The sequence below is a fragment of the Miscanthus floridulus genome, chromosome 12 (genome assembly GCF_019320115.1).
Source record: "Miscanthus floridulus cultivar M001 chromosome 12, ASM1932011v1, whole genome shotgun sequence".
Lineage (NCBI taxonomy): Eukaryota > Viridiplantae > Streptophyta > Magnoliopsida > Poales > Poaceae > Miscanthus > Miscanthus floridulus.
This window is the reverse complement of record NC_089591.1, coordinates 82,980,667-83,052,755: the sequence shown is the minus strand read 5'-3', so window position 1 is coordinate 83,052,755 and position 72,089 is coordinate 82,980,667. Positions and strand designations below refer to the sequence as shown.

The window sequence follows — 72,089 nt, the reverse complement described above, 5'->3', positions numbered from 1 at the left end:
GTCGTTTCCGGCGCGTCACCTCAGATTCCTGTCAGCATTGATTTCGCATTTGTATTAAATAGGGGAAGGTAGAGATTTTTTTGGCCGAACCTTTTGCCTTTCCTCAGCTGCTGAGCCCCTTCTTTAAATAGGGGGCGGGGGGAGAAGAGTTTTTGTCCCACCTCCTTGCCAACCTCTGAGCCGCCACCCCTTTTCCTCGTTCCTTTCTACCGAATGCATCGGTTCCTAAATAAGAGAGGGTGATGCCAGGGGGAGAGAAAACTCATAGATCAGCTCATGAATCTAGAGCATGATGTCGAGCCAGAGGTCATCCAATGTAGATGAGATGGTGCGAGCCGCCCTTGCTAAGGAGGAGTCGCTGCTGCCGAAGGAGAAGGAGCGCTGGAGGGCAGCGTACGTCGTCGACTTTGCCGTCGTTTGCTGTGTCCCTCCTTTGGCGGGAGGCGTTTTCTGCCCTGATGCCGTTGTCAAGGTTGCGGCTGATGATGATGGCATGGTCCCTGGATGCCCTGGTGGAGTCATCGTTGTCGGGGTTGCGGCTGACGACGATGGCGTAGTCCCTGGATGCCCCGGCAGAGGCGTCACTGTCGGGGTTGCAGCTGACGACGATGGCATAGTCCCTGGACGCCCCAGCGGAGGCACTGCAGTTGCCGGTGTGGAGCTCGACATTGTAGGTGATGGCGCCTTTAAGGACCCCACGAAGTGGTAGGACGTCGCTGATGGAGAGCGTGGTGCGGTGGCCGCAGTAGACGAACTAGCCCGTGTACATGCTCGGATGTTGCCGATGGAGAGCTCGACGCAGTGGCCGCAGTAGACGAACTGGCCTGTGTACATGCCCAGACGTTGCCAATGGAGAGCTCGGCGCGGCGGCCACAGTAGACGAACTAGCCCATGTACATGCCCGGACGTTGCCGATGGAGAGCTCGGCACGGCGGCCGCAGTAGTACTCGTAGTAAAACTAGGCAGGGACTGTAATCGAATAAGTTTGTGGGGTGGCCCCTGAGTAAATAGTCTTCTGAATCTATGAGTGTATTAGTCCTTTTTGTGATGAAATCACTTTGTAAGTGGTGAATTCGTGCGAAGAATGAACAAATTTTCATCTTTTGTTATGGCAAGCAGTTTTTAGCTTCCTCTTTTTGTAGAAGAGGTTTTGGTGCCCTCTGACCCTTCCCATGGTTCAAGTCATAAGAAACTAGGAGTGCGGGCAAATTAATTCTGATCGTGCTGGTGAGCAAAGAGGTCGTAGCCACTGGAGCGTGGGTCTCCCGCAGTCCTACCAGTTGTACTCAGAATTTGTTCCCGAAATCTTAGTCCTTAGGACTTGTTTACGAGAAGAACGGAAAACTTAGAGAATGTTTACAAATATAACACATGAAGTTTTTGCAAGCGTACTTGTATCATTCATGTCAGCCCCCAAGTGAGGTCTGACCCCTCGCAATTTGTAGGGGTCGGATGTCACTAAGGATCAAGGTTTTGTAATGACAAAAACTGATAAGGAAGAGTATGCGTTTATTTAAGGGTAAAAACGACGTAGCTGCTCAATATTCCAAGCGTTGGTGAAGACCTCGCCGTTGATGGTTTTCAACCTGTAGGTGCCCGAGTGAAGTACTTCCGCGACGACGTAGGGTCCCTCCCAGGACAGGGAGAGTTTGTGGCGGTCCTTGTTGCTCTGCACAAGGCGGAGGACGAGGTCCTCGACGTTGAAGGCTCGACCCCGTACCCGTCGGCTATGGTACCGTCGCAACACCTGCTGGTACTTAGCTAAATGGAGGAGGGCGATGTTGCGGGCTTCATCTAGCTGGTCCATGGCATCTTGGTGGGATGCCTCGGCCCCCTGTTCGTCGTACGCTCTAATTCTTGGTGCTCCATAGTCAAGGTCCGTTGGGAGAACAGCCTTGGAACCATAGACCATGAATAAGGGTGTGTAGCCGGTGGCCCGGCTAGGAGTTGTCCTTAGGCTCCAGAGCACGGCCGGAAGCTCAACGAGCCAGCGCGCGCCGAACTTGTTCAACCAGTTGAAAATTATGGGCTTAAGGCCTTGAAGGAGCATGCCGTTTGCGCGCTCGACCTGCCCCGTTCGTCCGGGGGTGCGCGATGGCTGCCTAATCGATCCGGATGTGTTGTTCGTCGTAGAATCGAATGAATTTCCTCCAGATGAACTGCGTGCCGTTGTCTGTGATGATGGAGTTCGGTACTCCGAAGCGATGGATGATATCGAGGAAAAATAGTACAGCTTGCTCGGACTTGATCATGGAGATTGGTCGAGCTTCAATCCACTTTGTAAACTTGTCAATGGTGACAAGCAGGTGGGTGAAGCCCCCGGACGCTTTTTTGAGTGGCCCAACCAGGTTGAGCCCCAGACCACGAAGGGCCACGTGATGGGGATCATCTGGAGTGCCTGGTGAAAGGTCGAGATGGCGGACTAGAGGGGGGGGGTGAATAGTCTTTTCTAAAATTAATCACGTCGGCTAACCGAAACAAGTGCGGAATTATAACTATCGGTCTAGCCAAGACTACACCCCTCTATCTATGTTCTCTAGCACCTTGCAAAGATACTAATTATGCAACTAAGGTGTCGGGCTAGCTAGAGCTCTCCTAAACAATTCTAGGAGCAAGGTTACACAAACCTATGCCACTAGTACTTTAAGCAACAAGGGAGCTCCTACACATGCTAGTAAGCAAAAGCACAAAGCTAACTAAGCTCACTAGCAATGCTCAATAACAAGGCAACCAATGCCTAATTAGAGAGCGCAAATACTTAGCTACACAAACTAAGCAATGTGACTAACAAGGTTACTAAAACCAAATTAGCCACGCAAGGGAGCTACTTCTATGCTACACAAGCAAGAAGGTAATTAGCAAGCTACACAAGCTATCTAATTACAAGAGGAACTACACAAGCTTAATATGTATAAAAGTAATTGCAAGCTTGTGTAACGGGGATGCAAACCAACGGGAAGAACAAGGTTGACACGATGATTTTTCTCCCGAGGTTCACGTGTTTGCCAACACGCTAGTCCCCGTTGTGTCGACCGCTCACTTGGTGGTTCGGCGGCTAATTAGCATCACCCGCTAAGCCCGCATGTCGGGCGCCGCAAGAACCTACCCCTTGAGTGAGGGTAGCTCAATGACACGCTTTACTAGAGTTGCTCTTCGCGGCTCCCGCGGGGCGAGCACAATGCCCCTCACAAGCACTTCTCTGGAGCGCCGCACAAGCTTCTTGCGCGCTTCGACAGAGACCACCACCAAGTCGTCTAGGAGGTGGCAACCTCCAAGAGTAACAAGCACCACCGGCTTGCAACTCGATCACCTAGTGCCACTCAATGCAACCTCACGATGCAATCGCACTAGAATCGCTCACTCACACAATCGGATGATCGCTATCAAGTATGTGTGAGATGGAGGGCTCCTAAGCACTCTCAAGCATGGACACAAAGTCCCCCAAGGTGCTCCTCTCCAGCCATGGCCGAAGGTCACTTCTATTTATAGCCCCAAGGGCTAAACTAGCCGTTACCCCTTCACTGGGCAACGGTCGGGCAGACCGGACGCTCCGGTCGTGTTGACCGGAGGCTGGACCTCAGCATCCGGTCGCCCGCAGATGGCCACGTGTCCCGGTTCCAACGGTCACTTGACTTGACCAGACGCAGGAGCTTTCAATTGACCGGATGCTGAACCCCCAGCGTCCGGTCGTTTCCAGTAAGGTACCGACCTCGACCGGACGCGTTCGGTCACACTTGATCGGACACAGCCAGCGTCCGGTCACACTCCAGCTTCTGCGTCATCATACGTCAGCCTGACCGGACGCAGCCTGCCAGCGTCCGGTGCATTCAGATCCAGCGTCCAGTCAGTTGACCGATGCCAGCATCTTTGCGACCAACTCGTTTTCACTTCTAACTTCTTCACCCTTGCTCCAATGTGCCAACCATAAGAATTTGCATCCGACGCAATAGAAAATAGGCATTCCATTTTCCCGAAAGCGCCGAATCCTGCCGAGAGGGACCCCAAACCCATCTCAACCCTGCAAACACCACCTCCTTTGTAAATGTGCCAACACCACCAAGTGTACACCACCATGTGTATGTGTGTTAGCATTTTCACAATCATTTCCCAAAGGATGTTAGCCACTCAACTTGCCATGCCACTCGATCCTAGCGACAATGCAAAGTTAGATCACTCGAGTGGCACTAGATGACCAATATGCAAACAAGTTTGCCTCTCTTGATAGTATGGCCATCTATCCTAAACCCGGTCATAAACTTCTCTACACACCTATGACCGGTGAAATGAAATGCCCTAGGTTATACCTTTGCCTTGCGCATTCTATTCCATCTCCTTCAATGTCGATGCAACACATGCACCAACACGATCAACAATGATATGATCCACTTCATATCATCACATGATCATATTGGTTCATCGATCTTGACCCTACTTGCTCTTCACCGTTGCCATCGTCCATTGGCGCCAAGTCTTGCTCAAGCTTCACCGCCACGCGGTCCATCACTCCAAAGCCTTCGACTTGCCCTTCACGCTTGCAACCGGTCCATCAAGCCAAGTCTTGTCTTGATCTTCTCCGCCTTGATCACATGACTCAATGTCATGTCTCATGTGCATTTAAGCTCCTTCATCATCACATGTGTGAGCTTTGCAACATCTCCAAGCCATTTTCACCTTCATGGCATATGTTGCTCACACACATGTACTTGTGGACAAATCACCTGTGTATCTCATATAAACACAATTAGTCCACCTAGGTTGTCACTCAATTACCAAAACCAAACAAGGACCTTTCACCTAGGCCGGAAGGTGAATCTGCCGAGCATAGTACTGACACCCTTCGTAGGTGCATACAATTTGCTCGGCGTCGGCTACTATGGTGGGCCAGTAGAAGCCTTGTTGGAACACGTTCCTGACCAAGGTTCTTGGTGCGGCATGGTGACCATAGACTCCACCATGGATATCTCTTAGCAGAAGTTTTCCCTGTTTGCTAGGGATACAAAGCTATAGAATCCCCGTATGGCTCTGTTTGTAGAGTTCGTCTTCTACAAGAATGAAGGACTTGGCGCAACGTACAAGCCATCAGGCTTCCGTCTTGTCTGTTGGTAGTGTGTTGCAGAGGAGGTTGTCGAGGTAAAGCGTTCTCCAGTCGTCGGGAGGGTCGGACTCTGCTGCTGGGCCTTCTTCAAGCTCCATAACCTCAGGGTCGGGCAGAGCAGTTGGCAGATTGGCCCTTGGGGTTGGACTAGATGGGCCATCATTGGCCTGTTCCGACCCCGCATAGCGTACCGAAGGTTTATGTTGATCGCTGGCGAAGACACCTACTGGGACTGGCTCTCGGCCAGATGCTGCCTTCGCGAGCGTATCGACCACTTCATTGAGACGTCTTGGGATGTGGTTGAGTTCGAGGCCGTCGAATCTACCCTCCAGCTGTCGGACCTCTTGGCAGTATGCCTCCATCTTAGCATCGTGGCAACATGACTCCTTCATAACTTGGTTGATGACCAGCTAGGAGTCACCCCTGATGTCGAGGCATTGGATGCCCAGCTCGATGGCGATTCGTAGGCCGTTGATGAGCGCTTCGTATTCTGCGATATTGTTTGATGAGGGAAAATGGAGCCAAACCATGTACCTCATGCGGACCCCGAGCAGAGACATGAAGACTAGTCCCGCACCGGCGCCCTTCTTCATCAGTGATTCATCGAAGTACATCATCCAGTACTCTTGATCGACGATTGCTGGTGGCATCTAGACCTCAGTCCACTCCGCGATGAAGTCAGCCAGCACCTAGGATTTGATTGCTGTTCAGGAGGTATAAGTAATGCCCTGATCCATCAGCTCGAGTGCCCACTTTATGGTTCTTCCTGTAGCGTCCTGGCTATGGACGACCTCGCCGAGAGGGAACGACGTCACGACTGTCATAGGGTGTGACTTGAAGTAGTGGCGTAGCGTCCTCTTGGTAATGAGGATGGTGTAGAGGAGTTTCTAGATTTGGGAGTAGCGGGTTTTGGAGTCAGATAACACCTCACTAATGAAATATATAGGGCGCTGCACCTTGAAGGCATGCCCCTCTTCTTCCCGCTCTACCACTAAGGCAGCGCTAACCACTTGCGTGGTGGCCGCTATGTACAGGAGGAGGGATTCTCCATTGCTTGGAGGGACCAGGACCGGGGGTTTAGTTAGAAATTGCTTGACCATGTCAAGTGCTTCCTAGGCCTCGGCTATCCACTCGAAGCGATTAGATTTCTTTAGGAGTCGATAAAGGGGGAGTCCATGTACGCCGAGGCGCGAAATGAATCGGCTAAGGGCGGCAAGACACCCTGTGATCCGCTGAACCCCCTTTATGTTTTGGATCGGGCCCATCTTTGTGATGGCCGATATTTTCTCCGGGTTGGCTTCGATGCCGCGCTCGGAGACGATAAAGCCGAGCAGCATGCCCCTTGAAACCCCAAAAACACATTTTCCAGGATTGAGTTTGATGTTGTTTGCTCGGAGTTTCGCAAAGGTTTGTTCAAGGTCGGCGACAAGGTGGTCAGCTCGCTTGGACTTGACTACGATGTCATCGACATAGGCCTCAACGGTCCGCCCGATGAGGTCCCCGAAGCAATTGAGCATACAGCGCTGGTAAGTTGCCCCAGCGTTCTTCAGACCGAACGACATTGAAATGTAGCAGAACGATCCAAAGGGGGTGATAAAAGACGTCGCGAGCTGGTTGGACTCCTTCATCGCGATCTGGTGGTAACCAGAGTATGCGTCAAGGAAGTAGAGGGTTTCGCACCCTGAGGTGGAATCGACTATTTGGTCTATTCGTGGCAAAGGAAACGGATCCTTTGGACACGCCTTGTTGAGGCCTGTGTAATCGACACACATTCTCCATTTCCCGCTCTTTTTCGCACAAGAACAAGATTTGCTAACCACTCTGGGTGGTGTACTTCCCTGATGAACCCAGTAGCTAACAATTTTGCTATCTCTTCACCGATGGCTCGGCGTTTTTCCTCATCGAAGCGGCGCAGGCGTTGCTTCACTGGCTTGGAGCCTAGGAGGATTTGGAGGGTATGCTCGGCGACCTCCCTCGGGATGCCTAGCATATCCAAGGGTTTCCACACAAAGATGTCTTTGTTATCGCGGAGGAAGTCGACGAGCGCGCTTTCCTATTCAGAGGAGAGCGCTGTCCTGATGCGGACTTTTTTGCCCTCGGAGTTGCTAGGGTCCAAGAGGACCTCCTTGGGCCCTTCTGTCGATTCAAACGACCTGGACGACCTCTTCGCGTTGGGTGCTTCTTCAACGACCTCCTCCTTGAGGGTGGCGAGCTCTTCGAAGGCGACGACTGCTGTGGCGTGGTCGTAGCATTCGACTTCGCACTCGTAAGCACGACGGAAGGAGGTGCCGATGGTGATGACCCCACGGGGCCCCGGCATCTTCAGCTTAAGGTACGTATAGTTGGGGATGGCCATGAACTTCGCATAGCATGGTCATCCTAGGATGGCATGGAAGGTTCCTAGGAACCCGACTATGTCGAAGGTGAGGGTCTCAGTCTGGTAATTGGACCGATCCCCGAAAGTGACGGGCAGATCAATCTGCCCCAGTGGCATGGCCTGCCTACCAGGCACGATGCCATGGAAAGGCGCTCGGACGGGGTGGAGGTTGGTTCCGTCGACGCCCATCTCGTCGAGCGTCTTGGCGTACATGATGTTGAGGCCGCTGCCTCTGTCCATCAGTACTTTTGTGAGCCATTTTGGGCTGATGATCGGATCAACAACAAGCGGGTACCTTCCCAGGTGTGGGACAACATCCGGATGGTCAGTCCGGTCAAAGGTTATGGCGGATTTCGACCACTGGAGGAAGGTAGGGGTGGCCGGTCCGACTGTATAGACCTCGCGGCGCGCGACCTTCTGACGGTGCTTGGAGTCATAAGCCGCTGATCCTCCAAAGATCATGAGCGTGCTGGTCGGCGTTGGGAAGGCATCGTCCTTCTCCTCTGCGTCGTCTGTAGTGGGGGTAGGTTCCTTCCCCTGCTCCCCTTTATTGAGGCCCTCGGACAAGTATTTGCGCATGAGGCCGTAATCCTTGTATAGATGCTTGGCCGGGAAGGCATGGTTTGGGCATGGCCCCTCAAGCATTTTCTCAAAATGGTTCGGAGCGCTCTCCGCGGGCTTCCGGCCACCCTTGCGATCAGCTATGGCCATGAGCGAGTTGTCGTGTCGTTGTTTCTTATTCTTTCTTTTGGCGGGACGGTTGGAAGCACCCTCGCCGGCGTCCTTGTCCCGCCTCACCTTGCCGTCGGCACGGTCGAAGATGGCTCCGACCACCTCCTCTCCTGAGGCATGGCTGGTGGCGATGTCTAGGAGCTCCTTGGTGGTCCGCGGGCCCCTGCGCCCCAGCTTGTGTACCAAAGACTCGTAGGTTGTCCTAGATAGGAAGGCTCCTATCACGTCGGTGTCGGCGACGTTAGGGAGCTCGTTGCACTGCCAAGAGAAGCATCGAATGTACCCGCGGAGGGTTTCATCGGCCTTCTGGCGACAGTTCTTGAGGTCCCATGGGTTTCCAGGGTGTTATTACGTGCCCTGGAAGTTCCCCACGAAGATCTTTGTCAGATTCGCCCAACTTTGAATGGCGTTGGACGGTAGGTGCTCCAACCATGCTCGTGCCAAATCAGCCAAGAATAGTAGGAGATTGCGAATAATGAAATCGTCATCACTCGCACCACCGGCCTGACATGCAAGCCGATAGTCTTCGAGCCAAACCCCGGGGTTTGTTTCCCTAGAATATTTAGGGATGTTGGTAGACGGTCGATACCTTAGTGGGAACGCAGCGTTGAGGATGTGTTGGCCGAAGGCCTAAGGGCCTAGGAGGCCAGGGCTCGAGCTTCGGTCCTTGTTGCTGTTGTAGTGTCCGCCACGTCGGGGATGGTAGCCACGGCATGCTACCTCTCCATCGTCGCCGTGGGCGCGTTTGCGAGCGTCGATGGTGCTACGTACGTCGCGGTCACGGCCGAGGCGTTGATGCACCGGGACGGCAGAGGGTTGCCTGCCACCTGGCAGTGTTTGATGAACGGATGCGTCCTTGGTGGGGCGCACTGAGGGCGTGCGCTGGCTCGCGTTGTTGAGACAACGAGCTTTCCGCCTGCTGCGCCGCCGCACGCTCGAGCAACGTGCGAATTTCTCGACGGGCACAGCGATCCTCGGATGTCGCGGCCTCCGAAAGGCCGTGCAGTAAGGCCGTCACTGCGGTGATGTTTTGGCTTGCCCGAGCGAAGTGAGGAAGGCCCCCGTAGTCGGTGAGGATCCTCTGATGTATGGTGCGGGCCGTGGCGCGTGCGCGCCCACCACGTTCGCGGCGTTCAATCTCGCGATTGATGTCCGCGTACTCTTGGACGAGCCCTTGTCCGGCCTCATCGATTTCTAGCTTGCGGGCTCTCAGCTGCTCCATCCCCAAATGAGATGGGGGTGTTGTCTCCCCCTGGATCCGCCGTCAGGGTCATTTGTCGGGGTAGCTTCTTCCCCGGAGACGTCCTCGACGTGCCCCTTGGGGGTCCGCGCCATGAAGCACTCCTAGGAAGGGTGATGGCTCCCCCTGCTGGAGTCCAAGCTGGAGAACGATCCTGGCTCCTCCATGAGGAGCCTATGGAGAGGCTCCATATCAGGTTCAATTGTCCCCATGAACTCGCTGTCTATGGGCGGCTGGACCATGCGTAGCATTAGAAGGTGGCCAGCGGTTGCCGCGGCATTGCGGAGACCGAATGGAAATGCTGTCGGGGCGCTCCGTACGGGGCCTTCTGGAAACAGGGCGATGCTGCATGGGGCCTCCCTGGATAACTGGGGTCCAAGGGAGTCGCTCGGCTGGCCCTCAAGCCTCATACGGCTGAGGTTGATGGAAGGGAGAGACTGTGCGACCGTGTGGGTCAGCGCCAGTTCTCCTCCTAGTGTGACGATGAAATCTAGGTCGCCAAAACGCACATGTGCACTCGAGACCCAGCTGATTGCGTGGGTGGCCATCCGAGGCCTGATTTGGAACGCGCAAAGGCCCCTACCTGGCATGCCAACTGTCGGTGTTTCGTACAAGCACCGGCAAGTAGATTTATAGTAATGCGTGTTAGGCTCGGATGGTGCGCTAAAGGACATAAGATTTATACTGGTCCGGGCTGAATGTCCCTACGTCCAGTTTGTTGCTGCTCATGTTATTAGCACCGAAAACGGTTCATAGTAGGGGGTACAAATGATAGAGAGAGGGATTGGTCCCAAGTCTCTGATGGAAGGGTCAAAAGGGGGCCAAGAACTTGGTAGCAGCTTGACTGTGTGTGTTGTGTGTTGTGCCGTCCAAAGTTGGTCCCTCTGTTGGAGGAAGCGCATCCCCTTTTATAGATGAAGGGGCTGGCTTTACAAGGGTGAGGGCTTAGGATGCGTACTCTACCTAGTCTTGTGGCTCACGTCTACCTAGCCTAGTTTCTTATTCTGATGGGTGCGAAAGGATGATAAGCGCCTATAATACTATCGATGCCCCTGTAGAATGTCAGGATGGTTACAGAATACTGCCCTGTGTAGGGTATGGGCTACAGTACAGTGGTTTTGACTTATGAACCTCGCCCAGCCTTGCTCCGTATGCCTTCTGGTTCCTATGAGTCTCTATCGGAGGGACGCGGGGTCAGGGTCTGGAGTAGCGCTGTGGGCAAGGTCCTTTGATTTGGTGGACCTGAGGGGTTGGGAAGCGGGCGCCGCTCCCTTGGGTCCATAACGTGGTGACGGCATGTCCGTCATTTGTGGAGATCGCAAATCCTTTTCTAGAGTGTAGTGGTTGTCATATATCTTCGTCGGGTTCTGTGTCCCAGAGCTGAAGGCGGCGCCTACAACTCTACAGGGCGAGGAGCACGCACCTGCAATACCTTTCAGGCTCTACGGCGCCCGGAAGGGTCTAAAGCACCCGTCCCATCGTTCCCTGGCAGTACCTTTCCTGCTGGGGCGCAGGGTATGGTCCTTGAAGCCGTGGTTGACCCGAACGTCTTGTCTTGCTCTGTACCCATCATCATGAGGGAACGGGGGAGAAGTTGTCAGGTATGATGAAACCAGTCTTTAGACATCGAATGGGGCGAGGTTCGTCCTCGGTCGTTGGGTGAGGCAGAGTCCAGTCCTTATCCCTTGGGCGTGACCGAGCCCACCCCTCGGGGGTCGGGTGAGGCGGAGTCTATCCCTCAACCCTCGGGCGAGGCGGAGCTGTCCCGAAGGCGTCGGGTGAGGTGGAGACTAGCCTTCAGCCCTCGGGCGAGGCGGAGCTGTCCCGAAGGCGTCGGGCGAAACGGAGGCCAGCCCTTAGCCCTCGGGCGAGGCGACCAAAGACGTCGGGTGAGGTGGAGACTAGCCCTTAGCCCTCGGGCGAGGTGGGGCTGGCCCAAAGGCGTCGGGCGAGACGGAACCAAACTTCCGTCATTCGGACAAGGAACGTAGCGGCGCCCTTGTCCGTCTAGAAGTTTTTAACGTTCGATGGTTATTGGTTCCACCTCCTGGGGTACCCCGGTATTAGGTCCCCGACAACAACCTTACATACGGGATAAAAACTTACTAGAACATGATCTAGAGAGAGAGAGAGAGGATGGGAGATGAGATGTCACTGACCATCCACGGGCTTGGATGAAGAGCTCAACGTAGCCATGGCGAAGGTGATGCGGTCCGGGTCGGTAGAGTCACGGTCACGGCGTTGAGGTCGGTCGCAGTGTAGTGGTGGCGCAGAGGCGGCGCTGAAGACGTCAGTGGAGCTTCCCGTTGCTTCAGCGCCTCCCTCTTAAATTGGATTAGGATTAGGACTGTAGGTGGGAGAAAGGCGGCTCAAGTGAACCTCATGACGTGAGCCCTGGCCTCCCACCTCCTTTATATTGCATTGTGCGACTGGGGCCCACCAACCATAGAACGGTTAGGCGCCCCCGATTCGATCGTTGGACCGAACCGAGAGGAGATCAACCTAAGAGAACATCCTCATGTACTGGGGCAAGCCGTTCTAGATGAAGATGGCGCTCATCGTCAATCAAGGGGGAATTAAAAAAAAGGCGAAGCATGGATGCAAACACCCATCCTCGGCTGCGGTTGGTTGGTTGATATGTCTTGGGGCAGCGCAATGCATGCAATCGCACGGTGTGGGCTTGACTCAGGTGAGCCACCATTGTTGACTTGTAAGGAGATAGGTTATGAAACTATAGCTGGATTGGATAAGACTGAGATCGAGGCGGCAATGAGACCGCGTGGCCCCGCCGGAAGGGAGTCGGATGGCACAGTGCATTGGGTATCTGCGCCCTGTTCGTTTAGGCTTGTTTGGCTGATAAGTCATGGCTGAAAGTACTGTTGGCTGATTTGGTGTGAGAGAAAAATATTGTTCGTTGGCTAAAAAAAATACGACTTATAAGCCAAACAAGCTCAAACGAATAGGACGTTGGTGGTCCATCGCGCGCGGCATGTGTGTTCTTGTATATATACATACAGTACATGATTGGTTCGGTGTACATTCCTTCATTCGTTAGTTATAGTAGCAATAATTTTATAAGGGCTTGTAGTTGCAATCTCCAAGGGTGGGTAGGTAGTGCAGGCCATATATACTCCATTCGTTATCTTCAAGTTTCGAGCAGTACAGTATTATATTGTAGCTGTTGGCTCTTTGAATTGAGAAAATGAAAAGGAAAAAAAGGGAAATCATGCTATTTTGGTCATTCTTCTGGTCTCGTCTAAAGAAGTGCTGTTCGTCTGTACTGCTCGCTAAATATCTGTCGTTTTCGCTTACAGAAAAATAACTTTGATTATATATATTAAAATTATTAATATTTATGGTTAATAATTAGTATTATTGGAAAGATCTTTGAATATAGTTTTTTTATAAATTTATTTGAAAATATAAATGTTGCACGTATTTTCTATAAATCAAGTTAAACTCGTGAAACGTCCACCAACCGCGACAATTATTTAGGAACGGAGAGCACACCACTTGACAGAAAACATTGGACTTCATGTCTGGTCTGGACCCGTTGTTTTGCGGGCTTGCAGCTAAGGTGCTCTATGCAGGAGTTATGCTATGCTTATGGACGAAAAAACGTTTCTCTCTCTCTGTTTTTTTTTTTTTTTTGAAACTGACGAAGAAACGTTTCTGAACCACATGTCGAAGGGGGTAAAAACGTGCTGTGTCAGAAAAAGGTCTGCCGAACACTGTGAAAACCACGAGACACTGAACACGTTGAAAAACGCACAGTGCGAGGGGAGAGATCAGTCGGCAGGCAGCTCGTGGTCAATCCGCACGTGTAGGCAGGGAGGCGGCGACGGCGGTGGGCGGGCGGCCAAGCCTGGACTTCCACGTCCAGACGGGATCGTCTTCGGGCCTATCACCCCTGCACGCCCCGGGAACTGTCAAATCTCCTCTCGTCTCTCCCTGTGGGTGTGGCTGTGGACGTGGAACACTGAAACAGCACCCGTCGGTAGGTGTGCGAACGGACCTAATAAAAGAATATCCAGCAATTTAATTGGATATATCCTATTAATACCGACAAATATAAAAAAATTGTTATTTCTAATATGAGTTATTAAGATATATTTTTTGAGTAGAGTACCCGAGGAAAGGAAAGAACGTACTCCCTCCATTCTCTAATACTCTCTCCACTTCAATCCAAATTATAAAACGTTTTGTTTTTCTCGATTTATTGATTTTACTAGGAAATCTAGATATAAGTGTACCTTAATTTCAAATTATAAAATGTTTTGGCTTTTCTTGATTCATCGATTTTAGGGAAAATTTGCTCTCGACACTAAAAGTGACTTCGCTTTGCTAGCGAACACCTAAAATGAAGCCATTTGCTGGTGGACGCTCTCCTTCTTGTCAAATTTGCTAGTGAACACCGTGCCCTCATTTCTGGTTTTGGAGAAGAGAGAAGAGCGGTGAAATATAACTCTATTTCACTGCTCTTCTCTCTCCTCCAAAGCGAGAAATAAATATTTTATTGGACACAGTGTCACCAACAAATTTCACAAGAGAAGCCGAGTGTCCACTGGCGAATGACTCCATTTTGGGTGTCAGGGCTAGCAAAGGTAGGTCACTTTCAGCAGGAGCAAATTTTCCCTTGATTTTATTGTTGAATGAAAATTGACGGATGTGTATTCCCTGATGAACAGTGTTGTGTACATATATACAAGTCCAATGGACAGTTGTCTGTTGGTGAAAAGGTGCCTCTCTATGCCTAAAAGGTGTCTCTCTATGCCTATCGGCGTGATTAACAAAAAATTGATCACTAATAAGAATTCTTAACACTCCCCCTTGATCATTGGGTTCCTTGTAGGCATCGTTGTTTGTTTATCAGTCATCGTTTTGAAGCTTTGGAAAACCCTGTGGGAAAAAACCAAAGTATACCGATATACCAGGCAAAACTCCTTAAAACCCAGTGGAAAAAATAAGTAGAAACTGCATGATATATATAAACTCCAATGTTAATAGACCCTTTAGCTGTCCCAAAGACATAGTCTAAAAACAATTTGATCAAAGATCAATATGTCATAGATATTATCTTCGAAAAACCTCTGTGAGGAAAAATAGATAATATGACATTTACTATGTGTTAACATTACCTCATTAAAAACTTTATGCAAGAAAACTCCAGAAGAGTAAAACTCATATAAAGGAAAAAGAGTGTAATGTGATGTTGAAACAGGTTATATTTTAGAGGGATTCTCCCCCTGATTCTTGCAAGTCTATAAGTCTTCTCATACCAAAGCCCTCAACACATTTACGGAATACGGAGTATGGTAGAGATTTTGTGAATAAATCTACGAGATTATCACATGACTTAGTTTGCAAGATTTCAATTTCTCCATTCTTTTGGAACTCCTGGGGATATAATAACTTGGAAATAATATGCTTAGTCATACTACTCTTAATATAACCTGATTCCATTTGTGTAACACATGTTGGATTATCCTCAAAGATAATCATCGGTGTCTCAAGTGCACCAATACCACATGATTGTATTATGTGGTTTATCATTCTGCAAGGCCATACGAATTCACGTGATGCTTCATATAAAGCAATTATTTCAGAATGATTGGTGGAAGTAGACACCAAATTCGGCTTTGAAGACTTCTGATGAGGACATGACCTCTATACATATGACCATGTTTGGAGAACCATATGGAGACCAAGGAGATCAGCGAGGGTGTCCTAAGCAAGAAGGAGGCCTGAAGCTCATCCGGTTCGAGTCACCAAGGTGGAGGCCCAAATCAAGTTCGAGTCCATCTTGGCCTCCAGGACCAATCTGCCTTAAACTAGTCACCCAGGACGCATCCGGACTCCGTTTTCGATGATCCACATATGGATGGAAAGCTAATTTGATAAGGAAGCCAATCCAAGTGGTCTCACGTAAAAAGCTCTTCAGAATCAACAGGAATTGTCGAAACAAGTCAGCGTCCAGAATCTACCAGGGTGCTGTGACACCGTCTTTTGGTCCGTTGGACCGTGTATCGTGTTTGGGCCCATTAGAGGGCGCGTCCAGGGGGGTGACGCCCAAGACTCTATAAATATCAGCCATCGCTCTCCTTAGGGTTTGAGTTTTATTTAGTTCTTGATTTCCTCGTGAAACATACATCATTTTGCTGCAACTGTGCCGCCAAGGCTGCTTGCTGTGAACCAGGGCCCCAGTTTTTGATCTTGTTCGCCTGTGGTGATTAGTCCTTTTGAATAAAGACTTGAACTCCTTCTCATTATCGTAAGCCTCATATTTATTTGCAATTTCAGATTGCGTTCATCCTGTTCTTGCTTGTGTTCTCGATTCGCTTGCAGGAAAGCCTTCTCGACGAGGTCAATCGCGTTCACGTGGTTGATAACCAACAGAGCAGTGGTGTAATGGTTGCGGGGGTCCAAATCAGTCTTGGTTCGAAGCTTAGATCATGAACGTTGAGTCTCCACCAATCGACGCTATCATACCTTTCGGAAGATCGGGCATCTACATCAACTTCTAAGATATTGATATTCCACCTTGCAGGAATACAAAGCCTATTTATGATCTACCATTGTGGGGATCTGATAAATAACCAACATTTGTGTATCCTAACAAAATTAGATCTTGGTTTTTACTATAGAATAATCCAAGATCTCTAGTGCCATTGAGATATCATAAAACGGTTTTAACTCCTATCCAATGATGTTTGGTAGGTTTAGCACTATGTCTTGCTAGCAAGTTTACTACGAATGCAATATCCGGCTAGGTGCTACTAGCAAGATACATTAGTGCTCCAACGACACTAAGATATGGGACATATGGTCCCAATATCTCTTCTTCTTCTTCTTCCCATGGTCTAAAAGAATCCTTCTCAACATCTAAGGATCTCACTACCATCGGGGTTTTTGTTGGATATGACTTGTCATATTGAATTTCTCCAATACTTTCTAGACATAGGTAGCTTGGTATACAAATATACCAGAACGCAAATGCTCAAGTTATAAACCCTAGCAGAATTTGGTTTGACCCAAATCTTTCATTTCAAACTCCATCTTTAAATGATGACATGCTTCATTAATATCAGATTCGTTGCCAATGATATTAAGATCGTCAACGTACACAGATATAATACAAAATCATGTTAATGATTTTTTTAATGAAGACACGTGAAGTCATCATTATTTGTGTATCCCTTCAACTTAAGGAATTCACTTAACCGATTGTACCACATTCATCCCGACTGTTTCAAGCCATATAATGACTTCTGCAACTTGACGCAATACATGTTGCGATCTGCCTTGGGATTTGATATACTGATTCCATCAGGAACTTTCATGTATATATTAGAATCCAATGACCCATACAAATATGCGGTCACTACGTCCATCAACTGCATAGATAGATGATTTTGTACTACCAGCGATATTAAGTATCGAAACATTATTCCACTCATTACCGGAGAGTAAGTTTCGTTGAAATCAATGCTAGGTCTTTGCGTAAAACTTTGTGCCATAAGCCTTGCTTTATATCTCACCACTTTGTTGTTTTCGTTCTTTTTATGGATAAAAACCCATTTGTATTCTACAGGGAAGATACCAGGGGATGTTGGCATTACAGCCAAAAACACTTCCCTTTTATAAAGCAAGGTGTCGGTGTTTTCAGACCACCGACGAGTAAATTTATATTTGCGTGTCTAGCTTGGATGGTGTGCTCGGAGGACATAAGGGTTTATACTAGTTCGGGCGGAACATCCCTATGTCTAGTTTGTTGTTGCTCGTGTTACCAGCACTTGGTTTGCATTAGGGGTTACAAACTGGCGAGAGAGGGAAAGGATCCCAAGTCTCTGGTGGAAGGAGTGAACGGGTTCTTAGAGCTCGATCACTGCTCAGCCGTGTGCTCATGTTGTGCTCTTATGTGTTTATCTCGTAGTTTAGGTCCTCGTGCAGATCTCGATCCCCCTTCATGGGGCTGCCTGCTTCCCTTTTATAAGCGAAGGGAAAGCATGGGTTACAACAGACGAAAAGGAGAAGAACGAGAGAGAGAAGAAGGCTTCCAGGATCGATGGGTCCTTCTTCTCCTTCATGCGGGTCCCACCGATCCTGTAGATGTCAATAGGGACAGCTCCACGTTGTGGCCCTGTTCATCACTGGCGCCATGCGCAGGCGTCATCTGCCGGTCATGGCATACCATTCTGTCATAGCGGATGTCGTAGTGAACTGATGCACCTATCATCGTTCGTACAAGGGTTAGGTAGAACAGCACCGGCACGCCCAATGCTGTTCTTGATGTGAATCTTTAGGTATGGCCCATCATGGCCATGGGTTATATTGAGGCGTGTCAGTCTCCTCCCTGGTGTCAGAGTTTTGACCTAGGCCCATACGCTTGGACCTAGAGTGGTTGGCGGTGGTATAGGTCCCCGTCGGACGAGATGGAGCCCGTGGCCTTAGGGTCGGGCGAGACAGAGCCCATGGCCTAGGACGAGGCCCCCGTAGCCTTAGGGTCGGGCGAGACAGAGCCCGCACCTGAAGGGTAGGGTGAGATGGAGCTCTCGGACTTGGGTGAGACCCCCAAAGCCTTGGGGTCTAGCGAGATGGAGCCCACACCCAAGGGGTCAGGTGAGATGGAGCCCGCGGACTTGGGCGAGACCCCTACAGCCTTGGGTGAGACCCCCGCAGCCTTGGGGTCAGGCGAGACGGAGCCCGCACCCGAGAGGTCGAGCGAGACGGAGTACGCGGCCTTGGGGTCGGGCGAAATAGAGCCCGCGACCTTGGGTGAGACTTTTTCATACGTCTTGCTCCATCTGAGGAAGTCAGCATGGGTGGTAACTTCCTTGCTTTGGGTATCCCTATTATCAGTACCCGATAGTAGCCCCCGAGCCTGCAGAGGAGTAGAATACTCCTTTCGAGGCTTTTCTAGACTAGAGGACTCTAAGGGCCTTGGCCTTCTTTTTGTAGCCCACGACGTGTCCTGGTAGGGCGATGGTTCCCTTTTGCCATGATCGGTCTTCTCGGGGGCATGTAACCGTAGGATTTTGGGGGTTAGAAAGATTTTTCTTGATTTTGGTCCCCTAGGATCTGATCGGTATGCCGTCATACTATGACCGCGTGTTCGGTCTCCTTACGAGTCCAACCTTCCTCGAGCCCTCACGCGTAGCAGGGTTTCGGTCGAGGGCCGGCTCATTTTTGTGATGGACAAAACATGGTGCTTGGTGAGCTATTAATGGGCTAGTCCGAGTGGGGCCCTGGCTTCCCGTTCGTGGGGGTCCAGCATGGGTCAGCTGGTGACCAACTCTAGACTCTTGGCGGTCAGTCCATATAGTTCTTAGGTCCGTTTGGCCGGTCCCAAGGGCTCGTTGCCTTTCTTTGAGGAAAAACCATGGACTGGGAATCGACCAAGATTCGAACATGGGCCGAGACGCCCGTGGCGCTCTCGTGCCTAGGTACTGGCCGCTAATGGGCCCATCCCTTTCCACCCCTCACTCTAAGGCACCTCGGAGCGGTTGTGAGCCTATCGGAGGGCCAGCCTTCGAACTCCTAGGCCTAAATGGGCCGTAGGAGCATTTTTAGCTCTGTATCCCACCGTACCTACGATGGTTCTTGGCCTATTGAATGGGTGAACCATCATTCAACATATCCTATGAGGGCACGGATAGAGATTGCATGCGCACGATCTTCGAAGGGAGGTGACATGACACGGCGTAGTGGGCATGTGAATCTAGGTGGATGGTTCGCCTTCTCGTCCCGCTCCACCTTATAAATAGCGACCTCCCCCTTCATGTTTCTACACATCAAAACCATAGCCTTACCTTCTTTGTTTCTCCACCGCTGCTGTTTAGATCTGCTATGCTTGCTAGTCCACCGCCAGAGCCCTAGATCTGTAGCCTCCGCTCCTCCGCCACTACCTTTGCTTCTCCATGGCCACCTCCATCCTCCATGGATTCATGACATCGCTCTGATGTTACCTATGTGTGCATGGAGGGCCTCATCAAGCGCGGTCTTCTCCATGGGAGGACCGACATGGTGAGTGGCTTGTGCTCCACCGTGAGGAGGCACCAACACCACCTAACGGCTACGTCATCTCCTTTGCGCTCTTCCATGAGTGCGGACTCATGGTTCCTCCTCACTCGTTCTTCTAGGGTTTGTTGCACCATTATTAGATCGAGCTATAGCACTTGAACCCTAATGGAATCTAGCACATCATGGCCTTTATTGTGATGTGCGAGGGGTACCTAGGGATCGAGCCCCACTTCGAGCTTCGGAGATATTTCTTCTCCATCTCCTTGATGAAGAAGGAGAGATGCCGGGAGACCCCGGTGCCGATAGGGTGCGCAGGCATCCACCTCTGGGGGCAGCAGGCGGCCAAGTACATGCCCTGCCAACTCTCTAGATCCAACAAGGGGTAGCACTCACATTTGTTCTACCTGAAGGATGACACTACCACACCCTTGCCTGTCTTCTCTAGGCGTCTGATCAAAGAGGTTCTACCGTCATGGCCATGGGGGCCACCCATCAAGGAGAAGAAGGGGATGCACGACCTCCTCAAAGCCATCACGTTCCTGAAGACCCATGGCCTCCATAGGACCGGCGTCATCGGGGGGTATCACGCGAGGAGGGTGGCGCCCCTGATGGTGCGTATCCTCAAGCTATACGGGATGATGCCTAGCACGTAGCTCGTCGGGACGACGCTTGCCCAGGGGGAGGCCGACGCCGCGTTCCTGACCCTAGGGCATCCTATGATGTGGCCGGACGCAGGCTTCATTGAGCTACCGATGGGGTTAGTCTTATGGGACTCCATCGTCCCGCTACCAGAGCACGCGGCCATGAGGGTGGTGAACCATGCTATGGTTGAACAACGGAAGAAGAAGAAGGATGATGAGGAGAAGAGACGGTGGTCAAAGCAGTAAGCAAAGTGACAGCGAGGGAAGCGGTGTCAAGGCTCATCGAAGAAGAGGAAGAAGAAGAAGAGGAGGAGTAAGATGATGGCTCCATGTCACCCATCCCGTCGGATGATCTGGCCATTGGGGGGGAGGACCCACCTTCACCGCAGGAGGGGCCCTTCTCGTGGCATGTCGCGAGGTAGGAGGGGGAGGGCGTGCCCTCAGAGCTGGTGGAAACAAACTATCTCACCATGTCTGAACCTTCGACGATGGCCTCGAACCCAATGTAGCCAAGCAGCCTTGCCTTGTCCAAGCCTTCAACGGTGGCACCAAAGCTAGCAGAAATAGGTCTCCCTGCTCCGACCGAGCCCTCCGAGCCAAGGGAGGGCTCGAAGCGGTAATGTGTCGATGAGGAGCAGTCGAGGTCGGGCAAGCCAATCCCAAAATGTCCTCATATGTTGGCACCAAGGTCAGTCAAGAGTTCTTGTCATCTTTTTGTCCTAACAAATATTTGTTGTGAACTGACCGCCATGTCCCTTGTAGCATCGTAGGACATGGGACTCTCCTATGGCTTGCTTTGAAGAAGATCCTCCTCCGACAAACATGCTAGAAGTTAGATGTTGCCACGCTGGTGGAGGGCATGAGTGGTGTCGGGGCAGACATGACATTGACTAGGGAGGCGCAGCCGATGGATGTGTCCATGGGAGAGCGGGTGGAGGAGGGTGCATCCAGGGCGCTCGTGGTGGGTGTGGCGTGGCCAATCGTGTCCTTAGCATTGGAGGCAGAGGAGGCATGGCCGGAGTCACCGTCCGTGTAGGTGGTCGTGTCCGTGGTGGGGCAGATGGAAGGGGGTGCACTCGAGGCATCCTTCTCAGATGTGGTGATAGGGCAGGCCTCCATGTCCACATCATCTACCCCTTCTATCGCTAGATGAGCCACACTAGAGTAGCTGCCGCCGCTAGGGAGGTCGGTGCCGCTTGAGGTCGGCATGGGGATGTCCCGGTCTTAGGTCTAGGTGGCTGTCCTTGATGAGATGGCAGAGGAGAGGGAATGTGGGAGCGTCCACACAGAGGTTGGGGACGCGGTTCGTGCCCTGACCACCATGCTGGGCTTGATGTGCAACATTGTTGCCCCGGTTGGCCAGGTATGATATGACCGTGCTTTTGACCCCCATGTTCTCTTTCCCTATCTCTAAGTCTTGTCTTCTTCGTAGGTCCTTGTGGCCCATAGCCGGGAGAAGTCCTAGCTCCTTGCTAAGGAGACGCGGCGGAGTGAGGGGCTAGCTGCATAGCTCGATGTCGCCATTAGGATGTGGCTGAGCTTGCCCCTGCTGCCCAGGAGGTGGCCAACCTCTGAGTTAGGGAGAAGGATGCTCACGACAATGCCCGTGAGGCCGAGGAGAAGCTCGTGGCCCTAATCGAGAGGGCGCACACAGACACCATGGAGGCTGAACGGCTATGGAAGGAGCAGCATGATTTGCTCTGGGCCGTAAAGGAGCTTTGCACGGGGACTAAGCTGGCTCGCCAGTAGCATCGACACTTAGTAGCGAGTCGGCCACCTCGAGAAGGAGCTCCAAAGGGAGAGGGACCTAAAGGTTGTAGCCAAGGTCATGTCCGCCGGGCTCGCCATGGAGATCGGGCAGCACCAAGAGGAGGTCCGATGCCTAGAGGCTGAGGTGACCCGGTAGCACGATGAGGTGCGTAGGCTTCAGGTGGATGTGGGCGGTAAGTCCTCGGTTTCCCTTGTTGTCTTTCTCCCTAGAATTTGTGGTAAGCCTTTTGACACAGTCAGTATGTGACTTGGGCAAGTCTCGACGACAAGCTCAGGTCAAAGGTGGTGAAGAGCCATGGCCTAGAGAAGGAGCTCAGCGAGGTGAAGGACACCCTCCAGAAGAAGAGCAATGAACATGACAACCTATGCGTCGCCGTTCAGCTGGTCTGCGACAAGCTCGAGGTGGCCCTAGAGCAGGAGACAAGCTCCCTCACGGTTCATGCCACCTAGATTACGGACTGAGCACATGATATGGCGAGGGGCATGCTTCGCTTTGGTGTTCACCGATCGTTCATGATCGCTCATTCTCATTACGAGAACATCGATCTGGTGACGGTGACCCAAGGCTTCGCCCCCATCTATATCGACGCCGAGCTGGACAACATCTAGGAGGAGGTGGCCCCCTAGCGCATGACCTTTTTGCCAAGATAGAGGATGAAATTGTCCCTCTGAGGAGTTAGTTTAGTTAGATAGGTCGGGCGACGCTTTTGTAATAAGCGAACGAGTTTCATCCCTTTGGTTTTGTTTGAACAAGTTTGTTATTTTATTTCGGTTTGAACGAATTTGTTCTTTCTCCCTTTTTATGTGTAAAAAAGGTGTTAATGTGCTCCGGCCTTTCCTTTTGTTAAGACTGTAGAGCTCGAGGTGTGGGCGAGAAAACTCTGGTCACGCTAGTAAGCAAGACTGTCGTAGCCGCTGGGGCGTAGGTTTCTTACAGTCCGACTAGTTTTACTCGGCGTTCGTTTCCGCAAACCTTTCCTTTAGGTTTTTAACACGAGAAAGGGTTGGGCATGGCAACTGTTTTAGAAAGAGTATATATATATCCTTATTAGCCCCCGAGTGAGACCCGACCCCTTGTCGTTGCCAGGGTCGGGTTTCATTAAAGATAGAGGAGACAATAGCGAAACTGGTGGGAGAAAGCATTTTTTGTTTTAGAAACGTTATTCTTAGTTTTCGTACGTATCACCTCCCTAGTATCCAAGCCATCATTCTACGACCGCGTATTCGGTCTCCTTGCGAGTCCAACTTCCCTCGAGCCCCCGCATGTTGTAGGGGTCCGGTCGAGGGGTCAGCTCATCTTTGTGATCGTCGCCCCATCCACAGTTTCTGCAACCGGAGGGGTTGAGCTAACGTCACTTGCCTTGATGGCTCATGTCGCGCTTGGTGAGCTCGCTAACGGGCATGTCCGAGTGGAATCCAGGTCCATCGTTCGTAACGGGGTCGGCATAGCCCTCATGTGGCATTCCACTGCTCCTTAACCCATCTCCCAGCAGATGCCCGAGTCGTTCCAAAGACCGATTCAGGTGGCCTACTGGCCTCTCCTTGATGGAGATTCTGTGGGCATGGCTCGAGGTTAGGATCAAACGAGAAGGTCAAGATGACCATGTCCGCTTTTGAATGGGTCGAGCAAAGGCCACTGGGGCTTATCTATGTTTTCTCCCCTAGCTCTGTTTGACGCGAGGTGGCCTCAAGCCCTTCGTGGGCTGGCCTTCGAACCTTGATCGGTTGTCGCTCATGTTGAATGAGACGACTATTGCTTTGTGTCATGACGCGAAGCGTTGTGATGCAATAATTGCGTATGCGATGCTTTGATGTATGAGAATGGATGAATGAATACTCATGCACTAGAAAAGTAAAGTGGGGGTTGGTAAAGTTACCTCGATGGCTCGAGTGACATGTTCGGGGAGCTCTTACTGGATATGTTCGAGTGGAATCTGGGTCTATTGTTCGTGACGAAGTTGGCATAACCCGCATGGGGCGTCCTACTACTCCTTTCCCATCTCTCAGCAGTGGCCCAAGCCATCCGATCAACTTGGGTGACCCGCTGGCATAGGACTTACCTCGATGGCTCGAGTGATGGGTTTGGGATCTCTTACTGGATATATTCAAGTGGAATCCAGGTTTGTTGTTCACGACGGAATCGACATAACCCGTATGGGTCATCCTACTGCTCCTTACACGTCTCTCGGTAGCGGGCCAAGCCGTTCGATCGACTTGGGTGACCTCCTGGCATAGGACTTACCTGTGGAGATAGAGGATGAGATCACCCCTAAGAAATTAGTTAGGCATATAAGCTAGGCGGTGAACTCATAATAAGTGGACAAGTTCTTAAATTTTGTTATGGCCAAACAGATCTTTAGCCCTTCTCCCCTTTTTGTATAAAAAGGTTAATGTGTTCTGACCCTTTCTGTTGTTAGGGCTATAAAGCTTAGGGTGCGGGTGAACAAACTCTGATCACGCTGGTGAGCAAAAACTCCATAGCCACTAGGGCATAGGTTTCTTGTAGTCCGACCAGTTTTTCTCAGCGTTCGTTTCTACAACCCTTGCTTCTAGATCTTAATGTGAGAGAGGGTCAGGCACATATAATGTTTGTTAGGTGGATATACTCTCAAATGCGTCCTAGCTCTTTTCATAGTTAAGGCTTAAGAAGCTCAGGGTGCGGAAAAAACTCTGATAACGTTGGTGAGCAAAAATGTCATAGCCACTGGGGCGTAGGTTTCTTGTAGTCTGGCCAGTTTTACTTAGCGTTTGTTTCTGCCACCCTCGCTTCTAGGTCTTAACGTAAGAAAGAGTCGGGCATAGAGAATGTCTACCGGATAGATATGCTCTTATCAGCCACCGAGTGAGGCCCGACCCCCTGCCGTTGTTGGGTCAGGTGTCACTAAAGATTGAGGAGTTGATAGCGAAACTGATAAGAGAAAGTGTGCGTAAATTAAGGGTAAAAGCGACATAGCTTTTCGATATTCCACGCGTTGACAAAGACTTTGTCATCGATGGTCCTGAGCTTGTAGGTGACTGGTCAGAGCACTTCTACGATGATGTATGGTCCCTCCCATGGTAGAGAGAGCTTGTGGTGGTTCTTATTGCTCTAGACAAGGCAGAGCACTAGGTCCCTGATGTTGAAGGCCTGACCCCAAACTCAACGACTGGGGTACTAGCGCAACGCTTGTTGGTACTTGGCTGAGCGGAGGAGGGCAACATCACACACTTCATCTAGCTGGTCCATGGCATCCTTGAGGGATGCCTTGGCTCCTTGTTTGTCGTACGCTCTAACCCTCGGTGCTCCATAATTGAGGTCGGTCGGGAGGATAGCCTCGGAACCATAGACCATGAAGAATGGCATATAGCTAGTGGCTCGGCTGGGGGTCGTCCTTAGGCTCCAAGACACCATGGGAAGCTCCACGACCCATCATCCATCAAACTTGTTCAACCGATTGAAGATCCTAGGCTTGAGGCCATGTAGGACCATGTCGTTCGCGCACTTGACCTGCCCATTCATGCTGGGGTGCGCCACGGTGGCCCAATTGACATGGATGTGGTATTCATCACAGCATCGGAGGAACTTCTTCCTAGTGAATTATATGTTGTTTTCCGTGATGATGGAGTTCGGGACCCCAAAGCGATGGACGATGTCAAGGAAGAACAGCACGGCTTGCTCAGACTTGATCGTGGAGATCGGTCGAGCCTCTATCCACTTTGTAAACTTGTCTATGGTGACAAGCAAGTGCGTATGGCCCCCGGGCGCCCTCTTGAGATGTCAGACCAGATCGAGCCTCCAGAGTGCGAACGACCATGTGATGGGGATCGTTTGGAGTGCTTGGGTCGGCAGGTGGTTCTACCGAGCATAGTATTGACACCCTTCACAGGTGCACACAATCTGTTCAGCATCAGCTACTGCGGTTGTCCAGTAGAAACCTTGTCGAAATGCATTTTTGACCAGGGTCCTAGCGGCGGCATGGTGCCCATAGACCCCACCGTGGATATGACCTAGCAACTACTTCCCTTGTTCGATGGGGATACAGCGCTGTAGGAACCTGGTGTGGCTTCACCTGTAGAGCTCACCCACAATAATGACAAAGGACTTGGTATGACACGCGAGCCACCAAGCCTCTGTTTTGTCTGTCGGCAGCGCCTCATAGAGGAGGCTCTGTCGCTGGATCCTCGTCAAGCTCAATAACATTGGGGTCGGATAGAGCCATCAGCTAGTTATCCCCTGAGCCCATGGTAGGTGGCTCATCACCGGTCTATTTTGGCTCCTTGTAGCGGACCGAGGGCTTGTACTGATCGCTGGCGAAGACGCCCGTCGGCATCGACTCTCAGCCGGACGCTATTTTTGCCAGTGCGTCGACCGCCTCGTTGAGACGCCTCGGATGTGATTGAGCTCAAGACCGTTGAACTTGTCCTCTAGCTGGTAGACTTCTCGGCAATATGTAGCCATCTTGATGTTTTGGCAGCTTGATTCCTTCTTGACTTGGTCGATGACCCGCTGGGAGTCACCTAGGACGTCAAACTATCGGATACCCAACTCGATGGCGATGCATAGGCAGTTGATGAGTGCCTCATACTCGGCCACATTGTTGGAGGAGGGGAAATGGATGTGAACCATGTACCCCATGCATACCCCAAGGGGCGAAACAAAGACCAGCCCCGTGCCTGCACCTTTCTTCATCAGTGATCCATCAAAGTACATCATCCGATACTCTTGGTCGATGACTGCTGGCGGCATTTGGACCTTAGTCCACTCTGCAACAAAATCAGCCAGCACTTGGGACTTGATGGCCATTTGTGGTGCATATGAAATGCCTTGACCCATCGGCTCGAGTGCCCACTTCATGATTCTTCCTATGGCATCCTGGTTTTGGATGACCTCACCAAGAGGGAAGGACGTCACGACCGTCACTGAATGCGACTCGAAGTAGTGACGCAACTTCCTCTTGGCGATAAGGACGGCGTATAGTGTTGGTATGTAGCTCCCACGTTCTTCAGACCAAATGGCATTATGACGTTGTAGTATGATCTGAATGGGGTGATGAAAGATGTCGTGAGCTGGTTGGACTCTTTCATCGCAATTTGATGGTACCCGGAGTACGCATCAAGGAAGCAAAGCGTTTCACACCTGATGATGGGGAAACGGGCGGCTATGACCCGCCTCCGCGTCAGCAGAGACAAATTTGGTTTTGGTTAAATTTAATTGGGACAAAAGAAAAAGAACAGGTATTGCGAGTCCATACTTCCATAATTCTTATATTTGCATAAAAATTATGTTAATTACATTTCCATAGAGAACACCCCTGATTAAGAGTTCCTACATGAGTACATGAAAAATAAGATTACATCATATGGCTTCCTATTACAAACTACAAAAAGAAAACAAAGTCTTCAGTCTTGTAGGTCTTGTAGCCATGGATGGATGAATATGCATGCATATGTTTAAACTTAACAATTGTCATTTCTTTAAGCATGACACTATTTCATTTGCTGAGAAGTTTATATATACTCCCTATGTGGTTGTTTGCCAACGGTTAGTTTTTTTTACCAAATTATGATATGCATGTCTTTTGATTCATGCACCCTTTACAAATATCTTGTTATTTGTTTAGGCCATGACATGGCGCTAAGTATCAATAACTTATTTATTATTTGGGCATGTGTGCATTTTAAGCCACTACATGCATCACGACACGTACGCGTGTTGACCGATATATTTCTTTAGTTCATAGTTCATTGTATTGCGTATACACGATAGTTTGCCGCACAGACCAAATTTGATGTAGTCTTATGGGATCATGTAAGATTCTTAATTGTCATGTTTTGAGATGCCAATTTAAGGACGCACCCGGCATATACTATGGTATTTATTTGGCGCTAAGTCAAGGCGTTCATTGCGCCAAGACTTAGAGAAATCGTTGCAGTGCTAGACTTAGTCGTGATGCATGCAATTAACTTATCATATCAAAGTTAGAGTATGTTTGGATCCAAGGGTTAAAGATTAGTCCTCCTCTTTTAATTACCTTTTAGCCCTTGGGGATCCAAACATGAGGGCTAAAAGAGGGTTAATCTTTAACCCACCATTAGCCCATTAGCCTCTTAGTATATAGGCTCATGGCCTGGTATTTGGCCAGGAATTCACATGATAACGTAGCTAGACACGATCTTATATGAATGCAGTCTAACTAAGATGCAAGATTTAAGTTACCCGCGATATGTTGGTACTTCATATGGACCAACAGGTAGACTTTAATTATCTTAAATATGATGCTGGCCGTGGGATTTTCCATAAACACAACAAGTTTTGAGATAGGATTATTTAATCCCTTGTGTCACCACCCACAAAAAGACTCAGGTGCAATTTTCAGTTGACGTGATTTGTTTATTTTATTAATGGACCAAGGTATGGTGTAAGTGGTGCTCATGTGTCAGACCTGCCGTAGCACAATTTGTTTATATCAACTTCGATATTAAGATGCATGATCGGTAGACCCCGATGCTAGCTTGCCTCGGGTTTCATGCAAGAATTTATCTTGATTTGCTAGCTGATCTGAGCTAAACAAATCGGCATACTCCAATCTGTCAAGTATGCATGTTCTTGATGTTTTTTTATTGTTTATCTTGTGCATGTGGTTTGATCATGTCGCTGCTCATGCAAGATGTACCGGGCATGTAGGCCGGTTTGCATTTCGGTGCGGCAGATAAAGGAGGCAAGTTAAAGGTCTATGGAGCGCTAATTTAATTAGCAACTATGTATTTGACGCAAATAGATGCTAGCTAACTAATACTTATGGTATGTTCTGGATGCATGGATGGCATGACTGAACATATGCAACACTTTTCTTTTAGACATAATTTCATCTGGTTTTATGATTATTTCTTTGGTTTGATAGTAGCCCACGCATATATATTTCTTCATAGTAGTAGCATGCCCTTTTTTTAATTTGCGGAGCATGAACTGGCCGGCGTTGCCGTGGCCAAAACACATGTAGATATGGAGCCAATTCGTGTCCATATCAAATTTACCATGAACCGGGTGGAGCCAAAGCGCGTCCACCAATTTTGTACCATGAACCTTTAACCGGGTTGGAGCCAAGATCGTGTCCAACCGAATTTCAACATAAACATAACCGGGGTGGAGCCAAAACATATCCAAAGCCGCATTTCACCGAGGCATATTTGCTACCTTTTTACACCTTCACCGGGGCATATCGCCCATGCGCAAAGCGCGGTTGTGGCACTGTTGGCCGACCTTTTACCGAGGCTTGTAGCCCATACGCATAGCGCAACCATCACCATTTCCTTTACCTTTTACCGGGGTAAGACCTACGTGCACTGCCCATCCGCAATGACATAAGCCAGCCATATGCTGGGGCACGACGAGTTGCCGGTGAAGTTTGTCGGATGCAGCAGCCGAAGATCGGCAACAGAGTGGGATAAGAATCAGAGAAGCGCCATGCGGCCGCTCACCTTTTTCTCGAACTCAACGAAGCAGCAACTTTTGCCGGCAAGGCTTGCAGGGGCTCTCACGGTTCACTAGCAGCCTGATGGCGATGCTTTGGGGGCCTTCAGTGCGGTAGAGCGGCGCTTGGAGCGGTACTGCGGCAGCCTGGCGGCAGTTTGTTTTAGGGGCTATGGAGCGGCACTACGATCGGGGAGCCCGTGTGTATGTGTATGTACGTGTGTGTGGGAGACTTGAATGTTTGCACTAGCCTGCTATTTATAGACAAGCAACCAGCGGTTATTAGACTCGGCGCTCTTTTCCATTTAATTATGCGGCGCGGGCGCCTTGTTTAAATTGCCGAGCGCGCCGATCATGCAACTGTACGTGGACTCGGTCACGGCAGCGACCAGACGTGGCCGTCTTTTGACTGCGTTTGAATGGGCCAGGCGCGTACAAGAGTTTTTTTTCCTGGCGTTGGGCGTGTACATACGTGCTATACTACGTTTGCTATATATGTACACACGCGTACGTACGTACTTGCATGGTCTCTTTTTTTTTAATCCATGGGTATGGAAGCGTGTATATATTTATGGCCGGGCATTTTTTTTAATATGACATGTAATACCCGTGCTTTTGTCACTATACTTTGTCACGGTATAGTCATGCTCATGCATATATGCGTATATGACTTTCTTTCTTTATTCTAGCTTTCTTTTCTTCTTCTTAATTTTCCACTAATCACCGCATCATGTTTTGACATTGAAGATGATTGATTATTTTAGTCAATCAACAAAGTATTTTATTTTCATATGTGCTCTTCGGATGATTTGCCAGCCGACCATGTATTCACATAAGTACATGGTATTTGATTTACACAAATGAAATACACGAGCACACACCTTTGCTTGTCGTGCGCTCTTGGATGCACTGACTTTCATAGCCAATATTATTTATCTTATTATGGAATTAGGCCATATATATAAATGATATATATATATATCATTTATATTTATTTAAAGCAAATATTGCACATAATATAAGTGAGCCAAAAATCGTGTCAACAGATGCCCCCTCGAGGTCTGGATGCGGAAATTTTCTTTTGTTGACGGATCCGGAGCTCGAAACTTGCGTTTTTTATGATCTCGCTTTTTTTTAAAACATATTTTGGGGGCACTTGATTCACACGGAGATTTGCGCATATAAATGATACTTATCAAGCAATGACGTATAGTCTCATGTTATATTGATCTTTATATCACTCTTGGAGGACATAATATTTTAAATGTTCGTTCCATGGTTGCAGTTTAATTTTAAGAACTTTGATTTTTTTTTTTTTTTTTGCATTCGGTTTAAACTCATGATGCATTGAAGATGCATCGGGGGCATTTTTTTTATGCCAATAGTTTAGGCTCGTGTTGCAATAGATCATATTTTTTCCTACCATTTAGGCTCATCGATGAGCACGTTTCTCTCTCTCTCTCTCTCTCTTTGCACTTATCCTCTTGCCGTTTCTGGCTTTCTGGGCCACATCACGAATGAGCCTGATCCCCAAGATTATAGGAAGTAATGGGATAATGGCCTCAATATAGGGGTTAGTTATTTGCTTCTCCCAACCAGGGTATACGGCCTCTCATAGATTTCTTTTGGGTTTCCACGGCAACAGAGACTCGCCTGCTCCGAACCAAACGAGGTTCTCCCACTCTTTCCCTTAATTTCACCGTATGTCTTTATGGTGTTCCTAAATCCTTTGGTTTCTTTCTGTTTACAATCGTCAAGGATTGGAGCGCCGAAGAATTTCAGTTTTGGTGGACGAGTATCCGCTCACCGCTACGACGTACGACGGCACCTGTGCCGAAGGTACGATGGTGTTGTTTGTCTATTATCTCTCCACATAATCATCATATACGACGCCGATTAGTACCCTTCAGCATTTGGAATGTAAATAATTTGATTGATTTTTTATTATTAGCCTGGTGTCTGTTGTTTTGATCGTGGCGCAGCCACTGCTTGACTTTTGATTGCCGTGCGAATGCAATTTTTTTTCCGTACGTATCTATCTCAGTACCATATGTTTATATCGATTTATGCTTTGAGTTACCCTGTGGATCTGATTGCACTACGGCATTCACCTATTCCATCCTTTTTCCTTTAGGGAGATGGATGACGCGCCACTACCTTCTCCTCCTCATAGGACGCCTCTGTACGAAGTGGCAAAACTGCAACCATATGAACCCCTTGATAATGAAACGGCATGCCCTGCTCTCAAGGAAGAACAACAGGTCGAAGGGGATTTTAATTTTTCCAATCCCAATCGTGCATGGAGATCTCAACCTCATTTTCTAGCCCGTTTTCTTCACACACTGGCACCTACACCTCGATCTGATATGGCCTCACCTTTGGGCAGCCAAGTGGTGTCAGGTGATTTTGGATGGGCAAATTTTGAGATAGAGCACATCCCAATGCCTAATGGTTATCATGAATGGGCTGCCAGGGTTTTAACTAATCATTCATCTCATCTCAAGGGAAGCGAGCCGGGCAAGGATTATATTTATGGGGCAATCTTCTGTTCCTTAGGAAAATACCCTATATCCCCCTTCGTGGTAAGAGCTCTACTGGAGAGGTGGGACTCGATTGTGAACACCTTCGTATTTCCTTGCGGAGAGCGTACCATCACCCTCTTAGATATGAAGAACATGGCCGGTTTACCACTGGATGGGGAACCTTATGACGAATTCATTCCATCTCGTGCTCACATGGAGCCAGCTATGCTGCTATATCCAAAGACTTTACTGCCTCTCTACAGGGCATGGCGCAAACTTGAGGATAGAGGAAAAGTTACTTTCCAAAAGTGGTGCGATTACTTTCATTGCACCCTAGGAAATCTTTCGGGTTTTGATAGCAGTGAGTTCTCCAATATCTATACCGCTGCATTCCTAACACTCTGGATATGTTGCTTCACGATTGTTGGAGGGGGCCATATATTCGACCAGGTGTACTAGTGACAGCCTCATGGATGACTCTGGGCCACCAATTTGCTTTGGCACAACCTGCTTTGTGTTCTTTGTATTACTCTTTAAGGCTTATTAGCACCAAGCCTATTAATCCTGCATCTTTGAGGAAGCTTTGGCCGGTCCACTATCTGATTGGCTGGATAGGGGATCACATACCGGCGGTATTTGGTAACAGAATGAAGCATGTCAATATCCCTGTTTGCCTATATCCTTCAGTGCGGCCAACTATGATGGATACTATGTCCAGGAAGCCAACTCTTTTCAGTCCCAAGAGTGCTCATAAGCTTCTGTGTAGAGATAAGAACATTTTGTGGAATCCCTACGAGCCTCTTGACGAGGACCTAACAGCTCAACCAAACTCACTTCGGACCAACAGAATATTTGATTTATCACTTCGTCGTGGTATGCTCCCATGGAGAATTGCTACATACAAGACGGACTTTTGCATTTTGGAGCCATACCACCCGGAACGTGCAGCTAGACAGTTCGGGTTGGATCAAGTCGTTCCTCATCTTCCGTTGACTAGTTTGGTAACTGAATCTGACGTTGGGATAGCATATGCTCACTGGCGACATCTTCTACGCCCGATATATGAGGACTCGCATCTCATACCAGATGAGTATTGTGTAGGGCGTGCTTCACTGGCTTGGGTTAGATGGTTCAGTGCTTTCATAGAACCGTTTAACTCCATTTTACACAGCCTGGGCCAAGATAACCTCTATGACCCTATCAGTTTCGGGGCTAGACAATGTGATTATCATATACACCCAGGTCTTGCTCCTCGGAATCTATCTTCTCGTGACTTGACTGTGGTGCAAAGGGTAGCTGAAGAACATCTTCAAGATTATCTTGTATCTATCATGAATAAAGAGATGACCAATAATGATCATTGGAAGAGAGAGCTGCACAACATTCTGAGTGTACAGATCGACTATCAGGGTCAAACAGCCATGGTATATTTTCCTTCTCCCTTGTCCATCGTATGAACTAGTGCGGTTATAAGAAGATTAATTCTATTCTCATGACTGATTTTACTCCTTTCTCATGTTTTTAGGAGCGGGATCACTTTGAAACAAACCCTGTTGCCGGTCCTTCATCCCAACCTGTGTTACTTGACAACCTGTTGGCAAAAGAGAATTTGATAGATAATCAAATTATTTTGCCAGTTGAGAACAACAAGAAGCGTCACCCACCCTTGAATATCCTTTCAAGAGATAATGGGGATCCACCAGCCAAGAGAAGGCTTGATTTTACTGATATGGATGAGGGTTGTGGCCCAGCCATTGCATTTGCCCCCAACGTCACTCCCGATGACGAAGATCCCGATCAAGAAGATGAAGATTATACAGTCATTACAGATTTTGGTATAGTGGATAAGAAAGGCAATTTACAGCCTCTTCCTTCTATTGAAAGCTACATTACTACCACAGGGTCAGGTGGGGATTTTTCAAAGTCCCCGTATAATATGACTCGTGTTGTTCTTCCTGACATTGACTCAACTGAAATTTTAGCTTTTATCAATGGTATTATTTTGTTTTTTATTAAATCTGTAGATGTTGTTTGCACGTAACAGCCATATTCCATTACAAACTTGTTTAACGTTTTTTTAGATTGTGGACAGTAGCTTGACCATCCATCCTACGGCCAAGCGTTATCCGAGGATACGCAAAGCATGGACACGACTGAGATTGAGAAGATTTTCTTGGCAACAGCATATCAGGTGTCACTAAAGGTTCTCAACGGGCTGGATGTTACTACATTGAAAAACCCGGAGCGATGTGCCGCCCTGCAACTTACTTCGACTAGTCTCCCTGGGAATTTTGCTAGCATTTCCAAGATCAAAGCTATGCTGGACAAACTGGTTGCTATTTCCCAACAATTGCAACTTGCCCACTCTGAATTTGAAGCAAGCTCTGGGCGAGTAGACCAAGCTGTTGGCCAGGTTAAACAAGAGCTTTCAGTTAAGAAAAATGCTCTACAAGCTACCACCCAGGAAATGATTTCAGTTGAAGAGAGGAAAGCTGAGCTTTTAGCAGAGGTTGCCAAGTTTAACCTTGCCTTGAAGGAACTGGAGGAGAAGGAGGAAAAGCTATTGAAGACTTAGTCTGCCCAGGAATTAGAAGTGAAGGAGCAAGAACAAGCGCTGTGTGATGCCACTACAAAGGCAAACAAGAGAGCCAATGATGACCTCCTGGCAAAGACGATGGTTCCTATCTAGGAAGCTAGCTTTTGACTGATCTGAACCAAACCCTCTCCCAAGTCAAGTGATGGATCCAGCTGATTCGATCCGCTTTGCCAAGCTTTATGTCAGACTTCGAGTATTTTATTTCCTATATTTAATTATGAACATTTATTTCTTCAGTTTATGGGACATGTGTCATGTTTCATTTGGCTTTGTAATTATCAGTGGTTTACTTCCGAACTATTTGTTTAATTCAAATGTGCATCAGAACCTTTATTTGTTTCCAATGCATTGGAAGGGCTCATTGGTCTGTTACGTTTATCCGTCTCTTCTTTTTGATACATAGTTGGTAAACCAATGTCCTGTAACCAAATACAGTGAAACCCATGGATTGCATGCTGCCCACAAATTAAACTTTGTAACTGGCACTTTAGACTATCTCATGCTGCAATGTAGTATATAATTTTTTTCCTCTAACAGTTTAGGCTCATGCAGGAGCATCTTTCTACTTTCACTTTAAGCTCTTAAAGCTACGAAGCATTGTTGTTTTTTTTGTAATTGATGCTACAGTTTAAGCTCATGAAGCAATTGAGCATATGCCTTCTTTACAGTTTAGGCTCATGAAGGAGCGTTTTTTTGGGTGCTAACAGTTTAGGCTCCTGTAGCAATGGAGCGTAATATGCATATTTCCTCATGCATAGTAACACTTTAGAAATTTTCCATTTACTGGCGGTGGGCAATACTCACCATCCGGGGATATGATTCTATAAGCGCCACTAGAGTAGACATCCTTCACAATATAAGGACCTTCCCATTTAGGCTCGAATTTGCTTTGCATTCGATGAGTAATATTCATAGGCCGAATGACCGCTAGAACCAAATCCCCTTCTTTGAACGACCTCCTCCTTACACGCTTGTCAAAAGCTCAGGACATTCTAGCTTGGTATGCCTCCAAGTTTTGCAATGCACGAAGACATTTTTCTTCGAGGGTGTCTAGTTCCCTTAGGCGTAATTTTGCCGATTCATCTTCATTGAGTTCTTCTTGGATAGCAACTCTTAAGGAGGCAATTTGCACCTCTAGCGGCAGGACCGCCTCTCCTCCATACACAAGTGAGTAAGGAGTCATTTTCGTTGGTGTCCGAGTCGTGGTCCTATATGCCCACATGGATTCGAGTAACTTTTCATGCCAGTGTCTTTTATTTTATGAGACCATCTTTTTAAGCAACTTGCATAGCACTTTATTGAATGCTTCTGCTTGACCATTAGCGGCTGGATTATAACCTGTGGAGAAGTGATGCTTAATTCTGAATTTAGCACACATCTTCTCTATTTGTCTATTTTTAAAAGACGTGCCATTATCAGATATCATTCGGGCTGGAACCCCAAATCGATATATAAGATTCGTTCTTATAAATTTTTCAACATTTTCCGCTTTGACTTCTTTTAGTGCTACAGCTTCTGCCCACTTAGAGAAGTAATCAGTTGCGGCAAGAATGAATTTGTGTCCCTTAGAAGACGGGGGATTTATTGGCCCAACTACATCCATTCCCCACATTTCAAAGGGCCAAGACATATTTATCGGATGTAATGGTTCATGGGGCTGATGTATGAAATTACCATGTATTTGGCATTCATGGCATTTCTTCACAAATTTCATAGAATCATCAAACATTGTAGGCCAATAATAACCTAAATGTCTTAGTTGGTAGTGTAGCTTGGGTCCAGATTGGTGTGCGCCACACACTCCGGAGTGAACTTCATTTAAAGCTTTGATTACCTCATTGCCTGCAAGGCAGCGAAGTAAAATGCCATCGCATGAACGCCGATAGAGCGTGTCATTTATACAGGTATAATTCAGTGATCTCTTTCGAATCCTAGACCTTTCACTAGAATCTAGGGGCAAATATCCATGAAGGAGATAATCGAGAAAAGGTGTTCTCTAATCACCCATCTCAATTTCGTGTGTATCTATAGTCATGGCTGAAGTAGATGGTATGTCTTCTTCCTCAGTAAGTATGGGGAGGACTCTTCGTTCCTCTACGTGAACATCCACGGTTTGATATGGATTTAGTGACATGCTGGCAGCTAAGCTTGCCAATGCATCTGCTTTCTCATTTTGGCTTCTCACAACATGCTGAATTTTCAGATCAGCAAACATAGCCTTTAGTTCTTTTGCCTTCCAAAAATATGGCAAAAGCCCTTGCTTTTTTACCGCATATGTTCCCAACAATTGGTTAATTATTAATTGGGAGTCTCCATATACAGAGAGTGTGTTTAAACCCATATTGTGAGCCATTTCAAGCCTGATAATTAGAGCCTCATATTCAGCAGCATTATTTGAAATTGCTGAAGTTAATGTGAAGGAATATGGAAGTATTGCTTCGTCCGGTGTGACAAACACGACCCCTGTGCCTGCTCCTAATTTCCGGCAAGCACCATCAAAATACATTTGCCATGTAGGCTTAGACACCGTAGTGGTGAAGACTACCTCATCTGGCAGATCATCATCAATGGAAAAGTCATCAGGCATGGGATGTGCGGCTAGAAAATTAGCCAAAGCTTGACCTTTAATAGCTTTTTGAGGCACGAACACAATATCAAATTGTGAAAGGAACATTGCCCACTTAGCCAATCTACCAGATAATGTCATTTTATTTAAGATATGTCGGAGTGGATCAGCTCTCGAGACAAGATGTATTGTATGTTCTAGCATGTAATGGCGAAGCTTTTGTGCTGCAAATACAAGTGCCAGGCATATTTTTTCTATATCCGGGTAATTGCACTCTGCCCCCTGTAGGGTGCGGCTTAAATAATATAGGGATACTTCTTTCCCTGCATCATTGGTTTGTGCCAAAAGAGCGCCTAATGAAGTCGGCATGGCTGCCGTATAGAGGATTAATGGTCACCCTTTAATTGGCGCGCCTAGGACAGGAGGATTTGTTAAATATTTTTTTATGTCCTCGAATGCATTTTGACATGCTTGATCCCATTGAAACGGGACTCCTTTCTTCATGAGTCGGGAAAAAGGTTTGCACCTCCCGGACAGGTTTGAGATGAACCTTCTAATGTACGCTAAATGGCCTTGGAGGCTCTTTAATTCATGCAAGTTTGTTGGTCGAGGCATGTCGACAATTGTCTTTATTTTAGTAGGGTCAATTTCAATGCCACGCTTGGTGACTATGAAACCAAGGAATTTTCCCAAAGATACTTCGAAGGCGCACTTCATAGGATTCATCTTTAATTTATGTTTTCTAAGGCGGTCAAACACCATTTCCAAATGTTTTAAGTGATCTTTCTCGCGCTTAGATTTTACAACGATATCATCTATATAGCACTCAACGATTTCATACAACAACCCATCAAGGACAATGGTCATTGCACGTTGATACGTGGCGCCTGCATTTTTTAATCTGAAGGGCATCACTTTATAACAATATGTGCCCTTGGGTGTACAGAATGCTGTCAACTCCTCATCTTCTGGTGACATTTTTATTTGGTTGTAACCAGAGAAGCCATCCATGAAGGAGAATATTTCATATCCCATAGTGGCATCAATAAGGATTTCAGAGATTGGAATTGGAAATTCATCTTTTGGACAGGCTTTATTTAGATCTCGAAAATCCACACATACACGGATTTGCCCATTTTTCTTTTTCGTGGGCACGATACTAGACACCCATTTGGGGTATTTCACCTCTCGGATAAACCCAGCAGCTATGAGTTTAAGAACTTCAGCTTCTATTTGTGGGAGAAGTTCTGGACGATATCTTCTTTGTCCTTGCTTCACCGGAGGGACATCTTTTCGAACGGCCAATTTATGCACAGCCACTGTTGGGTCTAGACCTCGCAATTCTTCATAAGACCAAGCAAAGACATCTCTATTTGTAAAAAGAAATTTACGGTATTCTTCCTTACTTTCTTTAGATAGATATTTACTAATGAAGATTGGCCGGGGATCGTCGTCCGTGCCGATATTAATTTCTTCCAACTCATCAACAGTTGGTTGATTTCCATCTTCCATTTGTGGAGATGCTTCTGTAGCATGAAGAGGTTCAGCAGAGGTCATATTAACTTCATAGCCTAACCCATATTTCTCTTCTTTTAATGCTTGATCTTGGTGCAAGGCTTCGAGCTGAGCCTGGGACATCAACTTTTCAAATGGTGCGAGCTGCCCCCGGCCATCGCATAAAGAAGGACCGGTAGAAATATCATAGCCCATCTGTTGCATAATATAAAGAACTTTGTTGTCATATAAAGAGATGGGTAATGTTTTATCATCTTTATTTAACAAAGTGACCTATGTAACTAACTTACTCTTATTATCCCTTTCAAGTTGGGCTTGTTTTATTTTATTTTGCACCAAAGGAGGTAAAGGAGTTGGAAATGAAATACCTCTATTTTGAGAGGGTTTACTTATGATGCGAAATATCGGATCGCCTTCCTTCCTTTGATTGCTTGGTATGTATTGGTATATCTTTTGGCTGGATGAAGACTTGACATCTTCTATCTTCGGGATATTTTGTTCTAACGGCAATGATGATTTTGGTTTTGAGACTTTATCAATAGGCTCAAAATAAAACTTTGCATCAGCATAAAAGGATTTTGCTATAGTGAATGGTTTTTTATCAGCAAAAATCCTTACTACACTCCCTGAAGGATCTTTATACTTGATGCATTGATGGAGAGTAGATGGAACAACTCCATTTTCATGCAACCATGGGCGACCGATAAGAACATTATATGAGGTAGCCACATCAATTACATGGAAGTATACATATGTCATAAGATTTTCAAACTTTAGAACCAGAGATATGGTACCCAATGCTTCTTGACCAGCTTGGTTAAAGCCATGAATGACAACATTTGAGCGACATAGGTCTCCTTTAGAATACCCAATATTTTTAAGAGTGCGCAAGGGTAACAAGTTTATGGCTGAACCACCATCAATCATTATGCGATTAATGGGGAGATCCTCGATCTCGCCGAACATAAGAAGGGGTCTGTTATGCTTTTTATTTCCTAACAATAGATCCTCATCATTGAACGTAATACTTTGAGTTTGGGATAACTTTACTTCTGCTTGTGAAACCTCAACCCTATAATCTTCAGGGAAGGAAAGTGCAGTAATAAATGCATTTCGCAAATCAGAAGAGAGACACAAGGCATCATACACAGAAAGCATAGCTGGTATTTTCTTCAAGTGCGAGATTACATCATACTTGACCGACACATTAGGAGGATGGTCAGTCGCATCATTCGGAGTTACATTTGGGGGATTTCTTTGTTGAGGAGATGGCCTAGGTAGTTGACGGCCTGATCTAAGCTGAACTTTAGCAACTTCGGGTGCCTCTTCTTCAGGGAAGTGAAGAGACTCCTCATCATCCTCAAAAACTCTGATGGGGAAAGCAGCATATTCTTCGAGGGGGTTGTCCTCGCGCTTCTTTATATTTTGGTAGAAGCGTGGGCCTTCGCCTTTTTCCATCATTCGTCGGAGAGCAAATCATCTTGAGAGTTGCTGTCGACACTCTCCTGATCTTTGGGAACCTGATGGTCCACATTTTGGGGTGTGGATCCACCGAAGGAAAGCCTTGCCTTCATGCTGGCGCTTAGCTTGCTATTGTGGATGCCCTGAGAAAGACATATTAACATGCTCAGGTTTTGATATCATATATCGATCATAAGTTGGCCACATTTTTGGAGTTGCACAACTCACCGGATCACTTTGAAAAGTGGCGACATTTGATGTAGCCGTTTTCTTTCCATTTGTCATGCTTTTGAGTAGATCGGCATCTATGGTGCCTTCATCTATGAGCTTTTGTATCATGTTTTTGACCACAAAATAATCTTTGAGCGTATGACCCAAGATGCGATGAAAGTGATAGAAATTTGGCTCATTGAATTTAGAAGCTTCTTCCGGCCTTTTCGGTTTGGGGAGCTCGATGAGTTTCAACTCCCGTAGGCCCATGAAGAGATCCCCCACTTCTTCATTGGGGAAAGAGTACTTCTGATTTTGTCACTCGCTAAGAGCTGGCCTTCTAGAAGCTAGTGCACCCCCTTTGCTTGGTAATCTTGTGGCGGTGCCCCCAGTTTGGAACTTTTGAGGACCCACCGTTGTCTCCATGGCCTGCATTTGCTTTGGCTTAGAAGGTGTGGGCTTATCTTGTGGATTGTTTTTATGCAATGGCGCCTTGTTGAACGTCCTCGGTGGACGAGACATGTGATGCATGTAATTCTCTATGTCTGTGGCCTTTGAGGACAACTCTTCGAAAGTTATTGGCCTTACACCCTGTAGGTGAATGGCCATGTCCGGGCTCAAGTTATTCATACACATACGAACTGCTTCTGGTTCGGTGATTGGCTGTGGGCAGTGGAGGCTTAAATTCCTCCACCTGTTGATGAAATCCGCAGCTTTCTCATTTGGCCTTTGTAAGGTTTGAGTTAGCTCAGTTATTCCCACCGTCCTTTGAGTGCTATAAAAGCGCTCTAGGAAGGCGTCTTGCATTTGTTCCCATGTACGGATGGAGCCAGGTGCCAACTTGCTATACCATGTGAAAGTTGGACCCGATAATGTTTGTACAAATTGACGGAGGAGAAGAGCTCCATTGTGGGCTGTATCTTGACATGCAGCAAGAAAATGGGCCACATGTTCATGTGGCAATCCGGTCCCATTAAATTTACTAAATTGTGGTTGGCGATAGTTGTTCGGAAATGGTACCATGTCCACCTCCGGCGGATATGGTTTCACATACCCCGGACGCATGGAATAATGCGTTTGCATATATTGAGCCTCTACGCCTTCTGAAATCATCCTTTGTATGGTTCAAGAGTGATTTCAGGTTGGGGATCGGGAACATTATGACTGGTCGAAGTGTTCACATCATTTGTACGATTTCTGGTGTTAGCCACTTGCTCATGAAGCGTGGCCAACTCTTCTTCTTTCTGTTGTAAGGCAGCCATCATTTGGTTCATCTGTTCTTCAACGGATTGACCTTGATTTGTGGCAAGCACTTGTTCAGCACTGCTAGGCTCATTCTCACTATGCGGAGGTTGTGAGTCATCCTCACTTGGGGCTTGTGGATCTTCACCATTTAGTGGGTTTGGATCAGCCGAGCCTGCAGTATCCAATAATTCATTTTCAAAGTTAGAATGATCATCAAATAGGGGGTTATAAGACCCTACATAGATCGTATTATTTCTTGAATTACCAGAGCTTGTTAAGCTTCGCGTCAACGGGCGATGACCCACTGGAATTTGTTTGCGAGGCTTCTTTCTTTTGAAGTGTGTAGAAGCAGAGGAAGTATCACTCGTGTTGCAGGCTTCTTCCTCAACACTCACTGGCATTGAAGAGAATACCTCAAAATGGTTGCTCGAGGCCCTTTTATGAGGAGGCCGATAAGCTAGTGTGGTTGTATCTTCCACTTTTGGAGTAGCTACTTTTATTTCTCCTCGGGTGCCACCAGCATGGCTTGATGACGCATTCCCTCATACCCAACTAGACGTGGAGTCAGTTGGTATTGCCATCTGCCTTTGCCTTAAGCTGGCACATCTCGCACGTACATTAGCAGCCTGCTTTGCATATCTCCCTCGCTTCGAATTCTTTTTTACGAACTCTTGATGCTTGGGTAGTTTGGCCAAAATTTTGGCGCGTCGCATGATTTCACCCTCAATATTATCTGAGGATGTGGATGCTCCAGGCAACAAGCTCCTTAGGTCCTGGCATATGGTCCTTTCAATGGAAGCCTGAAAAGCTTGCCTCGCAGCATTTTGGATCCTGCGATATTCCCTGCTTTGTTGAGCCAAAATTGAATCACAAACATAAGCACTTTGTGCATTAGTCATAGAGTCAATTGCAATGTTGAAGTTGGCCCATGCTTGAAGGATTTTGCGTTGCCGTCGGCGGTGTCGCTTTGGAGACACAGAATCTTGTACAGAAGGCCATGACAGTGCCACCTCTGATGATATAGGATTAGAGAGTGTCGCAGCTAGATCAACATGTCCCCTCTTTATATCATTGAGGGAGAGGTGAATCCCTTGCCACCGAAGCTCACGCTTGGGTAGATCATCGCTGGGATTATAGACCAACGTGGGGATAAACTCAGGAGCTTCAGCCCAAAGTTGGCTTTTTGTAGATGAATCACTTTCAGTGGATGACATACTATATTCTATCGCCACGGCCTTTCCTTTGTTGGAAGGATGCGGGTGATCCATCTCTCCCACCGCTACAGCCCTTTTTTTGTTGTAGGGCTGCGGACGTGGAGGGTGATCCCGTAGCACTATCCCCCTATTTGGAGGTGGGAAAGCTATTGTCGATGCATTCTTTGTCGGAGGTGCCCCTAGTATGCTTGGGGCAGGTTTGGAGGAACCAGCCCCCAGCTTATCACGAGTAATTGAAGGTGGCAGTTCCCCTTTGTCTTTGGAGTCGATGAAGAGGATATCATTGGTGGCGTTGACTTGATTGGCGATGCCCTTTTGGCGCAGATAGGCCACTCCCCAAGCGTAGCGGGGCAGAACTTTGGCGCCATCTTGGAACTAGGGGACTTGGTGCTCTTGGGCTTGGATGAGCTAGGAGCAACCACACTGGAGGATGTGGCCTTGCGCACATTGGTAGCGCGTTCATTGGAAGCCATCATCCTTGCTTTGGCAGCAACTCTTCTTGCCCGCCGCTTTGCAGCCTTGGACATGACAGGGGTGAACCCTTCCTCAGCCTTGGAATTGACCTCTTGGTCATGAGCAACTACAGCCGGCGACGCAGCTGTAGTGTGCAGTGAACTGGCACTGTTGGAAGCTTGAACGGGACCCATGGGAACATCGACCCAGAGGGAACCAATGCGGATCGTGATGAAGTCTTGAACACGTCCGGCCATACCTTCATATAAGAAAACCATATTTGAGTTTTCTTGAATGCAAATATGAATGCGCATATAATTTCATTTGACAATGATGCAACCATGTTGGAACTCAAAGATGAGGGGAAAAGTAGGTCCCACCGGGCGTGCCAGAATCTAATGACGGGGAAACGGGCGGCTATGACCCGCCTCCGCGTCAGCAGAGACAAATTTGGTTTTGGTTAAATTTAATTGGGACAAAAGAAAAAGAACAGGTATTGCGAGTCCATACTTCCATAATTCTTATATTTGCATAAAAATTATGTTAATTACATCTCCATAGAGAACACCCCTGATTAAGAGTTCCTACATGAGTACATGAAAAATAAGATTACATCATATGGCTTCCTATTACAAACTACAAAAAGAAAACAAAGTCTTCAGTCTTGTAGGTCTTGTAGCCATGGATGGATGAATATGCATGCATATGTTTAAACTTAACAATTGTCATTTCTTTAAGCATGACACTATTTCATTTGCTGAGAAGTTTATATATACTCCCTATGTGGCTGTTTGCCAACGGTTAGTTTTTTTTACCAAATTATGATATGCATGTCTTTTGATTCATGCACCCTTTTACAAATATCTTGTTATTTGTTTATGCCATGACATGGCGCTAAGTATCAATAACTTATTTATTATTTGGGCATGTGTGCATTTTAAGCCACTACATGCATCACGACACGTACGCGTGTCGACCGATATATTTCTTTAGTTCATAGTTCATTGTATTGCGTATACATGATAGTTTGCCGCACAGACCAAATTTGATGTAGTCTTATGGGATCGTGTAAGATTCTTAATTGTCATGTTTTGAGATGCCAATTTAAGGACGCACCCGGCATATATTGTGGTATTTATTTGGCGCTAAGTCAAGGCGTTCATTGCGCCAAGACTTAGAGAAATCGTTGCAGTGCTAGACTCAGTCGTGATGCATGCAATTAACTTATCATATCAAAGTTAGAGTATGTTTGGATCCAAGGGTTAAAGATTAGTCCTCCTCTTTTAATCACCTTTTAGCCCTTGGGGATCCAAACATGAGGGCTAAAAGAGGGTTAATCTTTAACCCACCATTAGCCCATTAGCCTCTTAGTATATAGGCTCATGGCCTGGTATTTGGCCAGGAATTCACATGATAACGTAGCTAGACACGATCTTATATGAATGCAGTCTAACTAAGATGCAAGATTTAAGTTACCCGCGATATGTTGGTACTTCATATGGACCAACAGGTAGACTTTAATTATCTTAAATATGATGCTGGCCGTGGGATTTTCCATAAACACAACAAGTTTTGAGATAGGATTATTTAATCCCTTGTGTCACCACCCACAAAAAGACTCAGGTGCAATTTTCAGTTGACGTGATTTGTTTATTTTATTAATGGACCAAGGTATGGTGTAAGTGGTGCTCATGTGTCGGACCTGCCGTAGCACAATTTGTTTATATCAACTTCGATATTAAGATGCATGATCGGTAGACCCCGATGCTAGCTTACCTCGGGTTTCATGCAAGAATTTATCTTGATTTGCTAGCTGATCTGAGCTAAACAAATCGGCATACTCCAATCTGTCAAGTATGCATGTTCTTGATGTTTTTTTATTGTTTATCTTGTGCATGTGGTTTGATCATGTCGCTGCTCATGCAAGATGTACCGGGCATGTAGGCCGGTTTGCATTTCGGTGCGGCAGATAAAGGAGGCAAGTTAAAGGTCTATGGAGCGCTAATTTAATTAGCAACTATGTATTTGACGCAAATAGATGCTAGCTAACTAATACTTATGGTATGTTCTGGATGCATGGATGGCATGACTGAACATATGCAACACTTTTCTTTTAGACATAATTTCATCTGGTTTTATGATTATTTCTTTGGTTTGATAGTAGCCCACGCATATATATTTCTTCATAGTAGTAGCATGCCCTTTTTTTAATTTGCGGAACATGAACTGGCCGGCGTTGCCGTGGCCAAAACACATGTAGATATGGAGCCAATTCGCGTCCATATCAAATTTACCATGAATTGGGTGGAGCCAAAGCGCGTCCACCAATTTTGTACCATGAACCTTTAACCGGGTTGGAGCCAAGATCGCGTCCAACCGAATTTTCAACATGAACATAACCGGGGTGGAGCCAAAACGCATCCAAACCCGCATTTCACCGAGGCATATTTGCTGCCTTTTTACACTTTCACCGGGGCATATCGCCCATGCGCAAAGCACGGTTATTGTACTATTGGCCGACCTTTTACCGAGACTTGCAGCCCATGCGCATAGCGCAACCATCACCGTTTCTTTTACCTGCCAGCCGTATGCTGGGGCACGACGAGTTGCCGGTGAAGTTTGTCGGATGCAGCAGCCGAAGATCGGCAACAGAGTGGGATAAGAATCAGAGAAGCGCCATGCGGCCGCTCACCTTTTTCTCGAACTCAACGAAGCAGCAACTTTTGCCGGCAAGGCTTGCAGGGGCTCTCACGGTTCACTAGCAGCCTGATGGCGATGCTTTGGGGGCCTTCAGTGCGGTAGAGCGGCGCTTGGAGCGGTACTGCGGCAGCCTGGCGGCAGTTTGTTTTAGGGGCTATGGAGCGGCACTACGATCGGGGAGCCCGTGTGTATGTGTATGTATGTGTGTGTGGGAGACTTGAATGTTTGCACTAGCCTGCTATTTATAGACAAGCAACCAGCGGTTATTAGACTCGGCGCTCTTTTCCATTTAATTATGCGGCGCGGGCGCCTTGTTTAAATTGCCGAGCGCGCCGATCATGCAACTGTACGTGGACTCGGTCACGGCAGCGACCAGACGTGGCCGTCTTTTGACTGCGTTTGAATGGGCCAGGCGCGTACAAGAGTTTTTTTTCCTGGCGTTGGGCGTGTACATACGTGCTATACTACGTTTGCTATATATGTACACACGCGTACGTACGTACTTGCATGGTCTCTTTTTTTTTAATCCATGGGTATGGAAGCGTGTATATATTTATGGCCGGGCATTTTTTTTAATATGACATGTAATACCCGTGCTTTTGTCACTATACTTTGTCACGGTATAGTCATGCTCATGCATATATGCGTATATGACTTTCTTTCTTTATTCTAGCTTTCTTTTCTTCTTCTTAATTTTCCACTAATCACCGCATCATGTTTTGACATTGAAGATGATTGATTATTTTAGTCAATCAACAAAGTATTTTATTTTCATATGTGCTCTTCGGATGATTTGCCAGCCGACCATGTATTCACATAAGTACATGGTATTTGATTTACACAAATGAAATACACGAGCACACACCTTTGCTTGTCGTGCGCTCTTGGATGCACTGACTTTCATAGCCAATATTATTTATCTTATTATGGAATTAGGCCATATATATAAATGATATATATATATATATCATTTATATTTATTTAAAGCAAATATTGCACATAATATAAGTGAGCCAAAAATCGTGTCAACAGATGCCCCCTCGAGGTCTGGATGCGGAAATTTTCTTTTGTTGACGGATCCGGAGCTCGAAACTTGCATTTTTTATGATCTCGCTTTTTTTTAAAACATATTTTGGGGGCACTTGATTCACACGGAGATTTGCGCATATAAATGATACTTATCAAGCAATGACGTATAGTCTCATGTTATATTGATCTTTATATCACTCTTGGAGGACATAATATTTTAAATGTTCGTTCCATGGTTGCAGTTTAATTTTAAGAACTTTGATTTTTTTTTTTTTGCATTCGGTTTAAACTCATGATGCATTGAAGATGCATCGGGGGCATTTTTTTTATGCCAATAGTTTAGGCTCGTGTTGCAATAGATCATATTTTTTCCTACCATTTAGGCTCATCGATGAGCACGTTTCTCTCTCTCTCTCTCTCTCTTTGCACTTATCCTCTTGCCGTTTCTGGCTTTCTGGGCCACATCACGAATGAGCCTGATCCCCAAGATTATAGGAAGTAATGGGATAATGGCCTCAATATAGGGGTTAGTTATTTGCTTCTCCCAACCAGGGTATACGGCCTCTCATAGATTTCTTTTGGGTTTCCACGGCAACAGAGACTCGCCTGCTCCGAACCAAACGAGGTTCTCCCACTCTTTCCCTTAATTTCACCGTATGTCTTTATGGTGTTCCTAAATCCTTTGGTTTCTTTCTGTTTACAATCGTCAAGGATTGGAGCGCCGAAGAATTTCAGTTTTGGTGGACGAGTATCCGCTCACCGCTACGACGTACGACGGCACCTGTGCCGAAGGTACGATGGTGTTGTTTGTCTATTATCTCTCCACATAATCATCATATACGACGCCGATTAGTACCCTTCAGCATTTGGAATGTAAATAATTTGATTGATTTTTTATTATTAGCCTGGTGTCTGTTGTTTTGATCGTGGCGCAGCCACTGCTTGACTTTTGATTGCCGTGCGAATGCAATTTTTTTTCCGTACGTATCTATCTCAGTACCATATGTTTATATCGATTTATGCTTTGAGTTACCCTGTGGATTTGATTGCACTACGGCATTCACCTATTCCATCCTTTTTCCTTTAGGGAGATGGATGACGCGCCACTACCTTCTCCTCCTCATAGGACGCCTCTGTACGAAGTGGCAAAACTGCAACCATATGAACCCCTTGATAATGAAACGGCATGCCCTGCTCTCAAGGAAGAACAACAGGTCGAAGGGGATTTTAATTTTTCCAATCCCAATCGTGCATGGAGATCTCAACCTCATTTTCTAGCCCGTTTTCTTCACACACTGGCACCTACACCTCGATCTGATATGGCCTCACCTTTGGGCAGCCAAGTGGTGTCAGGTGATTTTGGATGGGCAAATTTTGAGATAGAGCACATCCCAATGCCTAATGGTTATCATGAATGGGCTGCCAGGGTTTTAACTAATCATTCATCTCATCTCAAGGGAAGCGAGCCGGGCAAGGATTATATTTATGGGGCAATCTTCTGTTCCTTAGGAAAATACCCTATATCCCCCTTCGTGGTAAGAGCTCTACTGGAGAGGTGGGACTCGATTGTGAACACCTTCGTATTTCCTTGCGGAGAGCGTACCATCACCCTCTTAGATATGAAGAACATGGCCGGTTTACCACTGGATGGGGAACCTTATGACGAATTCATTCCATCTCGTGCTCACATGGAGCCAGCTATGCTGCTATATCCAAAGACTTTACTGCCTCTCTACAGGGCATGGCGCAAACTTGAGGATAGAGGAAAAGTTACTTTCCAAAAGTGGTGCGATTACTTTCATTGCACCCTAGGAAATCTTTCGGGTTTTGATAGCAGTGAGTTCTCCAATATCTATACCGCTGCATTCCTAACACTCTGGATATGTTGCTTCACGATTGTTGGAGGGGGCCATATATTCGACCAGGTGTACTAGTGACAGCCTCATGGATGACTCTGGGCCACCAATTTGCTTTGGCACAACCTGCTTTGTGTTCTTTGTATTACTCTTTAAGGCTTATTAGCACCAAGCCTATTAATCCTGCATCTTTGAGGAAGCTTTGGCCGGTCCACTATCTGATTGGCTGGATAGGGGATCACATACCGGCGGTATTTGGTAACAGAATGAAGCATGTCAATATCCCTGTTTGCCTATATCCTTCAGTGCGGCCAACTATGATGGATACTATGTCCAGGAAGCCAACTCTTTTCAGTCCCAAGAGTGCTCATAAGCTTCTGTGTAGAGATAAGAACATTTTGTGGAATCCCTACGAGCCTTTGGACGAGGACCTAACAGCTCAACCAAACTCACTTCGGACCAACAGAATATTTGATTTATCACTTCGTCATGGTATGCTCCCATGGAGAATTGCTACATACAAGACGGACTTTTGCATTTTGGAGCCATACCACCCGGAACGTGCAGCTAGACAGTTCGGGTTGGATCAAGTCGTTCCTCATCTTCCGTTGACTAGTTTGGTAACTGAATCTGACGTTGGGATAGCATATGCTCACTGGTGACATCTTCTACGCCCGATATATGAGGACTCGCATCTCATACCAGATGAGTATTGTGTAGGGCGTGCTTCACTGGCTTGGGTTAGATGGTTCAGTGCTTTCATAGAACCGTTTAACTCCATTTTACACAGCCTGGGCCAAGATAACCTCTATGACCCTATCAGTTTTGGGGCTAGACAATGTGATTATCATATACACCCAGGTCTTGCTCCTCGGAATCTATCTTCTCATGACTTGACTGTGGTGCAAAGGGTAGCTGAAGAACATCTTCAAGATTATCTTGTATCTATCATGAATAAAGAGATGACCAATAATGATCATTGGAAGAGAGAGCTGCACAACATTCTGAGTGTACAGATCGACTATCAGGGTCAAACAGCCATGGTATATTTTCCTTCTCCCTTGTCCATCGTATGAACTAGTGCGGTTATAAGAAGATTAATTCTATTCTCATGACTGATTTTACTCCTTTCTCATGTTTTTAGGAGCGGGATCACTTTGAAACAAACCCTGTTGCCGGTCCTTCATCCCAACCTGTGTTACTTGACAACCTGTTGGCAAAAGAGAATTTGATAGATAATCAAATTATTTTGCCAGTTGAGAACAACAAGAAGCGTCACCCACCCTTGAATATCCTTTCAAGAGATAATGGGGATCCACCAGCCAAGAGAAGGCTTGATTTTACTGATATGGATGAGGGTTGTGGCCCAGCCATTGCATTTGCCCCCAACGTCACTCCCGATGACGAAGATCCCGATCAAGAAGATGAAGATTATACAGTCATTACAGATTTTGGTATAGTGGATAAGAAAGGCAATTTACAGCCTCTTCCTTCTATTGAAAGCTACATTACTACCACAGGGTCAGGTGGGGATTTTTCAAAGTCCCCGTATAATATGACTCGTGTTGTTCTTCCTGACATTGACTCAACTGAAATTTTAGCTTTTATCAATGGTATTATTTTGTTTTTTATTAAATCTGTAGATGTTGTTTGCACGTAACAGCCATATTCCATTACAAACTTGTTTAACGTTTTTTTTAGATTGTGGACAGTAGCTTGACCATCCATCCTACGGCCAAGCGTTATCCGAGGATACGCAAAGCATGGACACGACTGAGATTGAGAAGATTTTCTTGGCAACAGCATATCAGGTGTCACTAAAGGTTCTCAACGGGCTGGATGTTACTACATTGAAAAACCCGGAGCGATGTGCCGCCCTGCAACTTACTTCGACTAGTCTCCCTGGGAATTTTGCTAGCATTTCCAAGATCAAAGCTATGCTGGACAAACTGGTTGCTATTTCCCAACAATTGCAACTTGCCCACTCTGAATTTGAAGCAAGCTCTGGGCGAGTAGACCAAGCTGTTGGCCAGGTTAAACAAGAGCTTTCAGTTAAGAAAAATGCTCTCCAAGCTACCACCCAGGAAATGATTTCAGTTGAAGAGAGGAAAGCTGAGCTTTTAGCAGAGGTTGCCAAGTTTAACCTTGCCTTGAAGGAACTGGAGGAGAAGGAGGAAAAGCTATTGAAGACTCAGTCTGCCCAGGAATTAGAAGTGAAGGAGCAAGAACAAGCGCTGTGTGATGCCACTACAAAGGCAAACAAGAGAGCCAATGATGACCTCCTGGCAAAGACGATGGTTCCTATCTAGGAAGCTAGCTTTTGACTGATCTGAACCAAACCCTCTCCCAAGTCAACTGATGGATCCAGCTGATTCGATCCGCTTTGCCAAGCTTTATGTCAGACTTTGAGTATTTTATTTCCTATATTTAATTATGAACATTTATTTCTTCAGTTTATGGGACATGTGTCATGTTTCATTTGGCTTTGTAATTATCAGTGGTTTACTTCCGAACTATTTGTTTAATTCAAATGTGCATCAGAACCTTTATTTGTTTCCAATGCATTGGAAGGGCTCATTGGTCTGTTACGTTTATCCATCTCTTCTTTTTGATACATAGTTGGTAAACCAATGTCCTGTAACCGAATACAGTGAAACCCATGGATTGCATGCTGCCCACAAATTAAACTTTGTAACTGGCACTTTAGACTATCTCATGCTGCAATGTAGTATATAATTTTTTTTCCTCTAACAGTTTAGGCTCATGCAGGAGCATCTTTCTACTTTCACTTTAAGCTCTTAAAGCTACGAAGCATTGTTGTTTTTTTTGTAATTGATGCTACAGTTTAAGCTCATGAAGCAATTGAGCATATGCCTTCTTTACAGTTTAGGCTCATGAAGGAGCGTTTTTTTGGGTGCTAACAGTTTATGCTCCTGTAGCAATGGAGCGTAATATGCATATTTCCTCATGCGTAGTAACACTTTAGAAATTTTCCATTTACTGGCGGTGGGCAATACTCGCCATCCGGGGATATGATTCTATAAGCGCCACTAGAGTAGACATCCTTCACAATATAAGGACCTTCCCATTTAGGCTCGAATTTGCTTTGCATTCGATGAGTAATATTCATAGGCCGAATGACCGCTAGAACCAAATCCCCTTCTTTGAACGACCTCCTCCTTACACGCTTGTCAAAAGCTCGGGACATTCTAGCTTGGTATGCCTCCAAGTTTTGCAATGCACGAAGATGTTTTTCTTCGAGGGTGTCTAGTTCCCTTAGGCGTAATTTTGCCGATTCATCTTCATTGAGTTCTTCTTGGATAGCAACTCTTAAGGAGGCAATTTGCACCTCTAGCGGCAGGACCGCCTCTCCTCCATACACAAGTGAGTAAGGAGTCATTTTCGTTGGTGTCCGAGTCGTGGTCCTATATGCCCACAAGGATTCGAGTAACTTTTCATGCCAGTGTCTTTTATTTTATGAGACCATCTTTTTAAGCAACTTGCATAGCACTTTATTGAATGCTTCTGCTTGACCATTAGCGGCTGGATTATAACCTGTGGAGAAGTGATGCTTAATTCTGAATTTAGCACACATCTTCTCTATTTGTCTATTTTTAAAAGACGTGCCATTATCAGATATCATTCGGGCTGGAACCCCAAATCGATATATAAGATTCGTTCTTATAAATTTTTCAACATTTTCCGCTTTGACTTCTTTTAGTGCTACAGCTTCTGCCCACTTAGAGAAGTAATCAGTTGCGGCAAGAATGAATTTGTGTCCCTTAGAAGACGGGGGATTTATTGGCCCAACTACATCCATTCCCCACATTTCAAAGGGCCAAGACATATTTGTCGGATGTAATGGTTCATGGGGCTGATGTATGAAATTACCATGTATTTGGCATTCATGGCATTTCTTCACAAATTTCATAGAATCATCAAACATTGTAGGCCAATAATAACCTAAATGTCTTAGTTGGTAGTGTAGCTTGGGTCCAGATTGGTGTGCGCCACACACTCCGGAGTGAACTTCATTTAAAGCTTTGATTACCTCGTTGCCTGCAAGGCAGCGAAGTAAAATGCCATCGCATGAATGCCGATAGAGCGTGTCATTTATACAGGTATAATTCAATGATCTCTTTCGAATCCTAGACCTTTCACTAGAATCTAGGGGCAAATATCCATGAAGGAGATAATCGAGAAAAGGTGTTCTCCAATCACCCATCTCAATTTCTTGCGTATCTATAGTCATGGCTGAAGTAGATGGTATGTCTTCTTCCTCAGTAAGTATGGGGAGGACTCTTCGTTCCTCTACGTGAACATCCACGGTTTGATATGGATTTAGTGACATGCTGGCAGCTAAGCTTGCCAATGCATCTGCTTTCTCATTTTGGCTTCTCACAACATGCTGAATTTTCAGATCAGCAAACATAGCCTTTAGTTCTTTTGCCTTCCAAAAATATGGCAAAAGCCCTTGCTTTTTTACCGCATATGTTCCCAACAATTGGTTAATTATTAATTGGGAGTCTCCATATACAGAGAGTGTGTTTAAACCCATATTGTGAGCCATTTCAAGCCTGATAATTAGAGCCTCATATTCAGCAGCATTATTTGAAATTGCTGAAGTTAATGTGAAGGAATATGGAAGTATTGCTTCATCCGGTGTGACAAACACGACCCCTGCGCCTACTCCTGATTTCCGGCAAGCACCATCAAAATACATTTGCCATGTAGGCTTAGACACCGTAGTGGTGAAGACTACCTCATCTGGCAGATCATCATCAATGGGAAAGTCATCAGGCATGGGATGTGCGGCTAGAAAATTAGCCAAAGCTTGACCTTTAATAGCTTTTTGAGGCACGAACACAATATCAAATTGTGAAAGGAACATTGCCCACTTAGCCAATCTACCAGATAATGTCATTTTATTTAAGATATGTCGGAGTGGATCAACTCTCGAGACAAGATGTATTGTATGTTCTAGCATGTAATGGCGAAGCTTTTGTGCTGCAAATACAAGTGCCAGGCATATTTTTTCTATATCCGGGTAATTGCACTCTGCCCCCTGTAGGGTGCGGCTTAAATAATATAGGGATACTTCTTTCCCTGCATCATTGGTTTGTGCCAAAAGAGCGCCTAATGAAGTCGGCATGGCTGCCGTATAGAGGATTAATGGTCACCCTTTAATTGGCGCGCCTAGGACAGGAGGATTTGTTAAATATTTTTTTATGTCCTCGAATGCATTTTGACATGCTTGATCCCATTGAAACGGGACTCCTTTCTTCATGAGTCGGGAAAAAGGTTTGCACCTCCCGGACAGGTTTGAGATGAACCTTCTAATGTACGCTAAATGGCCTTGGAGGCTCTTTAATTCATGCAAGTTTGTTGGTCGAGGCATGTCGACAATTGTCTTTATTTTAGTAGGGTCAATTTCAATGCCACGCTTGGTGACTATGAAACCAAGGAATTTTCCCAAAGATACTTCGAAGGCGCACTTCATAGGATTCATCTTTAATTTATGTTTTCTAAGGCGGTCAAACACCATTTCCAAATGTTTTAAGTGATCTTTCTCGCGCTTAGATTTTACAACGATATCATCTATATAGCACTCAACGATTTCATACAACAACCCATCAAGGACAATGGTCATTGCACGTTGATACGTGGCGCCTGCATTTTTTAATCTGAAGGGCATCACTTTATAACAATATGTGCCCTTGGGTGTACAGAATGCTGTCAACTCCTCATCTTCTGGTGACATTTTTATTTGGTTGTAACCAGAGAAGCCATCCATGAAGGAGAATATTTCATATCCCATAGTGGCATCAATAAGGATTTCAGAGATTGGAATTGGAAATTCATCTTTTGGATAGGCTTTATTTAGATCTCGAAAATCCACACATACACGGATTTGCCCATTTTTCTTTTTCGTGGGCACGATACTAGACACCCATTTGGGGTATTTCACCTCTCGGATAAACCCAGCAGCTATGAGTTCATCAACTTCAGCTTCTATTTGTGGGAGAAGTTCTGGACGATATCTTCTTTGTCCTTGCTTCACCGGAGGGACATCTTTTCGAACGGCCAATTTATGCACAGCCACTGTTGGGTCTAGACCTCGCAATTCTTCATAAGACCAAGCAAAGACATCTCTATTTGTAAAAAGAAATTTACGGTATTCTTCCTTACTTTCTTTAGATAGATATTTACTAATGAAGATTGGCCGGGGATCGTCGTCCGTGCCGATATTAATTTCTTCCAACTCATCAACAGTTGGTTGATTTCCATCTTCCATTTGTGGAGATGCTTTTGTAGCATGAAGAGGTTCAGCAGAGGTCATATTAACTTCATAGCCTAACCCATATTTCTCTTCTTTTAATGCTTGATCTTGGTGCAAGGCTTCGAGCTGAGCCTGGGACATCAACTTTTCAAATGGTGCGAGCTGCCCTCGGCCATCGCATAAAGAAGGACCGGTAGAAATATCATAGCCCATCTGTTGCATAATATAAAGAACTTTGTTGTCATATAAAGAGATGGGTAATGTTTTATCATCTTTATTTAACAAAGTGACCTGTGTAACTAACTTACTCTTATTATCCCTTTCAAGTTGGGCTTGTTTTATTTTATTTTGCACCAAAGGAGGTAAAGGAGTTGGAAATGAAATACCTCTATTTTGAGAGGGTTTACTTATGATGCGAAATATCGGATCGCCTTCCTTCCTTTGATTGCTTGGTATGTATTGGTATATCTTTTGGCTGGATGAAGACTTGACATCTTCTATCTTCGGGATATTTTGTTCTAACGGCAATGATGATTTTGGTTTTGAGACTTTATCAATAGGCTCAAAATAAAACTTTGCATCAGCATAAAAGGATTCTGCTATAGTGAATGGTTTTTTATCAGCAAAAATCCTTACTACACTCCTTGAAGGATCTTTATACTTGATGCATTGATGGAGAGTAGATGGAACAACTCCATTTTCATGCAACCATGGGCGACCGATAAGAACATTATATGAGGTAGCCACATCAATTACATGGAAGTATACATATGTCATAAGATTTTCAAACTTTAGAACCAGAGATATGGTACCCAATGCTTCTTGACCAGCTTGGTTAAAGCCATGAATGACAACATTTGAGCGACATAGGTCTCCTTTAGAATACCCAATATTTTTAAGAGTGCGCAAGGGTAACAAGTTTATGGCTGAACCACCATCAATCATTATGCGATTAATGGGGAGATCCTCGATCTCGCCGAACATAAGAAGGGGTCTGTTATGCTTTTTATTTCCTAACAATAGATCCTCATCATTGAACGTAATACTTTGAGTTTGGGATAACTTTACTTCTGCTTGTGAAACCTCAACCCTATAATCTTCAGGGAAGGAAAGTGCAGTAATAAATGCATTTCGCAAATCAGAAGAGAGACACAAGGCATCATACACAGAAAGCATAGCTGGTATTTTTTTCAAGTGCGAGATTACATCATACTTGACCGACACATTAGGAGGATGGTAAGTCGCATCATTCGGAGTTACATTTGGGGGATTTCTTTGTTGAGGAGATGGCCTAGGTAGTTGACGGCCTGATCTAAGCTAAACTTTAGCAACTTTGGGTGCCTCTTCTTCAGGGAAGTGAAGAGACTCCTCATCATCCTCAAAAACTCCAATGGGGAAAGCAGCATATTCTTCGAGGGGGTTGTCCTCGCGCTTCTTTATATTTTGGTAGAAGCGTGGGCCTTCGCCTTTTTCCATCATTCGTCGGAGAGCAAATCGTCTTGAGAGTTGCTGTCGACGCTCTCCTGATCTTTGGGAACCTAATGGTCCACATTTTGGGGTGTGGATCCACCGAAGGAAAGCCTTGCCTTCATGCTGGCGCTTAGCTTGCTGTTGTGGATGCCCTGAGAAAGACATATTAACATGCTCAGGTTTTGATATCATATATCGATCATAAGTTGGCCACATTTTTGGAGTTGCACAACTCACCGGATCACTTTGAAAAGTGGCGACATTTGATGTAGCCATTTTCTTTCCATTTGTCATGCTTTTGAGTAGATCGGCATCTATGGTGCCTTCATCTATGAGCTTTTGTATCATGTTTTTGACCACAAAATAATCTTTGAGCGTATGACCCAAGATGCGATGAAAGTGATAGAAATTTGGCTCATTGAATTTAGAAGCTTCTTCCGGCCTTTTCGGTTTGGGGAGCTCGATGAGTTTCAACTCCCGTAGGCCCATGAAGAGATCCCCCACTTCTTCATCGGGGAAAGAGTACTTCTGATTTTGTCGCTCACTAAGAGCTGGCCTTCTAGAAGCTAGTGCACCCCCCTTTGCTTGGTAATCTTGTGGCGGTGCCCCCAGTTTGGAACTTTTGAGGACCCACCGTTGTCTCCATGGCCTGCATTTGCTTTGGCTTAGAAGGTGTGGGCTTATCTTGTGGATTGTTTTTATGCAATGGCGCCTTGTTGAACGTCCTCGGTGGACGAGACATGTGATGCATGTAATTCTCTATGTCTGTGGCCTTTGAGGACAACTCTTCGAAAGTTATTGGCCTTACACCCTGTAGGTGAATGGCCATGTCCGGGCTCAAGTTATTCATACACATACGAACTGCTTCTGGTTCGGTGATTGGCTGTGGGCAGTGGAGGCTTAAATTCCTCCACCTGTTGATGAAATCCACAGCTTTCTCATTTGGCCTTTGTAAGGTTTGAGTTAGCTCAGTTATTCCCACCGTCCTTTGAGTGCTATAAAAGCGCTCTAGGAAGGCGTCTTGCATTTGTTCCCATGTACGGATGGAGCCAGGTGCCAACTTGCTATACCATGTGAAAGTTGGACCCGATAATGTTTGTACAAATTGACGGAGGAGAAGAGCTCCATTGTGGGCTGTATCTTGACATGCAGCAAGAAAATGGGCCACATGTTCATGTGGCAATCCGGTCCCATTAAATTTACTAAATTGTGGTTGGCGATAGTTGTTCGGAAATGGTACCATGTCCACCTCCGGCGGATATGGTTTCACATACCCCGGACGCATGGAATAATGCGTTTGCATATATTGAGCCTCTACGCCTTCTGAAATCATCCTTTGCATGGTTCAAGAGTGATTTCAGGTTGGGGATCGGGAACATTATGACTGGTCGAAGTGTTCACATCATTTGTACGATTTCTGGTGTTAGCCACTTGCTCATGAAGCGCGGCCAACTCTTCTTCTTTCTGTTGTAAGGCAGCCATCATTTGGTTCATCTGTTCTTCAACGGATTGACCTTGATTTGTGGCAAGCACTTGTTCAGCACTGCTAGGCTCATTCTCACTATGCGGAGGTTGTGAGTCATCCTCACTTGGGGCTTGTGGATCTTCACCATTTAGTGGGTTTGGATCAGCCGAGCCTGCAGTATCCAATAATTCATTTTCAAAGTTAGAATGATCATCAAATAGGGGGTTATAAGACCCTACATAGATCGTATTATTTCTTGAATTACCAGAGCTTGTTAAGCTTCGCGTCAACGGGCGATGACCCACTGGAATTTGTTTACGAGGCTTCTTTCTTTTGAAGTGTGTAGAAGCGGAGGAAGTATCACTCGTGTTGCAGGCTTCTTCCTCAACACTCACTGGCATTGAAGAGAATACCTCAAAATGGTTGCTCGAGGCCCTTTTATGAGGAGGCCGATAAGCTAGTGTGGTTGTATCTTCCACTTTTGGAGTAGCTACTTTTATTTCTCCTCGGGTGCCACCAGCATGGCTTGATGACGCATTCCCTCATACCCAACTAGACGTGGAGTCAGTTGGTATTGCCATCTCCCTTTGCCTTAAGCTGGCACATCTCGCACGTACATTAGCAGCCTGCTTTGCATATCTCCCTCGCTTCGAATTCTTTTTTACGAACTCTTGATGCTTGGGTAGTTTGGCCAAAATTTTGGCGCGTCGCATGATTTCACCCTCAATATTATCTGAGGATGTGGATGCTCCAGGCAACAAGCTCCTTAGGTCCTGGCATATGGTCCTTTCAATGGAAGCCTGAAAAGCTTGCCTCACAGCATTTTGGATCCTGCGATATTCCCTGCTTTGTTGAGCCAAAATTGAATCACAAACATAAGCACGTTGTGCATTAGTCATAGAGTCAATTGCAATGTTGAAGTTGGCCCATGCTTGAAGGATTTTGCGTTGCCGTCGGCGGTGTCGATTTGGAGACACAGAATCTTGTACAGAAGGCCATGACAGTGCCACCTCTGATGATATAGGATTAGAGAGTGTCGCAGCCGGATCAACATGTCCCCTCTTTATATCATTGAGGGAGAGGTGAATCCCTTGCCACCGAAGCTCACGCTTGGGTAGATCATCGCTGGGATTATAGACCAACGTGGGGATAAACTCAGGAGCTTCAGCCCGAAGTTGGCTTTTTGTAGATGAATCACTTTCAGTGGATGACATATTTGCTGCCTTTTTACACCTTCACCGGGGCATATCGCCCATGCGCAAAGCACGGTTGTGGTACTGTTGGCCGACCTTTTACCGAGGCTTGCAGCCCATGCGCATAGCGCAACCTTCACCATTTCTTTTACCTTTTACCGGGGTAAGACCTACGTGCACTGCCCATCCGCAATGACATAAGCCAGCCGTATGCTGGGGCACGACGAGTTGCCGGTGAAGTTTGTCGATGCAGCAGCCGAAGATCGGCAACAGAGTGGGATAAGAATCAGAGAAGCGCCATGCGGCCGCTCACCTTTTTCTCGAACTCAACGAAGCAGCAACTTTTGCCGGCAAGGCTTGCAGGGGCTCTCACGGTTCACCAGCAGCCTGATGGCGATGCTTTGGGGGCCTTCAGTGCGGTAGAGCGGCGCTTGGAGCGGTACTACGGCAGCTTGGCGGCAGTTTGTTTTAGGGGCTATGGAGCGGCACTACGATCGGGGAGCCAGTGTGTATGTGTATGTATGTGTGTGTGCGGGAGACTTGAATGTTTGCACTAGCCTGCTATTTATAGACAAGCAACCAGCGGTTATTAGACTCGGCGCTCTTTTCCATTTAATTATGCGGCGCGGGCGCCTTGTTTAAATTGCCGAGCGCGCCGATCATGCAACTGTGCGTGGACTCGGTCACGACAGCGACCAGACGTGGCCGTCTTTTGACTGCGTTTGAATGGGCCAGGCGCGTAGAGGAGTTTTTTTTCCTGGCGTTGGGCGTGTACATACGTGCTATACATTTGCTATATATGTACACACGCGTACGTACGTACTTGCATGGTCTCTTTTTTTTAATCCATGCGTATGGAAGCGTGTATATATTTATGGCCGGGCGTTTTTTTTAATATGACATGTAATACCCGTGCTTTTGTCACTATACTTTGTCACGGTATAGTCATGCTCATGCATATATGCGTATATGACTTTCTTTCTTTATTCTAGCTTTCTTTTCTTCTTCTTAATTTTCCACTAATCACCGCATCATGTTTTGACATTGAAGATGATTGATTATTTTAGTCAATCAACAAAGTATTTTATTTTCATATGTGCTCTTCGGATGATTTGCCAGCCGACCACGTATTCACATAAGTACATGGTATTTGATTTACACAAATAAAATACACGAGCACACACCTTTGCTTGTCGTGCGCTCTTGGATGCACTGACTTTCATAGCCAATATTCTTTATCTTATTATGGAATTAGGCCATATATATAAATGATATATATATATATATATATATCATTTATATTTATTTAAAGCAAATATTGCACATAATATAAGTGAGCCAAAAATCGTGTCAACAGCACCCTGAGGTCGAGTCGACTAGTTGGTCTATGCGTGGCAAAGCAAATGGATTCTTTGGACACGCTTTGTTGAGACCCATGTCGTCAACACACATTCTCCATTTCTCACTCTTCTTTTGTATAAGAATGGGATTGGCTAACCACTCGGGGTGGTATACTTACTTGATGAACCCGGCCGCCAAAAGCTTTGCGAACTCCTCGCCGATGGCCTTGTGTTTCTCCTCATCAAAGCGACGTAGGCGCTGCTTCACCGGCTTGGAGCCTAGCCTAATCTTTAAGGCGTGCTCGATGACTTCTCTAGGAATGCCTGGTATGTCCAAGGGTCTCCATGCAAGGATGTCTCTATTGATGTGGAGGAAATCGACAAGCGTGCTTTCCTATTCAGAGGAAAGTGTGGTGCCAATGTGCACCACTTGCCCTTGAGGCCGCTAGGGTCTATGAGGACCTCCTTGGTGCCCTCTATAGGCTTGAAAGACCTGGACGACCACTTGGGGTTGGGCGTTTCTTTGATGATCTCCTCCCTGATGGCTGCAAGCTCTTTGGAGGCGATAATTGCCGTGGCGTGTACGCAACACTCGACCTCACACTCATAGGCACGTTGGAAGGAGGTGCCGATGGTGATGATCCCACTTGGACCTAGCATATTCAACTTTAGATATGTGTAGTTGGGGACGGCCATGAACTTCATATAGCATGGACATCTTAGGATGGCATGGCAGGTTCTGTGGAACCCTACCACCTCGAAGGTAAGGGTCTCCATCCTATAATTGGTTGGATTCCCGAAGGTGATGGGTAGATCGATCTACCCAAGTGGAATGGCCTGCTTTCTAGGTATGATGCCATGGAAAGGCGCCCTAGTCGGCTGGATGCGCGCTCCATCGATGCCCATGGCGTCGAGTGTTTCAGCATATATGATGTCGAGGCCGCTGCCTCCATCCATCAGCACCTTGGTGAGCAACTTCGTGTCGATGATGGGGTCAACCATGAGCGGATATCTTCTTGGTTGTGGGACACATTCTGGGTGGTCGGTCTGATCAAAGGTTATGGTGGACTCTGACCATCAGAGGAAGGAAGGCACGGCCAGCTCGGTAGTATAGACCTCGTGGAGCGCAAGCTTCTGGCGGTGCCTAGAGTCCTAGTCCGCTGACCCTTCGAAGATCATGAGGCAGCCATCCAGTGCTGGAAATCTGCCATCGTTCCCCTTGGTGTCGTCTGTGGCTAGCTTGGGCTCCTTCTAATGCTCCCCTTGTTGGAGCCTCTGGACAAGAACCGCTTCATGAGGACATAGTCTTTGTATAGGTGCATGACGGGGAAAGCATGGTTCGGTCATGGCCCTTTGAGTAGCTTTTCGAAGTGGTCTAGGGTACCCTCGGTGGGCTTTCGACCCCCCTTACGGTCGATAGTGGCCATGAGCAGGCCCTCGCGCCGCTGCTTGTTCTTCTTCTTGTTGGGGCGGTTGGAGGTGCCTTCGTCGACGTCCTCATCCCACTTTGCCTTGCCTTTGAGGCGGTCAAAAATTGCCCTGACCGCCTCCTCGCCCGAGACGTGGCTGGTGGCGATGTCAAGGAGCTCCTTGGTTGTTCATGGGCCCTTATGTCCTAGCTTGTGAACTAGGGATTCACAGGTGATCCTAGATAGGAAAGCTCCTATGATGTTGGCGATGTTGGGTAGCTCGTTGCACTGCCGGAAGAAGCACCAGATGTACCCACGAAGAGTTTCCTTGGACTTCTGTGGGCAGTTCTTGAGATCGCATGGGTTCCCAAGGTGTGCATATGTGCCTTGGAAGTTTCCCATGGAGATCTCTTTTAGGTCCACCAAACTTTGGATTCGGTTAGGCGGAAGGTGTTCCAACCACGTTCGTGCCGAATCGGCCAGGAACAATGGAAGGTTGCGGATAATGAAATCATCACTATCCGCTCCACTGGCTTGGAAAGCAAGCCGATAATCCTTGAGCCACAGTCCGAGGTTCATTTCCCTGGAGTATTTTGGGATGTTGGTCGGCGGTCAGTACCATGGTGAGAAGACGACGTTGAGGATATGTTGGCCAAAGGCCTGAGGTCCTAGCAAGTCGGGGCTCAGGCTTCGGTCCTCGCCGCTGTCGTAGCATCCGCCATGATGAGGGTGGTAGCCATGGCTAGCTTCCTCCCTCACATCACTATGGGCACACCTACGGGCGTCGAGGGTGTCACACGCATCACGGTGTAGGCCGAGACGCTCATGCACTGGGACCACGGTGCGTGGCCTGTCGCCTTGCTGCGCCTAGTGGACTGACACATCCTTGTCAAGTTGCTCTGAGGGCGCGCGCTAGCTGGCATCAAGTTCACATTGTTGGGATAGCGAGCTCTTGGCCTATTGCGCCGCCGCACGCTCGAGTAGTGTGCAAATCTCATGAAGGGCCCAACGATCCTCGGGTGTCGTGGGCCCCGAAAGCCGCCGAAGCAAGGCTACCGCAGCAACAATGTTTTGGCTTGCCCGAGTGAAGTGTGGGAGGCCTTCATCGTCCTCGATGATCCTCCGGATCATGTCACGGGCCATGGCACGCGCATGCCCACCGTCTCTATGGCGCTCGAGCTCCGCGCGTTCCTACTCGAGCTAGAGTCGTGCTTCCTCGAGCTCATGGTGCTGGGCCTTCAACTGCTCTACCCATAGGCGAGGTAGGGTCCCTGCATCCCCCTCGACCTCATCATCGAAGTCATTCATTGGGGTAGCCTCTCCCTCATGGATGCTTTCGACGTACCCCTCAGGGGTACCAACCATGAAACATTCACAAGAGGGGTGATGGCTCCCACTGCTGGAGTTAGAGTTGGAGGGTGACTCCGATTCTCCTACGAGGAGGTCGTGGAAAGATTTTGTGACATATTTAGTCATCCCAACGAACTCATCATTCATGGAGGATGGGGGCGTGCGTTGCGCCACAAGGTGGCCAACAGTCTCTGCGGTGTTGCGTAGACCAAATAGGAGCGCTGTCAGGGTGCTCTAGATGAGGTATTCTGGGGAGAGTGGCTCTCCTCCAGCAAGTTGTGTCATGACATTGGCGAACGAGAAGGTGAGGTGGCTTAGGTCCTCCTAGGATGGTTGGGGACCTAGGAAGGCACCGAACTGGCTCTCTAGCCTCCTGTAATCGAAGCTGAGGAGCTGGTCGCCTCTGGGGGCATGAGCCTCCAGTGCGTGCAGCTGTAGCTCCTCAAGCATCTCGGTGATAGCGTTGAGGCCGGTGGAGTGGAGAGGTTGCATGGCGGCAGGGACTTGCGCCAACTCTCTCTCCATGAAAATGATGAAGTCCAGGTTCTAGAAGTGCACGTGCGCGCCTGGGACCCAGCTGGCCATGATTAGCCATCCGAGGCCTGATGTGGACATCGAGACGCGTAAAAAGCCCCTGCCTAGTGCACCAACTATCGGTGTTTTTGGACCACCGATGAGTAAATTTGTATTTGCGTGTCTAGCTCGGATGATATGCTCGGAGAACACAAGGGTTTATACTGGTTCAGGCGGAATGTCTCTAGGTCCAGTTTGCTACGACTCGTGTTACCGGCACTTGGTTTGCAGTAGGGGTTACAAACAGGCGAGAGAGGAAAAGGATCCTAAGTCTCTGGTGGAAGGAGTGAACGGGTGCTGGGAGCTCGATCGCTGCTCAGCCGTGTGCTCGTGTCGTGCTCTTATGTGTTTATCTTGTAGTTTTGTCGCACCCAATTTTCCGAAGAATTACCAAGCGCTAACTATATGTGTGCCCAGGATGTCCACATGACACATATAGCGACAAATATGGAGATTATCAAAGGCAATGCTTTATTACATATTGAAACATAGTTACAACAAGACTTACATCTATTACAAAGCATAGGGGAAACTACTCTTAATCTTCACTTTGGGTCTCCATACTCCACAGGGACGGTTGACTGGGTGAAACTCTCGCCTGGTACTCATGGACTCCACAAGAAAATCTTCACTTGATCCACCATCTGGTACCCATCCGGGATTTTTGTTGATTGTAAAGCAAGTGTGAGCGCACCATACTCAACAAGTATAACATGAGGGGATACAAGGCTCCAAAGGCTAGACACGGCTGAACTACGGTAAGCACCTTTAATTGGTCATATTTTATTTGTTAAACCTGTGTCGCTAGGTTATGCTTAATCTCCCAAGGTGAAAGTATATTTAACATCAAGGTTGATCTTATCCCAAACCATCTATAGAACCGTCTATCTCAAAAAGGATCTAGGCCACTCGTGTCCGTGAGCACGACTGATATATCAGTTTTACACTTTGTAGAGTTTGTACACTTTCACCATGAGCTGTGATTTCCCTTTGGCCAGAGGTGATCAGCCTCTTGACTCACTTCCAAGATAAGTCGGCAGGGATCACTATGAAGCTTTTCACCAGTCATTCTAATAAGTAGCGGCCACTAAGGTTTTAGCTGTCTAGCCGTATGCAGCCCTCCTATAGGAGTGGCACTCATGGTCGCGGCATAGTACACACCCTGGCGGGAAAAGAAACATACCAACTAGTGCTCCCCTCTTGCCCTTTTCGGTAAGCTGCCGATGAACTAGAACATATCAAGATACTAGGCTAAGACTAGAGCCATGTAGTTCTCGTGGCTGTACGGTAAGTCCTGGTTTGCCGCTTTGAGATTCAGTCCTTACGGAGGGCAGACTAGAGCACCCAAAAAGGCACAATGCTCTAGCCCCCTTCTGTCCAGGTTGCTAAAAAGCATCACTTTAACATTGATTCCATAATCCATTAGTCAAGATTAACATTATATAGTTTGGTGATTGCAGACTAAGCAACTACCCATATGCATAAACCCAAAGGTAATCAAGGAATATAGGGTATAATAGTTCTAGGTAAAGTCCTTAAGGGTTCATCAAATTAGACACATGCACATGAAATGTGAATATAAGGTTATTAGGTAACAAGGGTACTCATGTTACACTTGCCTTCCAAAAGATTGCCATCCAACTTTCCAACTCTTCTAGACCATCCTTGCTTAGCTCCACTTCTAACGATAGCATCATCTAGTACAAGCAAGTTAAACGAACCTAGAAATAGTACACCAAGCATTATGAATCAAGATATAAAGGTTTTAAAACACGTAGGGCTTGCGGCTATGGACGTATGAGCGCAAAGATTACTGGAAACGAAGCTACGATTTAGAAGTCATGAAAGTTCAAAGGTAGAAGTTGGAAGTTTGATAAATGATAGGAATAGAATAGACATGATGTATGTGGGCTAACTTGAAAGATTTAGAGAGCATGTGGATTTATAGATGAAGGGTAAATGATCGAAGAATTTGTATACAAGATGGACCAGACATTATGAGAATGAAGTAAGCATACGAAGATTTAAGAGCTGGATGACACGAGATGACTATGAAAGCTTGATTAGAGAGAACATATACATGGCAATAACTATGCAAGAGTGAGATGGTATGGTGAGATACTATCAAGAATATTTGTCATTGGTCAAGGAACATGAAGCAAGGACAATGGTGGTGGTTGGCATAGTTGGAATTTACCAATAGTGAGGCGACCATATATTGATACGAGGCAAAAAGTGAAGCTGAACATTTAGATCATGTTTTGCAAACTCATATGAATATTATCTTTTGGATTTGTGAAGCAGACACTTGGGAACATATATGAACAACCGATGCGCTGAGGCGGATGCTAGATCAATGAGGGACACAGTTACAACAATGTGTGCACTGGCTGGACATGCCCGTGCAGCGGGTAGCGGTGGCTGTGGCCATCAGAAGGAAGGGTCACGCTGAACTTATGGTAAGGATATCTTGTGGGATTGTGTGAAACTACCCTATGAATGTTCAAGACAAAGGGCTCATCAATTCGAAGTCTAGTTTAGAGGGGAATGCAACAAAATGTTGGTGCATCCAGAACATGCACATAAGCGCGTAGCGGAGTTTACGATCACAAGGATCATGATCAAAGCAGCACCAACTAGAAAACCATTTTGTGAAGTTATTGTGGACTGTATGTGGTATGTGTTGGCAAAAGGGTAAGTCATATTGAGCATTGGTCAACCAGGAAACACGATTGCAAAACAAGGTATACGCTGCTATAAACACAACAGGGGCAGCAAGCACAAAGCTGAGATATCTTGTTTGTCTTGGTGTCTCTCGCCATGAAATTCTGCAGAGATGTGTGCAAGTACATGACACACATGTTGGATGAATAGTTTAGTGATTTGGATAGTAGATTATGGGGGAACACCAGTGCGGCATATGTGGCAGCAGAGTAGGGAACGCAGTGACAATGATATCTCTAGAATCTAAACTCCTATGACCAAACCAACTGACATAGGTGTGTTCAAGTTCATAATACACATGTGGTTCAAAGGAATTAACAAGAGGAGTTATGGTTGGTCGGGGAACAGAATTACAAGATGGGGCAGCGACACTGCTAGAACAGATTAGGCAGCAAGATTAGCGAGCGCGGCGACATCAATATCTTTGGCTTGCAGCTCCTATGGCCATGAAATTTTTTGGAGGCATGTGCAAGATCATGTTCTATGCTATGGGAAAATGGTTGGATGGTAGGTATGCCAGATTAATGGGAAATGCCTAAACAAGTCAATGTTGTACAACTGTTTGGGCAGCAGAGCAACAGGTATTTGATGGCTGTCAAAAACATGGTCAACACTTGTCAAATGACCTATCCACGTTGCAAAAACATGCACAAATATATTAGACTTCTTTTGGTGAAAAGACTCATCCTTTTATCTGTTGGGTCAATGGGAAATGTTGTTTCCATCAGCAGCAATGCTGCTGCCCACAAGGACAACGGCAAGTTCAGAAAGGAAACATCACCATAATGAATCGAATCATGATCTATGGCACACGAATTGCAGTAGGTATTGACATATCAGATAAAGTAGGATGTTGGGTTCTCACATTGGAAAATCATGGTGGCCATAGATGGATTTGACGACGTCCGATGTTGATGACAGTTGACAGCAGGGCCATCAATCAATAGGGCATCGCCAATTCCACTTCAGTGATGATCTACACCACACAATAGATCATAGAGATGGATGAGATGTGCAAGAGCAGCAAGATCAAAGAGGGAATATGCGGGGGTCGACCTCACCATGTGTTGTATAGAAACAGCGGCAACGACAATCAGCGAGGTGCTGCTGTAGGTTTGGGGAGGTGGCAAGGCACACCGGGATGGCTTCCATGAAGAGCTACAACACCATGGTGTTTTCTTGCGGTGTCACAACAGAGAGGGGTCATGGTTAACATGAGTTTCAAGGAAGAACAGGGAAAGCAATGATCCTTACTGCAGCACAATACGAAGGATTCTAGGAATCCGGTGATGGGAAGAGACGTGCAGCAGCAAAACGGATTCATCGCAGTGAGAGCACTCAATTTTGATGGAGTGGAGGGAGAGGAAGATAGAGGAAGAGGAGGGGACATCCAAGGTGGAGGAAGGGAAGGAGAATAGGGGTTGCTGCTGTGTTGGTCGAGCAAAAATAGAAGAAAAAAGAGAGGGCGTGACTTGGGGAGGAGAGGAGGCATCCAGGTGCTTTGTATTTGAGAGAGATATGGGAACAAAGGATTAAGAGAGAACTAATTGCTGCTGATTTGCATGTGAGGAAGGAAAGGAAGGATGGCGACCAGGGAGGGGTTGTCCATCTGTTGTGCGTGATGGAGGGAGGGAGGAGAGAAGATATGGCTGCTGTTTCTGCATGCCTTCATGCAATTGAAGATGAGAGATACCCATGGAGTAAAGGTGGTCTAGAAAATTAAGAGAGGAAGGAATTGGTGTATCTAATTTTTGCATGGAGAGGAGGAGAAGAATAGGAGGCTAGCCATGGCTCGTCATGCTCTTCAATTGAGTAACTGCACAAAAATAAAAGCGAGAGATTAGGAGAGGTGATTAAGGGGTGATAGGTCCAGGAGGTGAAGAAAAGCAAAGATGAATGTTGGGCTGATTTGGGCTTGACACATTGCAAAAGAATCTCAACTTGATCCATTAGTGGAAAGAGGAGGTGCGAGGCTGGTTTTCAAGTGGGCTAAGATTATGGATTTGGGCATGAGATGGGAGAAGGTGCAGCAAGGATTGGGTTTTGTCCATTCGCGAAAGAAAGGATAAGTTTGGGCAGCCCAAAAGGAATATGTCAGGGAGATTGGTCGACATATATAGGCTTGACCCGAACTGAGATTAACATGGACAGATAACATATGATTGTTCCAACGTGACTAAAGTGATTATAGAATTTTGTGAGGGAGAAAAGAAATGATGATTGGTCATCAAAATATATTTAGGGCTTTGGACATGATTCAATAAAAAGAACTAGAAGTTTAGAAATTCGATTGGGCTCAATTTGAATATAGGGTTTTAGAGGTTGGACATAATGTTTGGAAAAATGAGGTTTGGATCAAACCCTAAGCATCATCAAAACATATTTAAATTCATTTCCATGCATAAACACAATGCAAAGGCGTGAATGCAACAAGCCAATTAAATTAAATTACAAAAAAAATTAGAAACTCATATTTTTCCACTATCTAAAATATTGACGGCTAATGCAAAGTTGGGAAATTTTATCTAATAGTCCAAATCTTTTGTTTTATTTTTCATGTTTTCTAGTCACATCCTGAAACAACAATTTTGGGGTGTGACAAGTTTGGGTCCTCATGCGGATCTCGATCTCCCTTCATAGGGCTCCCTGCTTCCCCTTTTATAAGCGAAGGGAAAGCACAGGTTACAGCGGAGGAAAAGTAGAAGAACGAGAGAGAGAAGAAGGCTTCTAGGATCGTTGGGTCCTTCTACTCCTTCATACAGGTCTCGCCAATCCTATAGATGTCAACTAGGACAGCTCCACGTCATGGCCCTATTCGTCACTGGCGCCATGCACAGGCATCATCTGCCGGTCATGGCGTTCCATTATATCCCAGCGAATGTCGTGGTGAACTGACATGTCTGTCAGTGTTTGTACGAGGGTTAGGCAGAACAGCACCGGCACGCCCGATGCTATTCTTGATGTGACTCCTCAGGTATGGCCCATCATGGCCATGAGTTACATCGAGGCGTGCTAGTCTCCTCCCTGGTGTCAGAGTTTTGACCTAGGCTCATACGCTTGGACCTAGAGTGGTTGGCGGCGGTATGGGTCCCCATCGAACAAGATGGAGCCCACGACCTTGGAGTCGGGCGAGACAGAGCCTATGGCCTTGGGTCAGGCGAGATGGAGCCTATGGCCTTAGGAGAGACCCCCGCAGCCTTGGGCGAGCCCCTGCAACCTTGGGGTCGGACGAGACGAAGCCCACACCCGAGGGGTCAAGCGAGACAGAGCCTACGGCCTTGGGGTCAGGCGAGACGGAGCCTGCGGCCTTGGGGTTGGGTGAGATGGAGCCCATGGCCTTGGGTGAGACCCCCACAACCTTAGGGTCAAGTGAGACAGAGCCCGCACCCGAGGGGTCAGGCAAGACAAAGCCCATGGCCTTCGGATCGAGCGAGACGGAGCCCGTAGCCTTGGGCGAGAGACCCCCGCAACCTTGGGCGAGACCCCCATAGCATTTGGGTCAGGCGAGACAGAGCCCGCACCTGAGGGGTCGGGCGAGACCGAGTCCGCGGCCTTGGGGTCAGGCGAGATGGAGCTTGCGGCCTTGGGCGAGACCCCCATAGCCTTGGGGTTGGGCGAGACTTTTTAATACGTCTTGCTCCATCCGAGGAAGTCAGCGTGGGTGCTAACTTCCTTGCTTTGGGTATCCCTAATATCGATACCCGACATGAGGCAATCTCTATTTCAATTGCTACCTTCCACTTATACCAGTCCGAGCGTTTCTTGCACTCTGTCATAGACTTAGGATTTGAATAAGTTTGAAGGATATTTGCAATTTGTTCAGAGAAATAAATGTAGGCTATTATGGACTTACGATTATAAGACTCTCCAGTTTCTATGAAATTTATAGCGATTTTGTCTACCGTTAAAGATTCATCATGACTTCTCGAAACGATGGATCTAGGATCTTCCAATGTTCCAGCCTCAGTGTTTATGCGCATAACTGAGCTAGATTGTGGATCACTTCTATCCACAGGACATTGTATGTTCTCTAGGTGTCTTTTAACCAAAGGTTGAGTTGCATTTCTAATCTTCTTTTGCTTGCCAGCAACCCCATCTTACCTCTTGGAAGTGCTTCTCCCCCTCTTATTGCTAATTTGAGGGTGAGTGGTTTTATTAGGTACCTCCACTCTTTCGGGCACATTCCTTGTAGGATGGAGAGACTTTGTAACACCTTTATAATTAGAGAAAGCGTCTGGCAGATTGTTTGCAATATTTTACAAATCAATAATTCTTTGAACTTATAGTTCAGTTTCTATAGTACGTGGATCAGAAAATGAAATGCCTTCTACATTCTAATCAATTTCCTGGCATTCTTTTGGTACAATTTTCCCCCTAATGCCGGGAAATGATCCTCAATAAAAATACAATCGGTGAACCGAGCTATAAATAGATCCCCTGTTAGAGGTTCGAAGTACTTAATGATCGACGGAGATGAATATCCCACATAGATCCCCAATTTCCTGTGAGGACCCATCGATGTCCACTGAGGTGGTGAGATGGGTACGTATACTATACACCCAAACTTACACAAATGGAAAATACTCGGAGGATTCCCACATACTAACTAGAAAGGGGATTTTTCGTGATATGTAGTTGGTCGTAGTTGGATCAGGTCGGCAGCGTGTAGAACTGCATGACCCCAACACGACGTAGGCAATTTGCAATTTATCAACAAAGGTCTTGCAATGAGCTTCTTTTAATCAATGATTCAGCCAAACCATTCTGAGTATGTACATATGGGACAAAATGCTAAACCTAAATTTCCAATGCCATGTAATAATCATTAAAAGCACGGGACGAGAATTCAACAACATTGTCCATTCGGATAGATTGAATCCAATATTCAGGATAATGTGCCTTCAACTTAATAAGTTGGGCCATTATTTTGGCAAAATCATGGTTGTGTGTCGATAAAAGAGACACGTGAGACCATCTAGTAGATGTGTCTATTAAAACCTTGAAGTACCTGAACGGCCCCGATAATGGTTCGATCGGACCACAAATATCTTCTTGAATTCTTTCAAGGAATTTGAGTGGTTCAGCTCAAATTTTAAGATATGATGGTTTTAAATTAATTTCCCAGTTGCACAAGCAGTACAACAAATATCTTTATTTTGGGGAAATTTGGCATTTTCCATATCATGACCAATAGAATTGCCGATAATTTTCTTCATCATTCCTATTCCAGGGTGCCCAAGTCGATCATGCCAGTTTCAGAATGTATCGACATCTTGGAAAATTATTTTCTAAGCAACATGTTCTATGGGATTTATGTATGTAAAGTACAGTCCAGTTTGGAGTAAAGAAATCTTTTCACAGATTTATTTGCCATATCTAGTAAGTTTGGTAAAGAGAAAGAATTCCTCTTTATTATCCATATGTGTTTCCACATGGAAACCATTCTTACGGATGTCTCTAAAACTTAGAAGGGTACGAGTCGAGTCAGGATACAACAAGGCATCCTCCATCGTAATTTGTGTACCCATAGGGAGAGTAATAGTGGCTCTTTCTAAACCAACTATTAATGCATCGCGACCAGTGATGGTCATAA

At 46.6% G+C, this 72,089-nt stretch overlaps 1 protein-coding gene and 2 pseudogenes across 1 annotated transcript; all 3 read right to left on the bottom strand.

Moving 5' to 3' along the window:
* Window positions 1-5,079: 5,079 nt before the first annotated feature.
* LOC136496260 (uncharacterized) lies at window positions 5,080-5,457 on the bottom strand. The gene has a single exon (XM_066491924.1). The coding sequence runs from the start codon at window positions 5,455-5,457 to the stop codon at window positions 5,080-5,082; it is 378 nt and encodes a 125-aa protein (XP_066348021.1).
* Window positions 5,458-39,981: 34,524 nt separating this feature from the next.
* LOC136496259 (uncharacterized) lies at window positions 39,982-43,364 on the bottom strand (annotated as a pseudogene).
* Window positions 43,365-56,503: 13,139 nt separating this feature from the next.
* LOC136496258 (uncharacterized) lies at window positions 56,504-61,442 on the bottom strand (annotated as a pseudogene).
* Window positions 61,443-72,089: the final 10,647 nt, after the last annotated feature.

Bases quoted from the DNA above. Each gene is read 5' to 3' on its own strand.
- LOC136496260 (XM_066491924.1), bottom strand. From the start codon at position 5,457: ATGGAGGCATACTGCCAAGAGGTCCGACAGCTGGAGGGTAGATTCGAC.